The sequence below is a fragment of the Chiloscyllium plagiosum genome, chromosome 30 (genome assembly GCF_004010195.1).
Source record: "Chiloscyllium plagiosum isolate BGI_BamShark_2017 chromosome 30, ASM401019v2, whole genome shotgun sequence".
NCBI lineage: Eukaryota > Metazoa > Chordata > Chondrichthyes > Orectolobiformes > Hemiscylliidae > Chiloscyllium > Chiloscyllium plagiosum.
This window is the reverse complement of record NC_057739.1, coordinates 8,699,652-8,764,162: the sequence shown is the minus strand read 5'-3', so window position 1 is coordinate 8,764,162 and position 64,511 is coordinate 8,699,652. Positions and strand designations below refer to the sequence as shown.

The 64,511-nt window shown below is 42.7% G+C and overlaps 2 protein-coding genes across 8 annotated transcripts in view; both read right to left on the bottom strand.

Moving 5' to 3' along the window:
* Nucleotides 1–4,120: 4,120 nt before the first annotated feature.
* LOC122564753 (chloride intracellular channel protein 4-like) lies at nt 4,121–35,846 on the bottom strand. Of its 3 annotated transcripts, none has more exons than XR_006315988.1 (7): nt 35,455–35,846; nt 26,916–27,025; nt 21,672–21,797; nt 15,764–15,870; nt 15,356–15,519; nt 9,062–9,723; nt 4,121–4,403 (listed from the first exon to the last, which is right to left on the bottom strand). XR_006315988.1 is itself a non-coding variant. In XM_043719917.1 (7 exons), the coding sequence occupies exons 1-7, from the start codon at nt 35,488–35,490 to the stop codon at nt 4,384–4,386; spliced, it is 645 nt and encodes a 214-aa protein (XP_043575852.1). In that variant the 5' UTR covers nt 35,491–35,844; the 3' UTR covers nt 4,121–4,383. The 3 variants fall into 3 exon arrangements, 2 of the variants coding, with proteins under 2 accessions (XP_043575852.1, XP_043575853.1); XM_043719917.1 differs by having other exon boundaries at nt 9,642–9,723; nt 35,455–35,844; XM_043719918.1 differs by lacking the exon at nt 9,062–9,723 and having other exon boundaries at nt 35,455–35,840.
* Nucleotides 35,847–55,085: 19,239 nt separating this feature from the next.
* Nucleotides 55,086–64,511, bottom strand: part of abca2 (ATP-binding cassette, sub-family A (ABC1), member 2) — a 460,895-nt gene continuing 451,469 nt past the window's right edge. For all 5 annotated transcript variants that reach the window (XM_043719911.1, XM_043719914.1, XM_043719915.1 and 2 more), the window contains one exon: nt 55,086–59,004. In XM_043719911.1, the coding sequence (XP_043575846.1) occupies nt 58,969–59,004 (36 nt within the window). In that variant the 3' untranslated portion in view covers nt 55,086–58,968. The remainder of the gene's footprint in view (nt 59,005–64,511) is intronic.

Below are 64,511 nucleotides of genomic sequence, written 5' to 3'. Positions count from 1 at the left end.
TATATACAGAAGAAGACTACGTTATTAGATAGTCTTTATAAATCAGATAGAGAATGTAGAGGACTACGACCAATGGAGGTATCCTCCATCAGTACTATTTATCATTTATTACATGATGAAGTATCGGGAGATATGGACAATCTGCTTAAAACATGGGATCAGGAGTTGGGACTAGAAGTCTCTATAGAAACGTGGAATGACATTTGGGAAAACGCCAGAAGAATCACCATCTGCAACAGAACTCAGGCTATCCAACTGAAGATACTTCATAGGGCCCATATAGCATCGGATCGTTTGGCAAAATTTAAGGCAGGAGCATCTCCAATGTGTCCCAAATGTAAAATAGAGGTGGGCACTCTTGTACATTGTCTATGGACCTGTCATAAGATCCGTAGATACTGGACTAAAGTAGCAAGTGCCCTGACAGAAATTTTAGGAACGGAAATTAAAGTATACCCCGTATCTCTCCTTTTGGGCTTTTCGAACTTATCCTCCCTGGACATGCACGGGAAGAGACTATTTTCTATTCTCTCTTGCTGTGCAAGGAAAAATATTTTGGTAAACTGGGTGGCTGAGGGGCCTCCTGGACTTTCAAATTGGCACAGATTAATTATGGAATGTATTCCCCTTGACTTCCTTACAAATATGGTGCACCGAAAGACCGAATTATTTTATAAAATATGGCAGCCCTTCTTGAATTATATGAATACAGATATTTCAGCTATCCTAACAAGGGCTTTTATTTAATTGAGATTACGAACCCAGCTGGTCCGGGGCCCCTTGGGAGAGGAATCCCGCACGAATACGGGTTTTGTTACATTTGAGGTTAACACATTCCGAGCACGTATCTCACGACCCAATTTCTGTGTTATCCGCTGTTTTTTTTTCTCTTTCTCTTATTTGAATAATGTAAGAGACTTAATTATACACCCTGGTTAGTTGTAGGTTAGATTAGTAGTTGAGTTTTGTTTTTTATTCTCGGTATTTTTCTTTTGTTAAATTTTGGTTATTATATATTTAAGATTTAATTGTATATCAATGTTTGTACTTGAGAGTTTTGTTTATTTTTGTAAACTTGTAAAAATGTTAAATTTCTAATAAAAATATCTATATAAAAAAAATTTAGCACTTCCCCCATCTCCTCTGATTTCATGCACAACTTCCCACTACTATCCTTGATTGGCCCTAGTATAACTCTCGTCATTCTTTTATTCCTGACATACCTATAGGAAGCTTTAGGGTTTTCCTTGATCCTATCCACCAACGATTTCTCATGTCCCCTCCTGGCTCCTCCTCGCGCTCTTTTTCAGTCTTTCCTGGCTAACTTGTAACTCTCAAGCACCCTAATTGAGCTATCACATCTCATCCTTACATAAGCCTTCTTCTTCCTCTTGACAAGAGATTCAACTTCCTTAATAAACCATGGCTCCCGCGCTCTGTTGGATTGGTCATTGTATTTGGGTGAAGCACTGCAGTGGTCTGCCATCGCCCTCTACAGGATGGCTAACTAGGAAAAGCTCCCACTCACTGCCTGCCATAAGGTGAATGAGAAGAATTTTCAGTCTGATAATTAATCTGGTTGACTATAAACGCACCTTCTGGGGCCAAATCCAGCAGATTACCTAGGACTTGAATCCAGAGGTAGCGACGCTACTCACTACAACACAAGACTACCCCTCAACGAAATATTCTGGTTTATGCACAGCAAGATCCAACAAAGAGAAATCTCATAATGATAGTAATGTCGATGATAGGATAATATTACTAGAATGTGTGGAGAATTCTCCTACTAAATAGCGTCGCAGATTCCTTCGTGTCTAGCTGAGAGGGGAGGCAAAGTCTACATTTCAGGCTTACTGAAATGCAGTGCCTCCTCAATACTGTACTGAAGTGTCAGCCTGACTTCTGCAAGCAAGAAGCAGTGGTAAGGAACAGGCCTCAGAACTGAACAAAGTGCAGCATATGAACAAGCCCTTTGGCCCACAAAGACTGTGCTGACATGGCATTGTCTAAACTAAAAAATTTTTACCTCAATGCAGTCTGTATCCCTCTATTACCTCAGGATTAGAGTGGTGCTGGAAAAGCATGGCAGGTCAGGCAGCATCCTGATGAAAGACTTTTGCCCGAAACATCGATTTTCCTGCTCCTCGGATGCTGCTTGACCTGCTGTGTTTTTCCAGCACCACTCTAATCTTGACTCCAATCTCCAGCATCTCCAGCATCTGCAGTACCCACTTCCGCCTCCTCTGTTCCCTACCTGTTCATGCATCTGTCAAGATGATTCTTAAACCTTGCTATTGTATCCATCTCCACCACCTCTACTGGCAGCAGATACCAGGCACTATCATCTTATTAAAAAACTTTAACCTTCTCCCTTTTACCTTCAACCTTATCTTGTCCCCTCATAATTGACATTTCTAGCCTGGGAGAAAGACTCTGGTTATCCATTCTATTCATGTGTCTTGCAATTTTTAAAACTTCTATCAGGTCTCCCTTCATCTTTCAATATTCAAGTGAAAACAAACTAAGCTTGTCTAACCTCTCCTCACAGCTAATATCATCCAAACCAGGCCAGATCCTGGTAAACTGTTTCTGTACCCTCTCCAAAACCTCCACATCCTTCTGGTAGTGTGGTGACCAGAACTGCACACAATATTCCAAATGTGGCTGAGCTAAATTTCTACACAGCTGCAACATGACTTGCCAATGTTTATGCTCTATGCCCTGACCAGTGAAGGCAAGCACCTTCTTGATCACCTTATCCACTTGTGTTATCACTTTTAGGGAACTGTACACCTAGATCCCTCTGTATGTTGATGCTGGTAAGGGTTCTGCCATCTACTGTATACTTCCATCCTGTATTAGATCTTCCAAAACACATTCACCTCACATTTGTCTAGATTAAACTCTATCTGCCCTTTCTCCGCCCAAGTCTCTAGTCTGTCCATAATCTGTGGTATGTTCTGACAATCCATCTCATTATCAACAGCTCCCCCGATCTTTGAATTATCCATAAAATTACTAATCAGACCACCTACATTCCCCTCCAAATCATTTTTATATATTACAAACAACAAGGGTCCCAGCACAGGTTCCTGCAGAACACCAGTGGTCACAGATCTCCGTTCAGAAAAATACCCATCCACTTCTATTCTGTCTTCTATGACTAAGCCATTTCTGTATGCATTTTACGAGCTCACTACAGATCGCATGTGACTTTACCAGTTGGATCAACCTGCCACAAGGAACTTTGCCAAAGTTCATGTAGCAACATGTACTGCTCTGCCCTCATCAGACAGATTTGTCACTTCCTCAAAGAAAACTCAATCAAGTTTGAGAGATACGACATCCACTGCACAAAGCCTATTGTTAAAAAGCCCATTTTCTTTTTCATCCTTTTTACTTTCTTTTTTTTCTTCATCTTCTAACATTGTGGGGAAGCGAGAGTGGTGTCAGCAGGGTGTTGGCTACAGCAGCAATGGTGTCTGGAGCGTGGACTCTTGGCAGGCTTGTTGTTAGTGTGCATGGAGTGGGGCCTCCAATGAGGCCCGCACACCTTGCAGAAGCCCTTGGACTGTAGTTGAACATCCCTTCGACGGCAGAGGAACTCTATTTATCTAATTTTTTAAAATTCATTTTGGAACTCAAAATAGTGCTGGATTGTGACATTCTTCACTATATCTTTCTACAACTATGTGACAATAAATAACTCATTTTTCCAAACGTGAGTAAAACTGGGCACATCCAACAACATGGAACTGTTCAAACAACAAAAACAATTCCCAGCAAATGAATGTGATGATGCGTCTCACCCATTGAATGATAGCTGCCAGCCGGAAACTCAAAGAATGAATGTCCAATTTTTTTCTTGTTTTACAGAATATCAATTGGTTGCCAGCATTTTTGAGATTTTCCTTACCTGGTCTGGCCTACACATGACTCCAGATGGACAGCAACGTGGTTGAATCCTAACTGCTTTCTGGACAATTAGGAATAGGCAATGAACGAAGCCTGGATTTTTGGTGTCCCAGAGAGGAAGTGAGTGAGAGAAAGGCATTAACCAAATCCAAACCATCATACTGACAAATAAATAGAAACAATCTCAGGGGGAAAAAAAAGATGGAGTTCATACAGGGTTTTATTTAAGATATACAAGCAATGCAGCTACACCACTAATCATTTCATGAGCATTGAATTTATTTAACTGTAGTTCTTATGGCACAGTGGGTGGTATTTCTGCTTCTGAGCCAGATTCTCTGGGTTCAAGCCCCATTCCAGGACCTATTGACCACGTGTTTGTAAGAATAGAAGAATCAGCTGATCGACTGTCGTGGCTGCAATGCGACATTTTCTCACGTTAAAGGACTTGCCACAGAATACAACTCATGCAGCGTCCTTCTTGTCTGAGAGACGAACACAGAGAAATAACATCTTTAAATAAATGATTTTCAAAGATAATAGTGTGATATGTATATCCATGGTCATGCAGTATTATGACCATGATACAAATCTAAGAAGTGCATTGTTTTAAAAGTGCACTTGGGACCCTGTTTAGTTTTTAAACAATTTGCCATTCACCCAAAGTTTTTTACCCTGCCTTATCTGATGCCAGTATTTCTCCTAAATGATGATACTTTATCTTAGGGTATGAACATCTCTGGTTATTTGCTATTCAGCCCTAGGTGGCCTTGGAAAACCACTAGCAACTCAGCTCCTTGAATGCTGTAATCTGAGTTATGAAGGTAACCCCATAGCAATGTTCTCTCTGAGGTGCAACCTGAAAGTTTGCACGCGCAAGTCACACAATTATACTAAAAGATTGAAAAGTGTTTCATGCGCCAAAGCGGGAACATTGTCCCACACTCCTGTAAGGTGAGGATTTTGACCCAGCAATAACGAAAGTCCAAAGATGGGTGCTTGGGAAAGTATGTGGAAATTATGGATTCCCTCTGTATCTGGTGCTTTTACATAGCTTCAGTTAAGGTTGCAAGTTTGGGAGCCGTTGTAGAAGAGCCTAAAGACACCAAATCCTGTCCATGTCCAATACCCACTCATAGGCACCTTGAAGCAGATGTGAACATGGATAGACAAGGACCTAGTAGTATTATCATTGGACTGTTAATCCAGAGACTCAGGAAATGTCCTGGGAACCTGGTTTCGAATCTTGCCATGGCAGATGGTGGAATTTGAATTCAATAAAAATCTGGAATTGAAGATCTAATGATGACCATGAATCCATTGTCAATTGTCAGATAAAACCTATCAGGTTCACTAATGTCTTTTAAGGAAGGAAAGGGCATTGTTATCCGGTCTGGCCTACATGTGACTCCAGACTGACAACAATGTGGTTGACTCTTAACTGCCCTCTGTGCAATTAGGAATAAGCAACGAATGAATGAATAAAATAAAGTGTACTACCTTGATTGTTATTTGATCACCCCCAACCTGGAAAACTGAGACTAACTGGAGCATTCCCAACACTTTCCATACTACTAATTAAGAGAAAGTGAAGACTGCAGATGCTGGAGATCAGAGTCGAGAGTGTAGATTACTTTAGATTAGATTACATTACAGTGTGGAAACAGGCCCTTCGGCCCAACAAGTCCTCACTGACCCGCCGAAGCGCAACCCACCCATTCCCCTACATTTACCCCTTTACCTAACACTATGGGTAATTTAGCATGGCCAATTCACCTGACCTGCACATCTTTGGACTGTGGGAGGAAACCGGAGCACCCGGAGGAAACCCACGCAGACACGGGGAGAACGTGCAAACTCCACACAGTCAGTCGCCTGAGGCGGGAATTGAACCCGGGTCTTCGGCGCTGTGAGGCAGCAGTGCTAACCACTGTGCCACCGTGCCGCCCAATGTAGTGCTGGAAAAGCACAGCAGGTCAGGCAGCATCTGAGGAGCAGGAGAATCAACGTTTCGGGCAAAAGCCCTTCATCAGAAGGCTGCTTGACCTGCTGTGCTTTTCCAGCACCACACTCACATACTACCAATTAATACACGATTTATCAGTGATTGTACTTGGTACAAAGGTCTTTGTCGGCTGACCTCTGTGATGGATTTAGAAGTGAATTTACAATTGCAAAAGTGAAGCAATTCTCAATAAAAATGTAAAGGTGTTCTCCAAACAGTGGGAATTGTGATGAAAAGCACTCGCCTAAAATACTCAACTTTATTAATTGAAAATACATAATGTTGCCTTATTTTCAATTGCACAACAGAAATCATATATCAGAAATGATAAAGATAGCTTATTCTTGGTAAAACCACCAGCAACATACAAGATTTAAAGAGTAGGCATATGAAACACTAAATATGCTAAACTTTTAGTTTGATGTCTTTAGTGAAACACCACCAACGACTTGGGAATCAGACATCGAAAGGCAGACTGTCTTCCGAATGTATATGTCAAACTCAGATCAATACTGTAGTTTGTTAATTTACACTCTGCACTAATTATTAAGATAAACAATGTAAAGATACAGCAGCAAGACCAGAGTGTGAATTTCAGTATCTAGATCTGTAAGTATTTCATATAGTCGGTTTTTAAACACAATTGTCAATCCTTGAGTATTTGTAGGTTAATCTCCAAGGCACAAAATTTGGACAAATCCATGAAACAGATCCTTGGGGCGTGAACAAAAAAAAAACTTCCCTTTTTTAAAACACATTTGTTCATTAATTATTCAACTATTGGGAATGTTACAGGGTGATTTTGTGTAGAGCAGTTGGAGGCAGGTCATTCCACTGAGATCATATGAAGAGGAGGCGACACACAACTGAACTCATATTCATAAAACCCAAACCATCTGTAGCACCAAAGTGCTCACATTAAATATTAGAAGGGATGGCAAGCCACCACAATATCGAGAGAAGCACCAGCAGAATGGTTTCACAGATTCCTACATATTGTTGGTCTTGTATCGTCAGGACACATGCAAGAATGCCAAATGTCAAAAAGTCGCAGCAACTTGTACTCCAGGTGAAAATGGGACGGATTGGTTATCTGTCAAGCTTGTTGGTTCACTTGCTGGAAGCAATCAATATACAGTCATACTCAGGGACCCCTTTCTGGCCTGTCCTTTATTGATTATATGGAAGCCTCAAGCTCCCTGTTGCTTCTTCTGTAGCAACACTTCCACTAATCAGAGTTAACTTGCCAATCAATCAGTGCCCTCTCTTTCCCCGACCCTTATCTCCTGTAGTATAAGGTGTTGCGATTGTTTGAAACATAGCATTCTTGTGTTTGTTCCGATGAGTCGAAGACGAAGACCCTCAACAACATAGTACTGTTCAGCAATATTCAAGTTTTGTACTACTAAGCAACTAATTAAATATATTGTGACTACTATTATCCTTGACAGTTAATAGGAAACTCAAAGTTTTCAGAACCACTGCCTGCCCAAATCAACTCCCAACCACAACTTTGGACGGACAGCTCAGGTGTTACAATAGAGAATAGAATAGGGACCCTTGCCGTACAGTGATAGTGCCCATACGTCTGAACCAGGAGCCCTAACTTCAAGTCCTCACCTACTCCAGAGGCAGGTACACAGGTCAATTAGGAAAATATTTAGTTCACAACTTGTGTTCTTCACTGCATTACAAGACAGTCCTTGGAAAATGATAGCAAAAGCCTCAAAATATTCCTTTTGAAGTTGTCTGGCACATCCTGACAAAGGTGCTATATCAATGTAATCGTGCATCTATCGCGAGATGAACTCCCCATTGCAACCTTGGCATCAATAGAATAATTTGGGGACTTGTATCATCAAGGTTGAAGTTTTTCTGTTGTCAGAATGGGAAATTGATAGCATGCTTCATCAGCTTGAATCAATGATAATTAACACAGCTCTCCCTGAATTAATGGAACGCAATAGGAACAAGAATTAAGTAGCATCTAAGTCATTGTCTGTAACAAAATAACTCATCAGAAAGTTAATTTCATTATACAAGTGATTAATTGCAACCATACTATATAACGTTCTGACTGATAATTAAGATTGTACCTTCACAGACACCCTCACAAAAATGCCTGAAGTCTGATGTGAGCTGGGCAATTCAATACATACATTCAATTACTGATTTACTTCTTAATAAATCAAATTCTATCTCCGAGATCAGTAGTTTTATACAGCTGGACATCGTAATGATGGAGTTACATTGCTGGACCTTTGTTAAATAGAACAAAGTTCTTAATCACTTTTTCATAGAATCCCTACAGTGTGGAAACAGGCCCTTCAGCCCAACAAGTCCACACCAACCCTCCGAAGAGCAACCCACCTAGACCCACTCCCCTACCCCTCTATCTCACATTTACCCCTGACTAATGCACCTTACCTACACATCCCTGAACACTAGGGGCAATTTAGCATGGCCAATCCACCTAACCTGCACATCTTTGGACAGTGGGAGGAAACCGGAGCACCCGGAGGAAACCCATGCAGACACGGGGAGAACGTGCAAACTCCACATAGACAGTCACCCGAGGTTGGAATCGAACCTGGGTCCCTGGCACTGTGAGGCAGCAGTGCTAACCACTGAGTCACCATGCTACCTTTTTCCTGTATTATTTCAACCAACAATGTGATTTCTTTTTAAAAATGTATTCATCTATGAATGTGAGGGTCATTGGCTGCACCAGCATTTATTGCCCATCATTATTTGCCCTTGATACTGTGGTGATGAGCTGCCTTCTCAAACCACTGTGTGGAGGGAATTGAGAATTCATCAAAAAGAGCTAAAAATTCCCTTAACGTGAGGTTACGCCAATCATCTCTAATCACTTTACTTTCTCTTGTGACTCAGTTTGTCCAATAAGCTTCAATTTTGTCTTGACTCCCACTAAACTGCAAAGTCTACACGTAGACCTCTAGAACAAAAAACATGGTTTTCCTTGAGAAAATATACATTGTTAATTCCACAAAAACTTAGTGGTCATATTACAAAACAACTCTTTTGGAGAATAGACTTGCACAAAACACAAGCTCTCCATCAACGCCACCGCTAATTTTCTCACTAACTGTAGATATTTTTTCAAAATTTACCAACCATTCATTTTTTGTAGCTTCAATTTAAACATTTTTTTTCAGATGCATTGGCAATAGTTCAAGGATGGAGAATTCAGTAGCGTTTTGTGAGGAGGTCTTTATGCAGAGTTAATGTCAGATGAATGGAATCCTCACCTTAAAAGTGCACTATTGATCGAAAGAATGACTTGCTATAAACTGTGTAAAATCATTATTAGGCAAAGTTGAGACTTTGAGGGAATTGTATTATAACATACAAACATTAACCCTGTTGCACAAACCCCTCATTTCTGAGATGTCAATTAGAAGAGACCTAGAGGAACTGGGCCACTGTAGCAGGTTTCATGAATGTAGTTTTGCAGTGAATCTCAATTCCCTATCAGGAATGGAAAGTTCAAATAAACACAAAATCCAGCAGTAGAAGTTGGAGATGTACATAAGAATGTTGCATTCGGTCAAAGGTTGATAGTTTAAATCTCCAACTGGGAGACATCATCTCCCTGTTACCGATTTTGCTCCACATCTATCTGAATATTTAGCAACATTTCGATATGCTAACTTGATCTCCTCTTCATTCGGGCAGGTATTCATGAATTCCTCACATTTCTCCGCATGGTTCAGGTATCTGCACAGGCCTGAAAGCTCCTTCGGGATTGTAAAATTCCGATAATGCTTGCACACAACCTGTTAAGAAATCAGATGATTAAAAGTGACATACAAGCCATAATACGAGCATTAAAGTCAGCCATGGCATCTAGCTATAGTCAGGATGTCCAACCTCCCATTCTATATTGGATAGTTATTTCCTCACACTTCTTCAATTGTTGTGTGTTCAGAGAGATGAAGAAATTATAAAATTAGTAAGTCTGCAGCCCAGAAATATTGGGCTTCACAGGTGCATGCTGGTGTTCACTTTTCACGTGTCTCTCCAACCTTCATCGACTATGTCCCAGCAAAGAAACAGTCCTATTTCAATGTGTATTTTTGTTCCCTGAAAATCAAGCTGTGTGGATACTATTGGGACTACATATATTTATGAATTGTGTGATTTGAAATACATGTGTGGACATGATTGGGTTGCTAAGGATTTATCATGTAATTGTTTGGAACCAGGAAGTCAAAATGTTAAAGAACACTATGGTGTTTTTGCTGTTTTCCATAGGAAATAGGAACAGGAGTAGGCCATTCAGTAGGATCATAGCTGATCCGACATTCCTCATATCCACTTTCCTAACCTTTCCCTGCAATCCTCAATTCTCCGACTGATCAAGAATCTATCTCAGTCTTAAATATACACAAGGATCTGATCCCACAGCTCTCTGTGGCAAGGAGTTCCAGACATTCTTAGCCCTTTGAGAAAAAAAAAATCCTCCTCATCTCAGTCTTAAATTGGCAGCCCTTTATTCTGAGACTATGCCCTCTGGTCTCAGACTCTTCCATGAGGAGAAACATCCTCTCAGCATTTAGCCTGTCAAGCCCCTTAAAAATCCTTTATGCTTCAGTCGGATCACCTCACATTCTTCTAAGCTCCAGTGAGTAGAGCCCCAACCTATTTATCCTTTGCTCATTAGGCAATCCCTCCATACCAGGGATCATCCTAGAAAATCTTCTCTGAACTGTCTCCAAAGGGAAACTTAAATAAAGGAACCAAAATTGCTCACTGTACTCCAGATGTGGTCTCACTAGCATCTTGTACAGCTGCAATAAGACTTCCTTACTCTTATACTCTGATCTGTTTGAAATAAGGACCAACATTCCATTAGCCTTCCTGATTACCTGCTGTACCTGCACACTAGCTTTCTGTACTTCATGTATGAATATCCCGAAGTCCATTTCTGTTGCATTTTTCTATGGCTTTTCTCCATTTAGATTTCTACTTGTTTTCAAAACAGTGTCCAGAGAAAGCAGCATTCAGAAAAGTTTCCAGAGACAGATAAGACAGGAGTTTTATTGCTTTAATTATTGAGCAAACAGATCTGCAAAACCCTAATGGATCTAGCAATCAGGTGACCGCAGCTTTGGGACCAAGGTGTTTTTTTCAGTACATACATAAAAGTTATGGAGAGTTGCGATAAAGGTTTGCAGGCATGCAGAACTCTCTCAGTCGGGAAGAGTCAAAACATTGAGCTGTAAGCAGCTCTCTCTCATAGTGTCATAACCAGATAAAGTTTCATATAATCAGAACTCCTATTTCTCAGGTGAACCTGAAATCTAATCTGAAGATTTTCAGTATTCTATGATTATCAGCAGTCAGATCTCACCTGGGGGGCACGGTGGCACAGTGGTTAGCACTGCTGCCTCACAGTACCAGAGACCCAAGTTCAATTACCACCTCAGGCAAACTGTCTGTGTGGAGTTTCCTCCAGGTGCTCTGGTTTCCTCCCACAGTCCAAAAATGTGTAGGTGAGGTTAATTGGCCATGTTAAATTGCCCATTGCGTTAGGTGAAGGTGTAAAGGTAGGGAATTGGGACTGGGTGGGTTGCTCTTCAGAGGGTCAGTGTGGACTTGTTGGGCCAAAGGGCCTGTTTCCACACTGTAAGTAATCTAATATACCTATAGAAATTCAAACAAACCATGAAAAGTCAACCTATTTTTAAATACTGCAGAGGTGGGTATGTCTTTATCCTGCCTGCGAATTTGTTTATCTTTGGATTAAGGGGAATTCAGGTTAATTTGCAAAGTAGCTTAGTTGATCACTGGTTTTAAAGAATACATTGCTTGAAATAAATGTGCAATTTTTGAATTTATTTAAAAGACACGTGAGCAGTCAAGAGAAACAAATCAACCAATATTTGGTGATTGAATATGCTTATTGCTCTTTTGGCATAGCTCTTCGAGGAATGGTCTTCAATTCCAGTGTACTCTTCCATCCAGAGTAGTAATAACCCAGGAACAAATGCTAAGCACATTAGACATTCCTTAAAGAACATGAAGCAAGGTCCAAGATCCATTCTGCAGTCTGACAACATGTATACAACTGATCACAAGAACATCAAAACTCTATGAAGTCTCATGGTATCAGGTCCAACATGGACAAGGAAACTTGCTACTAATTATTTCCTTCTCCCCACCTATTTTAACTGATGAATTAGTGCTCCCCCATGTCGAACACCACTTGGAAGAAGCATTGATGGTGGCAGGAGCACAGATTGAACTCTTGGGGATGGATATTGCATTCCCCCACCCAGTGTAGCTCAGCAACACCACCATTGACTGTGCTAGTTGAGTCTTAAGGGATATAGCTACTAGACTGGCAGGTATTAATGGAACCAAGAAGGAAAGGCTTACTTGACCTTATCCTCACCAATGTTTCTGTTGCAGATCAGTCTATCATAACAGTATCTATAGGAGTGTTCGCTCTACATGGTGGAGATGAAATCCCATTTTCACATTAAGGATACACTCCACCTTGTTAAATGAGATGGACTTCAAATGGAGCTAGCAACTCAAAACAGGGTATCCACAAGACTCTGTGTGGGCCATCAGTATCAGAATTATAATCTGTAACCTCATTGTCCAGCATATACACGACTCTACTATCACCAGCAAGCCAGGAAATCAATCCTGGTTCAAACAAGAGTTCGGGAGTGCTTGCCAGGAGACACCATCTGGCGTACTTAAAATGAGGGGTCAACCTGGTGAAGTTGCTAGAGGTTCCCCAGACTCACAGATGCCAATCTCCAACCAAATCAATTTAAGCCACAAGACATCAAGAAAAAGCTGAGGTACTGCGTACTAGAAAGGCTATGAGCCTGATAACATTCCAGCCAAAGTCTGAAAATTTATGCTTCAGGATTTGCTGCACTCCTGTCTAAGATGGTCCAGTACAGCTACAACATTACTCTACAATGTGGATTATTGCCCAGATACGTTTACTCAACAAAGAGCAGGACAACTCTGACCCAATAAATTCTGATCTTTTCTACCTACTTCCGATCATTAGTAAAGTGATGGAAGGAATCATCAGTGGTGCTATGCAGAACTTGATCAGCAACAACTCGCTCACTGATGTCCAGTTGGGGTTCTGCAAGCCTGTTCGTGAGCTCTTGACCTCATTACAGCCATGGTTCAAACATGCATAAAAGAGTTAAACTCCAGAGGTGAGGCGAGGTGAGAATGAATGCCCTTGACAACAAGGCAGCTTTGACCAAGTGTAGCAGCCAGGAGCTCTAGCAAAACTGATCATGATGTGGGGATGCCACTGGGGTGGACATAGTTAAAAATCACACAACACCAGGTTATAGTCCAATAGGTTTATTTGGAATCACTAGCTTTAAAACTAGTGATTCCAAATAAACCTGTTGGATTATAACCTGGCATTGCGCAATGTTTAACATTAGCAAAACTGGAGTACAGTTAATTTGGTCAACATATAAATTAAGATTCCACACAGTGCAGAAGTGGCGAGAGTCCAGACTCAGAGGCCCCATTGATACCTCAGAACCAGAAGAGTTTAAGAGTTAGAACCACACCCTATGTCCAACAAGGCTGGGATGGAGTGCTGTGGAACTTTGACCAGAAGCACAAGGCATTAATCCTCTTTCCCTTGACTCAGTATAAAGGTGTATTTAGTTTACAGTGGTAGAGGATCAACCACTATTGATGATTGCCTTAACAAGCAGATGCTCTTGTCTTAATAAATTTACTAATCAGTTTACTAAATGATAACAATTAAGTTCATGTTTGTTCATCATTGTTCTGAAGACTATGATGAGTCCTGTGGATATAGATCTTCATGCCACATGACCCTAAGATGTTATGCCTTAGATCCATTCAAGACAGCATGACATTATCTGATCAGATGGAGCTTCAAGACAGCATGACATTATCTGATCAGATGGAGCTTTAATGGAGTCACCAACATTAACTCTTTCAACTATTAGTCAAGACAACAGATGCTAACTCTGAATATAGTGATAGCATAGACTGGGTGACCTTCATATGCGATAGATTTGCCCACCTCCCTTTCAATTATAAAAAGGACACTGGGCTCTTTAGCCTTTGTGTCCAACCTAGAAGCAGGAACACTAATCAAAAAGACCTTAAAGGAAACCACTGAGTACTCTTTCATAGTAAGTGATCAAGATTCACGTGCAGGAGACATTATTTAGGAATGTTGGTCATCCTTAATTGCCTTTGAATGGAGTGGCCATTTCAGAGGGCATTTCCTCAGCACCTGCCTACATACCACAGCCACATCTCCTTCCTCAGCACCTGCCTACGGAACCGACTGACCCCGCACGGACTCCAGACAATGTTCAGACCAACAAAATTTGGACCCAACCAAGACAATCAGTACCTTCAACAAATCCGAAGTCCCTCTCCCATTAATAGTCAAGCCCAAAGCTAAGAGCCTGACGTCACATGTGGGCTAGGTAAGGATATCAGGTTTCCTTCTATAAAGGCTACAAAGTGAACCAAATAGGTTTTTACAACAGGTGATAACAGTAATATGTTTACATTACTGAGACTAACTTCCAATTCCAGATTCTAATGGCTGCTATGGTGAAGCCTAGACTAGTGACATTGTTACTACATGACCCTCCCCTCCAAAGGTTACCATGGAGAGGAATCTAATAAGGCAGTCAATGTTTGACTTGGAACCGGTTTGATGCAATCACTGTTTCTTTCCCCTCCCCTTCCCTCCTGCTAAAACTCAGAAGAAATGTCACAGTGGCAGGTAAGTGTCACAGGAGCTTGAACGACTGCTCCTTCTGAATAAATCCTGCTTCAACCAGTCCGTGTGAAAACAAAGCAGACTAGCAAACTAAAATCCACTCTGAAAATAAGCCAAGGTGAAGCAAGCTCCAACACATTGCATCTGGAGCTTTGCTTGCCTTTTACTCACTGGCTGCTGAAGTAAAATTCATTCAGAATGAGTTACAGATTGAGCCTTGCCTTCCGATCAACACATGCCTACATACATGCAAAAGTAGGCCTCTGGTCCCCTTTTTTTTAGATTACATTAGATTACATTAAAGCGTGGAAACAGGCCCTTCAGCCCAACAAGTCCACACCGACCCGCCGAAGCGTAACCCACCCATGCCCCGACATTTAGGAAACCCACGCAGACACGGGGAGAATGTGCAAACTCCACACAGTCAGTTGCCTGAGGCGGGAATTGAACCCGGATCTCAGGTGCTGTGAGGCAGCAGTGCTAACCACTGTGCCACCTTGATCCTGCTATTCCATTTGTTAAGGTCATGGCTGATGTGATTGTGGTGCCTGTCTACCCCCTACATCCTTTAGATCCCTTGTCAATTATGGAAGAGATTGGACCCAGTGATAAGGATATGATGTTAAAACCTGACTCACCTGAACCACGTGGAGTTTGGGTAGGAGATTGCAGTCAGCCAATGTCAGCTCATTTCCATCCAGGAATAACCTCTTTGACGGGTAACTCCCATCTTCATGTGGCAGTGGGGTGTTCAGATATTGATCCAGCTCCACTAACGCTTTCAGAAACGCTGTCTCGCAAGCTGAACAGAGAGAGCTATGAGCACAAGGCAAGAACGTGTCCCCAGTCCCACTGGCTAGCTGCTGAACATCTGAAATGGCTTAAGCCTTTATCCAGACAAAGGCAATAGTGTGGATTTCTTCCATCAATGATGCCTTTTACCTTCTCCAGATACAAGCCATACAATGCAAGTTCAAAGAAGTGGGCTATAATTGGTTTAGCGCCATTATAAATTAGTGTGTGAAGTAGGTAGCTGGTGAACTTACCTTGATTCTTTTCAGGAAGTGGATTCTTAACGTAAGCTGAGAATTTCTGGAAGACACTGTAGCCTGCAGTCATGGATTCTTTGTATCTGGCACTCAGTCTAGGATATCTAGGGGAAAGAAACGAACCCAGCTCTTTATGGACAATGAAGACAAACGTTTAAAATAAATTGCTGCAGTGTTGCTGAATGATACAAATTGACTTGAGGGAGCTAGTGTACCTTTATTAAATGTTATTCATATGCATTGGTTCATCCTTTCAGTAAGACACTCTGTTACCGAACTGCATTGGAGTGTGTGTGTGTGCCCTGAACATAATAAAAGCTTAGAATGAGCAGTAGATGGTGTTATAACCTGGGGCAGTTTAATCCTGCTGTCATTACCCAGTCTGGTTTATATGTGACTCTTAACTATCTGCTGGAGTGAACAAGTAAGACTCAATGTTTTGTCATGTGCTTTAAGCCAAGGCTGCTTGCTCCCCATAAATGAGATACCAGTTTGGAGTATCCCTGGGTGTTTCCACATACATGCCCCCATGGCTGCTTGCTCCTTGTGTCTAAATAAGGCTTTTCAACTCCGTATACTGTAACATTCTTTTATTTACAACTGTACATAGTAGATTTTTAAATCGAGCTCTCTAATGCAGTGTTTCTTCCTCATATGCCCATTCTACATAGTTGCCTTCTCTCTTACTGAACCCAGAGGCACATGGTCAGTTACATCATTATGATTACCTGATTCTCATCACATCACATTTCCACTCATGTTTTTCTCTACCTGGTCTACATGATTCCAGTAGTTTGCTTTTTTATTTACTTAGATATTCTTTGCAATCATTAACATAAGTTTTGTTTTTAAACGCTACTATCACCATCTTCCCCCAACCATCTCAATGCTCGATCTCACTGGCTGGGGCAATGTGGAACTCTGACTGGAGACCCAGTTCTGACTCATGTGAGTTCGTCACTAGGGTGATGTTGTTGTACCATGCCTGGAATAGCTGTGCCACTCCGTACACTGTCTGATGTAATATTGGTGTGGATGTCCCACGTCCTGTGATGATCATACTCAGAACCTACTCTATTCTCTCCTGTTCCTATTGAGTGCCCCTTCAGGTGTTCTGACAATGTAAGATCTCAGTACATCTGGTTCTCTGGTGATCATGGTTTCTGACTTCCTTAACCAGACATTATATCCTAGCTCTAAGGTTTACAGCTTTTACCCTGCACTGTCGATGCTATGTTTTCCTATGGCTTTTACCTATTTAACTTATCTTCTCCTGGTCATAGTCATACAGCCCAGAAACAGATCTTCGGTCCAACTCATCCACACCGACCAGACATCCCAATCTGATCTAGTCCCATTTGCCAGCACTTGGCCTATATCCCTCTAAACCCTCCCTATTCATGTACCTTTCCAGATGCCTTTTAAATGTTGTAATTGCACCAGCCTTCACCACTTCCTCCAGCAACTCATTCCATACATGCACCACCCTCTGCATAAAAAAGTAACCCCTTAGGTCCTTTTTAAGTCTTTCCCCTCTCACTTTAACCCTATGCCCTCTAGTTTTGGATTCGCCCACCCCAGGGAAAAAACATTGGCTATTAACCCAACCATGTCCCTCATGATGTTATAAACCTCTATAAGGTCACCCCCTCAGCCTCCGATGCTCCAGGACAAACAGCCCCAGCCTATTCAGCCTCTCTTAAGAGCTCAAATCTTCCAGTCCCAAAAACACCTTTGTAAACCTTTTCTGCGTCATCTCAATTTAACAACATCCTTCCTCTCGAAGGGTGACCAGAATTGTGCACACTAAATGTGGCCTTACCAATGTCCTGTACAGCTGCAACATGATGTCCCAACTCCTATAGTCTATATTCTGACCAATGAAGGTAAGGTTGTGGGAGGTTATGTATGGCCTGAGGTCATAGTTGAAACATAGTTCATCCATTTTAAACCTCTTCCCCATTAACCATTCGATGGGTGAATCCACATTATTCAATACTGTTGCTCTTTAACTAAATGGAGCTAATTTCCAATCTGGACTCTGAGGCGTCACTTGATTGGTCTTTCTGCCTCTCCATTCGACTGAGAATAGAATGAAGAACATGTCACCTGCTTGACTCCTAAACTGACTCAGTAAATTTCCTGAAATCCTCATGTATAAGTTGAAGTCTGATACTATTCTTCCAATAAATCATGTGCCACAAAAGTCCTCTACAGCTCTCTGAATAGGAGTCTACTCTGAGTGACTAACTAAGGATGAAGTCTTGCCACTTTAATCCACCTTGAATAACAGTTGATTCAGAGGAAATATATCTTCCAAATTAAATTTTAAAAAAATCAATTGTTGAACTTGCCCACCTCCTTTTCTAATTTTGTTCTTACTTGAAGTCCTCTGAGGTCTTAGCTTGCTTTCAGAGCAGGTCAGAGCCAAGGAATCTTGCAGTGAGTAACTCACCCTGCTAAAAACTATCCATCATCTCCAAGTCAGGAGTGTGATGGAATACTCCCCACTTGCCTGAATGGGTGCATCTCCAACGACACTCAACTTCAACTCCATCATGAAAAAGCAGCTGCATGATGCTCCATTCACCACCTTAAACATTCACTCCCTCCCCCACTGACAGATAGCGGCAGGAGGGTGAACTATTTACAAGATGCACTCCAATAACTCGATAAACCTCCTCCAACACCACCTTGCAAACCGATGATACTTACCACTTATAAGGAAAAGGGCAGCAAATGTATAGGAATACCATTATCTCTGATCTCCGTTCCAACCCACCCACTATCCCATGTGGACACTATCGCACTGTTCCTGGGTTGAAATTCTAAAACTCCCTTCCTAACAGCACATCACAGTGGCAATTAGAGATGAACAACAAACAGTGACTCTCCCAGGATGCGCATTTGCATTTTATAACAGTATAAGTTTATATTTTCCGCATGTAAAAAGTTGATAAGCCAATTTTTTTTTCACAGAGTAAGAGACCTTTGACTCTTTGTCTGCATGGCCTCAGAATGCATTCAACTAGAGTTTGTGGAATATTTTGTGCAATATTGAAGTTGTTAATTTTAAATCCTCAAGAAGAATATTGCATTCAGGTCTTCAAAATCACTTCTTATTCCTGGACTCTTTGTCAGCAAGCTCATTTACATAGAGCCTTTCACATTGTAAAACACCCTAAAATGTTTCACAGGAGCAATCATTGGAGAGACAACAATGGAATGATGAAAATCAGTTCTGAGGAAGGGTCACTCGATCTGGAACATTAACTCTAATTTCACTCCACAGAAGCTGCCAGACCTGCTGAGCTTTTCCAGTAATTTGTGGTTTTGTTGTGATGGAAGTCAGAGACTGGTATTGGCAAAGAGATGTCAGGAGATAGAACATAGAACAATACAGCACAGAACAGGCCCTTCAGCCCACGATGTTGCGCCGACCTGTGAACTATTCTCAGCTCATCCCTTTACACCAGCCCATCATCATCCATGTGCTTATCCAAGGATTGTTTAAATCTCCCTAATGTGGCTGAGTTAACTACATCTGTGGGTAGGGCATTCCACGCCCTTATCACTCTCTGAGTAAAGAACCTGCCTCTGACATCTGTCTTAAATCTATCACCCCTCAATTTGTAGTTATTCCCCCTCGTACAAGCTGACATCATCATCCTAGGAAAAAGACTTTCACTGTCTACCCTATCTAATCCTCTGATCATCTTGTATGTCTCTATCAAATCCCCTCTTAACCGCCTTCTTTTCAATGACAAATATAGACCTCGATCAGGTCCGCCCTCAACCTCTGTCTTTCTAATGAAAATAATCCTAATCTACTCAACCTCTCCTCATAGCTAGCATCCTCCATACCAGGCAACCTGCTGGTGAACCTCCTCTGCACCCTCTCCAAAGCACCCTCATCCTTTTAGTAATGTTGCAACCATCTCAAGAAAATCTGAGGACCGCAGATGCTGGAGATCAGAGCTGGAAAAGCACAGCAGTTCAGGCAGCATCAAGGAGCAGGAGAGTCGACATTTTGGGCATGGGGTGGAGGGAGGGTTGGGTGGGTGGAAAGATAGCTGAGGGATAAAGAGGAGGATGGGGGTGGGGGTGGGGAAGGGGGTTGGTAGCTGGCAAGGCAATAGATAGATGCAGGTGGGGGGTGGTGATGGTGATAGGTCGGTGGGGAGGGTGGAGTGGATAGGTGGGAAGGAAGACGGACAGGTGGGACAGCTCAAGAAGACGGTGCCAAGTTGGAGGGTAGGATCTGGGATGAGATCTCAGCAAATTGCAGGCTGGAAGAGGCTGTGGACACTTGGAGAGGAGACGGCATGGAGCGATTTGGAAGTAAAGGTAAGCATTTCTAAGTGGGACTCTTGAGTATCTGAATAGTTCAGCCAATGTAAATGTTGTTTAACTGTATCTGATCTCTTAGAGCACAGGTAAGGTTAACAGCCGCATAACTCGGGAATGACATTTTTACAAAAGGCAGCTGTGGTATGTTTTTGTTGGCAGGAAGTTACAGGTCACCTGCAACACTTTGAACAATGTTTCATTGATATCAGCACCTGACTTTAAACAAGTGCTCCCGTTGTCTCAAAGAAAGAAGAGCTCCCGAGACTATGAGGCACCATTCAGCAATGAAAGCACTTACAGTTCTTGTCTACAACTGTAGCAGTTATGCCTCAGGGTCTGCAACTTGCTCAACCACAAGAGAAGACACAATGGAGCCTTTTGAAAATAATAATAGATTCTTCAGGAGAAATAATGGTCTCAGGGAAGCTGACATTGCTCTTCACAAACAAAAGAGTTAAGGGGAAATGGACTTCAGAAATGATATTGATTTATTGTCATGTGTACTCAAGGACAGATATATAGGAGTACAGTGCAAAGTGTACAGTGTTGCCACACATGACTCCAATTTAAAAACTTGGTTGCAAAATAGTAAGAGGAATTTAAAAGTTAAGCATTACAGACCTTCATGGAATTAGTTGAGAAGTAAAGAAATAAGGTATTAGCTAACACTAAAGTTCTTCTTAATTTAAACTGGAAAAATTAAGGAATTAAGTTAAAAGTTCAGCAGAGGTTTGATGCTATAGATAGTGAGAATGAGATGGTCTCAATTGTTCAAAGTTAAAAATCACACAACACCAGGTGATAGTCCAACATGTCAATAGGACAGTGCTCTAAAAGCTAGTGCTTCCAAATAAACCTGTTGGACTATCACCAGGTGTTGTGTGATGTTTAACTTTGTACACCTCAGTCCAACACCGGCACCTCCACATCAATTGTTCAAATAAGAAACACAGGTTTAAAGCCATTGGTAAAAAAGTCAGGTCAGATATATTTCTTTGTGCAAAAAAAAACCTAAGAACTGTGGACGCTGGAAATTTGCCTGTGATACATTAATTGCTGGAAAACCTCAACAGGTCCGGCAGCATCTGTGGAGAGACAAGTATTTGTAGCTCTGTGTAGTTGCATGGAACATTGCTGTTCAGTAAACAGGATTCAATATGGAATTGGATACACAATTAAGCAGGAATCGCCTGCAGCGCTAGGAGTGGGAGGAAGTGGATAGCTGTTTCAAAAAGCTTAAACAGCAAAGATCGGCCAAATGAATCCTGCTCTGCTGTAGGATTCTAATGTTTCTGGTTGTTGAGTTGATCTACCCTTCTATATCGGAGAGCCTCCTCCTATAATTCTCATGCTCTTGTACCTGACTTCTCAGCCACTTTCAGTTATTTGTGTCTTCATTGTTTACGATAGCAAGATTTGCTCATGCACCCAAGAAGCACAGCACATCTCCAATACCTTCTTCCTGTCTCCATTGTGCAGGAGAACATTGCATCACGGCACATTTAACGAAAAGGCAAAAGTGCTGAAGATCACATTGCAGTGTGTCATAACTTACTTGGGAGGGGCGAGAACCTCCTCCAGAAATTCTTCTATTTTGTTGTTATCTGTCTTAAGATCACCGTTGTAAATGAGGACAGGCAGCTGACTCCCTGGTGCAATATCCTTGAGCATGTCTGGATTCCTGCAAGGGAGAATACAGGAGCAATGATTGTGCTTCAAAACACCTCGGAGGCCTAAATGAAGCTTGGAGCTTGCCAGCAGAGAACAAGCAGTAAGTATAGAGCAGGAAGGAGAAAATGAGGACTGCAGATGCTGGAGATCAGAGGCGAGAGAGTGGTGCTGGAAAAACACAGCAGGTCAGGCAGCATCTGAGGAGCAGGAGAATTGATGTTTCGGGCAAAAGCTCTGTGAGGGGAGGGGAAATGAGGAAACTGGTGATGCCACAGGATTGGAGGGTCCCGAGGCAGAAGATGACGTTCTTCCTCCAGGCATCGGATGGTGAGGGAGCGGCGATGGAGGAGGTCCAGGACCTGCATGTCCTCGGCAGAGTGGGAGGGGGAGTTGAAGTGTTCAGCCATGGGGCGATGGGGTTGGTTGGTGTGGGTGACCTGGAGATGTTATCTGAAGCACTCTCCGAGTAGGCTTTCTGTCTCCCCAATGTAGGGGAGACCGCATCAGGAGCAACGGATACAATAAATGACGTGTTGAAGTGCAGGTAAAACTGTGATGGATGTGGAAGGCTCCTTTAGGGCTTTGACGGAGGTGTGGGGGAAGGTGTGGAACAGTCTTTATGGAAAGTGGATAGGGGTGCGGAGGGAAATGCATCTCTGGTGGTGGGGTCTGTTTGTAAGTGGCGGAAATGGAGGACGATGATGCAATGTAAATGAAGTTTGGTGGGGTGGAAAGTGAGGACCGGGGGGTTCTGTCCTTGTTGTGGTTCAAGGGCAGAGGTGCGGGAAGTGGATGAGATGGACTGAGGGCATCATCGACCATGTGGGAGGGGAAATTTCAGTCTTTGAAGAAGGAGGCCATCTGGTGTGTTCTATGATGGAACTGGTCCTCCTGGGAGCAGATGCAGCAGAAGCAGAGGAATTGGGAATAAGGGATAGCATTTTTACAGGAGGAAAGGTGGGAGGAGGTATAGTCCAGGTAGCTGTGGGAGTTGGTGGATTTGTAGAAGATGGCCATGTTGAATCGGTCACCGTTGATGGAGATGAAGAGGTCCAGGATGGGGAAGGAGGTGTCTGAGATGGTTCAGGTGAACTTAAGGACAGGGTGGAAGGTGTGGGTGAAATTGTGGGAGCACAAGGTGGTGTTGATATAATCATCAATGTAGCAGAGGAAAAAGTGGGGAATGGTACCAGTGTAGCTGTGGAAGATGGAATGTTCCACATACCCGACAAAGAGGCAGGCATAGCTGGGGCCCATGCGGGTGCCCATGGCTACCCCTTTGGTCTGTAGGAAGTGGGAGGATACGAAGGAGAAATTATTGAGGGTAAGGACCAGTTCAGCCAACCGAATGAGTGTGTCAGTGGAAGGATACTGGTGGGGACATTGGGTGATGTAGAAACAGAGGGTTTGGAGGCCTTTGTCATGGCGTTGGAGGTGTATAGGGACTGGATGTCCATGGTGAAGCTGAGGTGTTGGGGCCAGGGAAACAAACATCTTGGAGGAAGTGGAGAACATGGGTGGTGTCCCAGAAGTATATGGGGAGTTCCTGGCCCGGGGAGGGGGGGGAAGATAAGGACAGTATTGAGGTAGGTGGAGATGATGGGGCAGGAGCAGGCTGAGACAATGGGTCAGCCAGAGTGGTCAGGCTTCTGGATTTTGGGAAGGAGGTAGAATCGGGCGGTGCTGGATTCCTGAACAATGAGGTTGGAAGCTGTGGGTGGGAGATCCCCTGAGGTGATAAGGTTGGGAGATGATGGTTTGGTAATGTAGGGGGGGGTGAGGTCACGGCCAAGGGAGCAGTAGAAGGTGGTGTCTTCGGGTTGGCACCAGGTTTTAGCGGTGTTGAGATCAGTGGCCAAACTACCTCTGCACAACCCCTTGTCCGCTGGTTTGATGGTGAGGTTGGGGTTGGAGCGAAGGGAATGGAGGGCTGCACGTTGTGAGGGTGATGGGTTGGAGTGTGGGAGGGGGGTGGACAGGTTGAGGCAGTCAATGGCCTGGCGGCAGTTGGAAATAAAGAGATCGAGAGCGGGTAACAGACTGGCACAGGGTGTCCAGGTAGATGGGGTGTGTTGGAGGCAGGAGAAGGGGTCCTCGGAAGGTGGGCAGGAGTCTTGGTGGAAAAAGTAAGCCCAGAGGAGGAGGCAGCGGAAGAAGTGTTCGATGTCAGAACGCATGTTGAATTTGTTGATGCGGGAGCGGAGGGGGGTGAAGGTGAAGCCTTTACTGAGGACAGTTTGTTCATCCTCAGTGAGGGGGATGTTGGGGGGGATGGTGAAAACACGGAAGGGCTGGGAGCTAGGACCTGGTGCAGGGCTGATGCTGGGAGTGGGGGAGGAGACTGTCACTGGAATGGGTGTTGTAGTAGAGAGACCGTGGGTGATGTCATTTACGGAATTGACACTCACCCACGCATTGGGGGGGGCGGGGAGTGTGACATAGGCGATGCTGTCAGAGGTGTTTAGGTGAGTGGCATTAGTGGGGGTGGAAATGGCTATGGCAAAAATGAGGAGCGGATGTGACAGTAAGGATAGTGGTTGGGGGCTGAGGGAATTAGCTCCACAACAGTTCTCATAACGTGGCATATCGCGTCAATATAATCGCTCAGAGATTCACAGCTTGCATTTGATATGTACCAACTGTGATGGGCCTTATGCCAGGAAGAACTGGCTATCCCAATTTCTTTCCCAGGGAATCCCAATGGTCAGCAGAGAGACAAAAATCATTCTTAGTCAATTAATCTTTCAAACATAGGACTGCCTCACCGATCCTGTTCATCCATAAAGTGCTGTTTTAGTGCAATTGATGTGTTTTCACATCAAATGAAACAATATTTACTCATAAGAGGCTACAGTAAACTTTCAGCTTTGCAACAAGGCACTGAGTTAAAATTAATCTTGGATAGCAATGCGGTTGACTCTTAACTGCCCTTTGGGCAATAAATGCTGGTCTAACCAGCGACGCCCTCATCCTGTGAATGAATAAAGAAAACCACAAGAGTTTGACATCTAACTCAGTGCAGAGTATCACAAGACACAGAAAAAAGACATAGACTTAAGTGGCATTTGGATGGGTATCTGAATAGGAAGGGTTTGGAGGGATGTGGGCCGAGTGCTGGCAGATGGGACTAGATTGGGTTGGGATATCTGGTCGGCATGGACGGGTTTGACCGAAGGGTCTGTTTCCATGCTGTACATCTCTATGACTCTAAATGGAGAGAAGGTGATAGAGAAAGAGGGACGGAGATACAGAGAGATGCACTTTGAGTACAAATTAGTTAAATATTGCTCAGTCTTTGGTGGATTTGAGGAAAATACTGCAGCAGGGAGTGAGAATGCACTGTCTAGGAGTGTGGTGAGGGCAGACCCAATCATGACTTTCAAAAGGAAGTTGGGTAAATATTGGCTGAGGTGACCATGAATGATTTTCCTTCTCAATCTCTCCCCCCCACCTGAGGTGTGCTGACCCTCAGGTTAAACCCCTACCAAACATCTCTCTTTAATGAGAGAGCAGTGCTATGGCTTGGTAAGACTATGGCAATTTTATCTTTTCCTAGATAAACATTTTAAGAGAAAAATGTTTGCAGGGCTTTGGGGGAAAAGCATGAGGAGTGGGACAAATTGACTTCTTGCAAAGATATGGGTTAAACAGGATAGGCTAAATGGCCTGTTACCATTCTATGCATCCAACCAACATATCCCTCAATTATCTTAAATTTCCACTTAATTATTAATAAAGTGACTCTGGGGTAATGCAAAGACGCAGTTACCTGTGCCACCTTTCACAAAGAAACAGTTAAGAACACCTTGGAGTTTACACTTGATAACCAATAACTAGAGGGGGGGGGCAGGGAAGCAGGGGATGGAGTGATGATAAGCAGAAGGAAATGAATGAGGAGACAATGGCTGAGTGGTGTTATCACTGGACTGTTAATGCAGAAAATGTTCAGGGGTGTAGAGGTAATGGGCAGGAACGTGGGTTCAAATCCCACCGGGGTATTCAATAAAAATAAATCTGGAAATAAGAGTCTAATGATAACCAAGAAACAATTGCCGACTGTCAGGGGAAAACCCATCTGATTTAGTAACATCCTTTAGGGAAGGAAACTGCCATCCTTACCTGGTCTGGCTACATGTGACTCCAGACCCACAGCAATGTGGTTGACTCTGAATTGCTCTCTGGACAAATAGGGAAGAGCCATAAATCCTGGCCTAGCCAGCTATGCCCTCATCCCATGAATGAATAATAAAATGAATCCGGATTTCAGAGGGCATTGTACAACCCAGCAGAAGTTCCATAACATCCCCAGGTGGCACAATGGTTAGCACTGCTGCCTCACAGCGCCAGAGACCCAGGTTCAATTCCCGCCTCAAGCAACTGACTGTGTGGAGTTTGCACATTCTCCCTGTGTCTGCGTGGGTTTCCTCCGGGTGCTCCGGTTTCCTCCCACAGTCCAAAGATGTGCAGGTCAGGTGAATTGGCCACGCTAAATTGCCCATAGTGTTGGTGAAGGGGTAAAGGTAGGGGAATGGAACTGGGAGGGTTGCACTTCGGTGGGTCGGTGTGGACTTGTTGGGCCGAAGGGCCTGTTTCCACACTGTAAGTAATCTAATCTAATCTAATCTAATCCCCAGCTTGAAAAGACTGTGAATTAAATGGAAATTTTAGTCTAAGACATCACAGGATTAAGAGACATAACGTTCACACAAGTGATCAGTTACACACAAGCTAAAACATTAAATGTTGAAACTTCACCAGCGACCATTCCTTCCTAGTAAGTTAAAGGCAGTCAGCTCTGAATTAAACATTACGTTCTCAAACAATTTCTTGTTCTTTGCAGTAATTGGCAAAGAACAACCTTCCTCAAATAATTAAACACCAAAATGTGAAATAAAAAGGTTGACACAGAGATATCATCAGGGCTCTCTTGGAGATGACCAGGCAAACAGCTGAGAATCAAATCTGAAAGGGGCATATTGGAGGGGAGGTCGAAAAATAATAATGTTGCAGGTAGAACATGAGGTCTGTACTAAACGTTCAGGCTTTAGCTCCAAGAGTGCCCATTGTCATATCTCTTTGTACCTTTGTCTCTAGGATCAACACTCAGTTCACCTGAAACAGCACCCACCTCTTCATATCCACTGTGTTAATGGTGAAAGCAACTTTCTTTAACCACAGGATCATGAACAAGCGTTGGGAGAATGGACAATTCCCAATGGACTCACCATCGTCACTGGCCTGCACACAAAGTAAAGATTCAATTGTTATGGTGGTCTTTGTTCAATTAGCTGGAGCAAAGGAATGGCACTTCTTATAACTCTTCAAAACATGAAACAATTGCATAACTACTGATAGTTTGATGACAGCATTAACTGCACTAAAAGGCACAGATGTAGCGTTAACAAAGGTATGGTGGCTCAGTGGTTAGCACTGCTGCCTCATAGCGCCACGGACCCGGGTTCGATTCCAGCCTCAGACAACTGTCTGTGTGGAGTTTGCACATTCCCCCCATGTCTGTGTGGGTTTCCTCCAGGTACTCCAGTTTCCTCCCACAGTCCAAGCATGGGCAGGTCAGATGAATTAACCATGCTAAATTGCCCATAGTGTTCAGGGATGTATGGTTTAAGTGCAGAAGTCGGGCTAAAGTTAGGGTACGGCAATGGGTCTGGGTGAATTACTGTTCGGAGGGTCGGTGTGAACTGGTTGGGCTGAAGGGCCTCTTCACCCCTTAGAATAGGGATTCTATTCTAAGGAGATATGCATAGTACAGAGTGGGATTGAGGAAAAGTTCTATTGGATTAGGGTGCCCAAGCCTCAGCAACTTCTGGGGCAGGAGGGACAAGGTGTGGTGAACGGGGCTGAAAATAAAAACAAACAAGAGAATAAATAAGAGAATTCTTCACTAAGATGACTCCTTGAGACTTAAAACTGAGCATTCATACAATGCACTATTTTACTAAAATCAACTGGTTGTTTTGGCTCACAGTAATGAAATCACTGGGACCTTTCAGATTGTTGACTCTAAAAGTATGTTAGATCAGATAGGAACACCACGAGAATTTCTCAGAGGAATGAAGCAACACTGTGCTATGCAAGAGGCAGTTTCATAACAAAAAAAAATGTTGTTGCTTTGGAAACCGAGGCATGTTGGGTAGTGTGTGGCCACTAGATAATAACTGCTTTTTACAGAAAGCTAGAGTTTCCTGAGGAATGTACATTTCATCAGAACCTTTCACACCCTCAGGATTTACCAAAGCAATTTGCAGGCAATATGCACATGATAATAGGTGATGTGCCAAGTGTGATTCAGTGTTTGGTGAATTTGATGCACGACTTCTTTGGTTGTTAACACTTCAGCCATGCAGAATGGCTGAACTTGCCATTATCACGACTTCTGTCCTAAGTAAACAGAAAATGCGGGGCAGCACAGTGGCTAGCACTGCTGCCTCACAGCACCAGGGATGTGGGTTCGATTCCCGCCTCAGGCGACTGTCTGTGTGGAGTTTGCACATTCGCCCTGTATCTGCGTGGGTTTCCTCCGGGTGCTCTGGTTTCCTCCCACAATCCAAAAATGTGCAGGTTCGAATTTAGCTTATCCTCAGTGTCCTATATGCAACTGAGCATGGACGATGAAGGGGAATCCCTGATGTCATGGCTCAGCTCTCTGGAAATTCAGCCTCAAACATTAGCTTCTCCTGTTCCTCTCCCCAAAGACATTTTTTCAAAGACATGTCTAAAACATCTCTTTTCAACGAAAGTTCCACCACCATTAAAATTCCACAACTGAAAGAAGAGGGCTGATAACTGGCACCACTGGACATTGGTCCAAATTCTGCCATAGAAAATGGAAACAGACCCTTTGATCCAACCAGTCCATGCCAACCATAATCCCAAACTAAACGAGTCCCACCTGGCTGCTGTTAGCCCAGGTCCCTTCAAACATTTCTTATTCATTTACTCATCCAAATGTCTTTTAAACACCATAACTGTACTCATTCCACAGATAAATAGTAGTTAGCACTGCTGCCTCACAGCGCCAGAGACCTGGGTTCAATACCCCCCTCGGGCAACTGTCTGTGTGGAGTTTGCACATTCTCCCTGTGTCTGTGTGAGTTTCCTCTGGGTGCTCCAGTTTCTTCCCACAGTCCATAGATGTGCAGGTTAGGTGAATTTGCCGTGCTAAATTGCCCGTAGTGTCAGGTGAAGGGGTAAATGTAGGGATATGAGTGGGTTGCTCTTCGGAGGGTCGGTGTGGACTTGTTGGGCCGAAGGGCCTGTTTCCACACTGTAAGTAATCTAATCTAATAAATCACTCTCGATGTGAAAAGGTTGCCCCATATGTCTTTTTAAAGTCTTTCTCCTCCCACCTTAAAAATATGTTCCCTTGGCTTGAAATCCCCCATTCTAGGGAAAAGACAACTGCCATTCACCTTATCTATACCCCTCATGATTTTATAAACCTCTATATGGTCACCTTCTATGCTCCAGTGAAAAAAAACTCACCCTATCCAGCCTCTCCTTATAATTCAAACCCTCAATTTCTGGCAACATCCTGGTAACATTCTGAACTCTCTCCAGCTTAATAATATCATTCCTATAACAGGGCGACCGGACTGAACACAGCACAGCAGAAGAGGCCTCACCAATGTGGTGTCCAACCTCCACATGATGTCGCAACTCCAGTTAACTGGGAATGCCAACCGTGATTAAAAGCAATTCCTGGAGGCTTATGACATGCCTTGCCCTACTCTCCAATCATTAGTCAGCCAGTTCTTGGCTACTCAGTCCTGCACTAATTGAAATGCAAAAATTGGATAATGCTTGACTGTCAATCAAATCGCCCTTCTTTCCCACTTGTAATACCAAGCTCATGTCACAGAATAAAAACTCTCCTAATTCCATCCTAAGCAATTTCTAAGCACTCCTCTCTACAATGATTCCATTATGCCATCTTGCAATGCTTTAGATTAGATTAGATTAGATTAGATTCCCTACAATGTGGAAACAGGCCCTTCGGTCCAATAAGTCCATACCAACCCTCCGAAGAGTAACCCACTCAGACCCACTTCTCTCTGACCAATGCACCTAACACTACGGGCAATTTAGCATGGCCAATTCACCTGACCTGCACATCTTTGGATTGTGAGAGGAAACCGGAGCACCCGGAGGAAACCCGCGCTTGTTACAATAATCTTATGATATGCTCAGGTTTTTCCATGCTATGCTTAGTTCTGAAAAGTTGGAAAAGCTTATTTATTAAGAGTGTTAAATTTGATGTTGCATATGGTGTGCAGGAAAGGTTCCTTTCAATAAATTACATGAACTGCCTCACAATATTAGCCATTGTAGGTTACCACTACCTTTACATTTACATTTCATGCCAAATACTTCCTGGTGCATTCACCCTCAGAACTTTTATATTGCTTCCAGTCCTTCAGAGCACCATGCTGGGAGGGCCGAGGAAGGTGGCTTTTCCCCAGTGAGCCTTTGTGACAGCTACCTCAAGCTTCAGTCTATCCCTCCACACATAGTCTTAGACCTTGCAATGTTCCATGATACAATTTAGGCGGTAGTGGATACTGCAGATGCAGGAGATCAGAGTCAAAATTAGAGTGGCGCTGGAAAAGCACAGCAGGTCAGGCAGTATCCGAGGAGCAAGAAAAATCGGTGTTTCAGGCAAGAGCCCTTCATCAGGAAACTTTTGCCCGATATGTTGACTTTTCCTGCTGCTCGGATGCTGCCTGACCTGCTGTGCTTTTCCAGCATGACTCTAATCTTGACCCATGATACAATCTAGCTAATTCTTGCGTCCAATGAACTGTGACTGCAGATATAGCAGATTCTCCTGCACTACCTCACCCAATGTTGAAGCATTCCACATGACTGTCACACTGACCTTACTCAGTCATTTTCTGATTGGCAGTTGTCAAAAGATTAAATGGCGCTGAACAAGATTAGTTTGCTGCTTGACAAGCAATAAAGCACTTTAAACGTAAAACCAAATAGATGTATGTTATTCAGCTTTTTGTGAGCCACAGATACCAGCTTGGTAAGATGTGCTTTTAAATGTTTGTGAAATAACATCAGTAAGAAAGCTGGCTCCAAGGCAATGCAATGGCCACAGACACATTCAGTGATGAAATTTGGAGTTGAATTCTACCTTTCCTCAACATTCAGCCTATGCTGAAAATGGTAAGTGAACTTTCAGTTTTAAAAAAAAATTCATTCTGAGGATGTGGGTTGTACAATCCTAACTGCCCTTAAGGTAGCAGTGAGCTGCCTTCTTTAACCCCTGCCGTCCATGTGGTAAAGGTACACCATTTAGAAGGGGTTGCAAGATTTTGGCACAGTGACACTGGAGGAACAATGATACATTTCCAAATCAGAATGGTATACTTGGCGCGGAACTGTAGGTGGTGGTGTTCCCATACATCTGCTGCCCTTATCCTTCCAGATGGCAGGGATTATGAATTTGGAAGGTGCTGTGGAAGGACTCTTGCTGAGTTGAACAAACACAAACGAGGACAAGTCATTGGGATCGTGTGTTTACGTAACTATAATGGTTAGAAGTCTCACCAAGCCAATGGACAAGAAATGCTGCTGTGCAACGTGGGAAAGATCATAATCCTTAAGGAGGAGGAGCATCAATGCTGGATAGTGAAACATTTGAATACCAGTGTCAAACTCCAAACCAAGAGTTTAGAAGGACTAAGGTGCACAGCTGAGGCCAACAAAATCGACTCTGCCATTAGGGTACTGGAAGAACTCAATGACACTTGGGTCTTTAACAGTTTCAACATTGACTACTTTCACCTTAAGGATCTGTGTGTTTGAAGCCAGGCATGTCTTATAGTCCCCGACTGGAACATATATTTATTACCATGTTTTAATATTAACTCTGTTCTATTGTACATAGAGACAATTTTACAGAGATATACTCCTGAAACAAGGACTGCTAATCAGTTCTAACTTTGCAATGGCAGTGCTGAATGCTGGGTGTGGTGTCTGTAGTGAAGGGAAGTAAGATAGAACTTGCTATACCATTTGGTACAAGGAAACACTGTTCCCTGCCTCACCTGAAAATCTGGTTTCAATGTTGACCCATGCTCCCAACTGGAAGATATGCATTTGAGAGTTTCGGGATGGCAAGGCCATTTTTGAAAGGTTGGCCAGGCAATTGTTAAAGATAGCAGCTCTATCTGGATACCAATATGGAGGAAAGACTTCAGAGCTCAGAAAAAATATTACTTGGAAGATCTCACCTGGTTTCTTAGAGTGGGATAAAAGATCGACAAAACATTGAGGGTCCAATGGCCTGTACTGTTATATGTCTGTGTGTGTGAAATGACCTACCACAAGGAATAGTTCTGAGATAATAGCCATAGATGGTGAAGCTAGTTATGTAGATGAGGGAGAGGAATAGGAGGACATGTTGGTCAGTTTTAAGGAATTGGGTGGGCCGAAGATTATAAACACTGGTACAGACCATTTGAATTGGATCCTGTATTGTGAATTAGATGTAAAATAATCTCATTGTTGAAGATGCTCATAGGGCTGTGGCTTTCAGGACTGCACTAGATAATGGGATCCTTTCACATTTTGACATGGCATTTTCCAAAAGAATGTGTACATGTGTCTGCCTGATAGGCTTGACAACACCCAAAATATCAATTCCAGAGAGATAGCTGCTTCTATAACAATACCTTCCTCATAATTCTCATTCCCTGCAGCCTCATAAAGCACAAAGCATTGCCACACTGGGCAGTAATTTGTACTCTGAGGAAGTGAGGACTGCAGATGCTGGAGATCAGAGTCGAGGTTGTAGTGCTGGAAAAGCACAGGTCAGGCAGCATCCAAGGAGCAGGAGAATCGAGGTTTCGGGCGTAAGCCCTTCATCAGGAATCCTCTCCAGCAGCTTCCTTACCACTGACATCAGGCTCACTGGACTATAATTACCTGGATTATCCCTGCTACCCTTCTTAAACAGTCCTCCGGGACCTTAGCTGTGTTCGAGGATGCTGCAAAGATATCTGTTAAAGCCCCAACTATTTCCTCTCTTGCTTCCTTTTGTAACCTGGGATAGTTTCCATCTGGATCTGGGGACTTGTCCACCTTAATGCCTTTTAGAATATCCAATACTTCCTCCCTCCTTATGACAACTTGAACCAGAGTAATCAAACATCTGTCCCTAACCTCACCATCTAGCATGTCCCTCTCCTTGATTACTACCAACACAAAGTACTCATTAAAGAATCTCACCCATTTTCTCTGACTCCACGCATAACTTTCCTCCTTTGTCCTTGAGTGGGCCAACCCTTTCTCTAGTTACCCTCTTGTTCCTTATATACGAACAAAAGGCTTTGGGATTTTCTTTAACCCTGTTTGCTAAAGAGATTCCATGACCCCTTTTAACCCTCTTAATTCCTCATTTCAGATTGGTGCGACATTCCTAATGTTCTTCCAAAGCTTCGTCTGCCTTCAGATGTCTAGACCTTATGTATGCTTCCTTTTTTCTCTTAGAGACAAAACAAAACTGCAGATGCTGGAATCCAAAGTAGACAGGCAGGAGGCTGGAAGAACACAGCAAGCCAGGCAGCATCAGGAGGTGGAGAAGTCAACATTTCAGGTATAACCCTTCTTCAGGATGGGTCGGTGTGGACTGGTTGGACCGAAGGGCCTGTTTCCGCACTGTAGGGAATCTAATCTAATCTATTCAGGACCTCAGGAAGGGGTAGACCCAAAACATCAACTTCTTCACCATGTGATGCTGCCTGGCTTGCTATGTTCTTCCAGTCGCCTCCTTTTTCCTCTTAGCTAGTCTCACAACCTCACCTGTCATCCATGGCTCCCTAAACCTGCCATTCAGAGAACAAGAACAACAACTGAGAACATTTAAAGCATAATGAGTAAAGCAAAAACTTGGAAAGAACCATAAATTAAATGTTAAGAGCACACAATAACAGTGAAAACTGGTTTGTACTAATGATCCATGTTGGTTAGATGGTATTACAACTGGTTATAATCAATGTTAAATGTATACCTCCTGTGTTGTAACTTGCAGTCATCATTTCCACCTCACTAACCTGTACTATTTATCATTTGCAACTTTGAAATCAGAGGCCATGTTCTGTATATGCTCTTGCCAGGTTTAAGGTAATTTATTCTCATCACCTTTGTCAAAGGTAAACTGCTTTGTATTTTCAGCTTCTTGTCTTGCTGTTGCAACATTGTAGTTTGTGTAAGAAGGCAGCTTCTATTGCCTTCTCCAGCGCAACTAGGGATGAAAGACAAATGCTGGCGTCCTCGCAATATCCATATTCCCATGAACAAATACAGAAAAATAAAACCAGAAGTTGGTCATGCTTTGCTGCATTTCATTGGTGCGTTTAACTCCTTGGAAAGAGTACTGTTCATTTTGAGAATTGTAGATTGCATAGTTACGAGTTAGTGATAACACTGCCAACATTAATTTTTCAGAATCTATAACATCACGTGTAAGCGACAGGAGGCGCTGGAATGAACAGATGGTTCTGCCATCAAATATCACTATGAGCTCTGCCTGTAATGAAGAAACCTTGATAGCAATCTAATCCTAAAATCACTCAAATGTCTCTTTTTAATTTATCAAATCAATTCTGATAGATTTCAGTCTGTAACTTATACCTGTATATCCACTTCCCTATACCTAGCCAACCCAAATTCTGATTAAAATATAGTGTGCAACTAGTCCCAAAAATCAATTACTTATCCTTTGTATGCAAGTCCTCAAAGAGATTCCAAACATTTATCACCAAAATGTTAGCATGACTGTCAAAGGCAAACAAAACAATAAGCTCAATAGATTGGTGAAAACCACCCATGCAAGAGAACCACAGAGATGGCAGATTAAAAAATAATAAAAATATATTAATCTGACTACTGGGGCAGAAACAGGGCAAATTGAACATGAAATATAAATGTGCTAACTAATGGATTGAAATCACTCGAAGACGACTGTTGTAAAAGGTCTTGCGAGCAATGCTAAAAGCATCTTAACCAATAATTGGAATACGTGGGAAGCAAATGTAAACAGAATGACAGGGATATGTGCATGAGCAAAGAGAACGGATGAAAAACTTAAAGATGGAAAAGAAAACCAAAACAAACACATTCCTGTGCAGAGTTTGAAAGAATGCATCTCAGGGCGGAACCTCTTAAAAGCTGAATTATAAGTGGTTAAGATCAAACCAACTGGAAATATTACTTCAAATTAAAACAGGTGGATCTAAGCACGCACAAAGCAAATAGTGAAAATATGCATTAGGAAAGAGCATTCTTAGGATCATGTGTAAAGCTAAAGTCTTCACAACAGAAACTGCTTGGCCTTTGAAGAAATAATTCAACTTTCATGAGCAGGAAATGCCTATGAATTCCAATTGTTCTTTCTTACTTGAAATGCAAAGTTCAGAGTGCGAAACAATTTTCCACAGAGAGAACTAAATGAATTTGTTACATGAAGGACAGTCCAAAACAAAGTTGCTATCATTTCAAAGCGAGTTGATTAAATCCTATCACTTTTACAACAGAAGTGTTTTAAATTTAATCAAGGGAGGAAGTTTAAATAAATTATTTCAACAAAAAAAATTAAAGTTTGACATAAGACTTTGATGTTTCAAATCAGCTCTTACCTTAATGAACAGCTCGATCTTGGGGTCCTCTGCCATTCTGTCCCTGTTGTATTCAGCAACTTGCTCAGCAGCTGATTTTGACAGTAAATCCCCAGCTTTTCTGGTTGGCTTCTTAAACACTGATCTACAAGGCCACACCCAGCAAGTTCAGTGAAAGATTGAAGCCTTTCCGCAGAAGCTGACCACAGCTCGGGAATCGTGCTCCCTCTCCAAACTGTTGGATCAGGAGAATTTGCGTTCTTTTTCCCAGCATAAAACTGAAGTGATTTACCGATCTCTCTTGATCGGAGGCACCAATTTTTGTTTGCTGGTTGTTCAGTGCACTGTTTATGCAACCTGCCACCCAGAAACTGAAAGGGTGTGGGAGGGATTAGCAGATAGTTTCTCTCCTCCCAAATGGTATTGATTTCAGGTTGTACACAGCGAATGACTGGTTCGTGGAGCTGAGTACTAGGAATGTGGAAGTGATGTTACTGGATCATTGACAATGGGTGTAATCTGATCAACTAATTGGTACATACTTTAAATATGTCCAAAGCAAACCAGATGCTTTGGATAGTATTGAGGAAATTAATGTGGTGTCATATTCAATAGATTTGACTCAGGTCTTCCAGTATCTGCATCATCAGCAACTAGATGTGGTTTTTTTAATCAATCTGTTTGGATATGTCATGACACACTTCCAGGCTAGTTGAGTCTTGAACCTGAACCTCCTAACCCAGAGGAAGCGATACTACCACTGTGCCACAAGAGCTCTAGCAAGTGAACGTAAACTGGAGAAATCACACTGGGGCCCTGTGGTAGTGCTGGTGCCCCGACATCCCCTGAAATCACCTGCAAAGTTTAAGCATCCAATCGGCTGATTTCGAATGGCACGATACTTCATGACCGTCTTCAATTCTGAGCTCAGTTTGAGGGACCTGCGGTAAATATGTGGGATTTCACTACATAGGCAGACGGGAAATGTTACACCACATCATGTCTGATGTAAATGAGAACGTTGGGAGGGGGATGGAAAGGAAGTTTTTAGATGATATAAAGATTGGCTGTATGGATAATAGTGAGCAGGAAGGTGTTCGGTTACAGGAGGATATTTGTCAGATTGGTGACAGATGGAATTTAACTTTAATAAATGTGAGGTGATTTGCTTTCAAAGATGGAGCAAAACAAGGGAGTACTCAACGCAAGACACTCAAGTTCAAACAGAGGAATCTTGGGGGTGCTTGTCCACAGATCGCTGAAGGTGGCATATAGGACACTGTAATGATTGGAACAAGGTCAATCAGGTGGACCTCATAGAATTGGGGCTGTAAATCTGGTCCAATCAGAGAGCCCTAGCTGACAGAGGTGAACAGGAGGGTCAGGGGTTCTGTTCACCCTAGGAGCTGGCTCTGTGCCAGCTAGGTCAGTGTCATGTACTAGCACCTATAAATAAAGGATGACTTGGTGATGGGATGGATAATAACTTCATCGTGGAGTTATTTCAGACACTTGCCTTTATTAGTTGTGGCATAGATTATAAGAGCAGAGAGGCCATGTTGGAGCTGTACAGGACTTTGGTTAGGTCACAGCTAGAATTGTGCGCGCCATTCTGGTCACTACAGTAAAGGAAGGATGGGATTGCACTGGAGGGGCTGCAATGGAGATTCACCAGGATGCCGCCTGGGATAGAGCATTTGGAAGGGAGGCTGGATAAGGGCAGGTTGCGATTTTTGGAGCAGAGAAGGCTGAGAGGGGGTCTGATAGAAGTATGTAAGATTATGAGAGGCATGGACAGGATGGATAGAAAGTAGATGTCTGCTTAGTCAACATTTAAATAGCAAAGGAGCACAACTTTAACATGAAAGGCAGGTAGTTTAGAGGGGATTTGAGAAAAAGCGTTGGCAAAAAAGGTAGTTGACGCAAGAAACCTCACAACCTTTAAAAAGTACTTCAATCTGAGGCTCTGGGTCTAATGCAGGGACTAGTGTAAACATTTGTATATTCTTGGTGGGACAGACTCGATGGGCCAAAGGCCTCCTTTTGTACCTTTTGAGTCGATGATTAATACAGACCTAACTCAATGGTGAGCCCGTGTAGCTGAACTGAGCACTACAATCAAGAGTCCTAATCTTTCTTCCACTTTCTTCACCCAGAAAGTAGTGGGCCTGTGGAACTCTCTGCCACAGAAAGTGGTTGAGGCCACAACATTGAAGCATTTTAAGAAGGAGATACATACAGCTCTTAGGGCCAAAGGGATCAAAGGGTATGGAGAGAAAGTGGGAAGATGGGGACTGAGTTGGATGACCAGTCACAATCACATTGAATGGCACAGCAGAATCAAAGGGGCGAATGGCCTACTCTTATTGCTACTATGGACATTTCTATATTCAAGCCCTGACCTGACACCCCCTTCCCCAGACAGTTGCCTCAATTACTTGATCAAACTGCACACTTCACTGGACTACTCTCTCATCTGCCAGCCCGTGACTCAACCCAACCATTACACACTCGGCTAGTCACCCGTCCATTCCATCATTGAAGGACTTGAGACCTTTAGAATTTGCCTGAATGTGGGCAAATAGAGGGTGTGTCTTCTCTCGATATCTGTTTTCTCTTCAGGCTGCTGACGGATATCTGTGATGACCCATCATTGCTTCAGCTAAAATGGAAAGTCCTGGCTGAAACAATGGCCAAAAAGTTGGGTTTCAGAAATCTTTGTGGGTAGCATCAATGTGTGCAGCATTGATAGTGACTGGAAGATCTGGGCTATTATAAAATTTTAGTGTTTTAACATGCACGTATTTATATGTTCGAGTAAAATCAAGTCAGTCAAAAATATTCTCATTATTCATTAATGGGCTGTGGGTCCTGCATTTATTACCCATCCCTATCACTGTCCTCAAGGTAGTAATAGCTAGCCTGAGAGTCTACATGAAGATGACTGGCTTTGACCTGAATAATTGGGAAGAGTGTGCAGGGAATTCCCTATTCGCTGCTTCATCAACATGTAATTGGCTTTGACGCAGGTTGGGTGATAAGGGTCAAAGATATGAAAGCAAAAATAAGCTCAAGAAAGCAGACCGACAACTCCTCATCAACTATCCATGAACAGGGAAGATTTAGAGGAATATGGGCCAAATGCTGGCAAATTGGACCAGATCAGTTTAGGATATCTACTTGGTGCAGACAAGTTGGACCGAAGGGTCTGTTTCTGTGCTGTATGACTCTATGACTACAACAGACTAACCAAATGTCTAACTAATGACTGTCAATATGAATTCTCTTTTTCTCTCTAAATGGTGTGCCCTCCCCCCTTAGCCTGCCACCTGCCATTTTCTATTTCTTTAATCTTGTGCTGACTTAATCCTCACTTCTTATGGCTCCTTCTTTCCTCTTGATCTATCTTTTGATCTCTCTCTCTCTATGGGACTCTGTGGCAATTATCATCCTCGCTTTGAGGCATTGTCTTAGGATGAGATGAACAATCACATTCGCCAACACCGAGTGGCATCATAGTGCATTTCAGAGGATCATTAAGAATCAACCACATCACTGAGAGTTTGGACTCACTTGTAGAACAGATCAAGTCAGGACGGCAGACATCCTTCTCTGAAGGATGGGAGATATCTTTCCTTAAAGGATATATGTGTACCAAATGGGATTATGCCAATGTTCCCTCAAAGCGTGCTGCAGACTGTAAAGAGGGATTGCATCCCAAAAGCCATACCGAAACATTAGCTTCTGATTCTGGAGACTGGTACCTTGTATGAACCTCTGAGGTCCACTCATTGGCAGAAAAGATTAGAGAGAGTGTTAGTTTTCGCAACAGCCCAATAATTACATGGTTGCCAATACTGATAGTAGCCTTCGATTGCAGATTCATTCAATTTAAATCTCCTAGTTATTCTGCTGGAATTAACCCTGAGCGCTGTACAAGTTGGTGTACAGTAGGAAGAAAGTAGGTGAAGGAACTGTTGCTAATATTCTAACTTGCTCTGCCTTGAGCAGAGGGTGATTTGGCACAACATGAGAACAAGTGAAGAACATATTTGAAAACTAAGTCGCATGGGGAAAATACATTCTTCAACACCAAAGTAAATTGAAGTTTAAAATGAACAAGAAACAGGGGAAGACAGAAAAGGAAGACAACTAACAAAATTTGCTTTTGGAGATAGATTAGATTCCCTACAGTGTGGAAACAGGCCCTTCGGCCCAACCAGTCCACACTGACCCTCCGAAGAGTAACCCACCCAGACCTATTTCCTTCTGACTAATGCACCTAACACTATGGGCAATTTAGCATGGCCAAATCATCTAACCTGCACACCTATGGATTGTGGGAGGAAACCAGAGCACCCGGAGGAAACCCACACAGACACGGGGAGAATGCGCAAACCCCACACAGACAGTCGCCCGAGGCTGGAACCGAACTCGGGTCCCTGGTGCTGTGAAGCAGCAGTGCTAACCACTGAGCCACCGTGCCATCCCAAGATATAAACAGAGTTAACGCTTTGAGTCTGATATGACACTTTTTCAGTGTTGAAGAAGTCATAACAGCCTCAAAACATTAACTCTGCTTGTCTCCACAGATGCTGCCAGGCTTGCTGAGTTTCTCCAGCGTTCTCCGTATTTGTTTCAGATTTTCAGCATCCAGTGTATTTTGCCTTTAAAAAAAGTTTTTGTTCCAATACAACAATAAATCTTTTTGCAGTATTGTTGGTTGTAATGTTATCTAATTCATCGCTACAATCTCTGAAAGAGGGCTCAATTCTGATCAATGCTACTTTGCACAGTTTCCAAATGTTGAAAAATATTTCAAATTCCTACCCTTTCACAATAACCTATATTTCAGTGAGTATAATGATGCTGGAACTGTCACTGTTCATCATCATTACAGTGGTGAAATTGACAGCAGTTTCTGTTGTCTGCAGATAGGTAATTTCACACACAAATATAAAAGACATCACATGTATATCCTGGCTCGTTCACGGATACACTGTTAAAGTGGCCACAGATGGCAAGCTTTACAAATGAATTGAACTCATGTAAACTCTCCCCCAGTCATACATTGTACTTAAAAGTATGAAAGTTTATAACTTATTGAATGAGCTGTAACTGGGTTTACAATTTAGTAAGTAATGATATCTTTGTTCTATTTATTTTATTGTTTATTTCAATGATTTATGCCTTTACATTTGCATAGATTTCTGATGAAGGGCTTCTGCCCGAAACGTCGATTTTCCAGCTCCTCGGATGCTGCCTGACCTGCTGTGCTTTTCCAGCACCACTCTAATCTAGACTCTGGTTTCCAGCATCTGCAGTCCTCACTTTTTGCCTTTACATTTGCAAGTCCGCTGAGCATATCCTAAAGGAGAAAGCATGTGAGTATCTTCACAATTGCTGTATGGCTTAGAGGGAACATTGATAGTAAGTTTAAAGCCTGTGATGGACAAACGTTCCGACCCTTAAAAAAAAAAATTTCCAAATATCAACTTTCCATATTATGATTTAACAAGTCATTAATTTTAAATACAGGAACAAATATATTTTAAAAAATATTTAAAATTGCTGATAATATTTCAGCTTCAAATAAACAATAGGAACAGGAATAGGCCATTCGGCCCCTCAAGCCTGTTCCATTATTCAACAAGACCACTGGCAATCTGCTTGATTCCACTTTCCCATCTACCCTCAGTAACCTTTGCCTTCCTTATTAATTAAGAGATTCTATTGCAACATCTATTGTATACGTTGCAATCTGTATTTAATTATAAATAAAGGATAAAGGATCATTGTTTTACTTCCCGGTTTGCTATGAGAATTCTTCACTCTAATTGGCTGCTTGATGACATCACTGTTGTTGGACTCATCACCAGAGTGATACAAACAATGATCAGGAAAGGTAACATCTGCTCTATGGTTATCGCTGGATCCTTGTGAATATCACAGAATCAAAGCAGAGTTACATGTAGAAGGAGGCTATTCAGTCCATCATGCCTGCACTGGGCTTTAAGCAGGCATTATTACTGAGGGCAAATCCGCTCTTCCCCCCAAACCTTTGCTCACCATTTCTCTCCAATCATCCACTTTCCTCTTGAATGCCTCAAATGACACCTGCCTCCACCACATTTCCAGACAGCCCATTCCAGAATGTAACTACACATTGTGCAAAAAGGATTTTTCTCACATGCCCCTTTATTCTTTTGTACACCACTTTAAATCAGCTACCCTCCCCTTCTTCCTCTGACAAGGTGAAACAGCTTCTTCCTATCTACTCTATCCAGCCCCATCATGAAGCCTTATATCAGACCACCTCACAGCCACTGTCTCTCCAGGAAGACTAATTGTCTTCAGCAAGTGACCACAGGTCGTTGCACTCTGCAAATTCTTATGCAGCAAATCTGAAGCTTTAAGATTGCATAAATTGAGAAAATTCTTGCTCAACACTTGGAGTACATGGATGGCATCGTGCAGCGATGGATCAATGGACTGTCTCATAGCAGGAAAGGCACAGATAATACCTAGTTTGTGTACATGCTTATTGGAAACTAGGAAAGCTGTGAGAAAGGCCAAGACCAGCCAAATAGGGCACAGTGAGGACAGAAAAATAAATCAGAGGAATCGAGAACCAGTGGAAAGGTAATATTAAGCGTAGGCTTTTTTAATAGGTTGCTTCCACTAGCAGACCAAAGGTCATAACTTTATGGGGGCATTTGACCAAAGAAACAGAGGTAAAATGAGAAGGTATCATTCTTACCCAGTGAGTCAAGATTCTTTGGAAAGTATCTTCAGAAAAATTCAATAGTAAGCCCCAACACAGATTTAGGTATGCTGTTGGAGGTTACAAATTGCAGAGCGATGGGAAAAGGAGTTGGAGTAATTGGATAGTTCTACCATAGACTCGATAGGATGAATGGTTCCACTCTGTGCTGTAAAACACCGTGTTGTAGATTGGACAGGAAATCTTACAGAAAAATAAGTAGGATCTTGAAAGGGATCAAGATGAGATGCAGTCAAAGTCTTTACCTATTAAACAATCACATTAAGTCAGAGAGTTATTGCGATGTACAACATGGAAACACCTTTTGGTCCAACCCATCCATGATGACCAGATATCCTAAATTAATCTAGTCCCATTTGCCAGCACTTGGTCCATATCTCTCTAAGTCCTTCTTTTCATATTCTCATCCAGATGCTTTTTAAATGTTGTAATTGTACCAGCCTCCATTACTTCCTCTGGCAGCTCATTCCATACACGCACCACCCTCTGTGTGAAAAAGTCACCCCTTTGATTCTTTTTAAATCTTTCCTCACTCACCTTAAACCTATGCCCTCTAGTTCTGGACTCCCCATCCCAGGGAAAAGGCCCTGTCTCTTTACCCGATCCATGCCCCTCATGATTTTATAAACCTCTATAAAGTCACTCCTCATCCTCTGACGCTCCAGAGAAAACAGCCCCAGCCTGTTCAGCCTCTCCCTATAGCTCAAACCCTCCAATCCTGGCAACATCCTTGTAAATCTTTTCTGAACCCTTTCAAGTTTCACAATATCCTTCCTATTTCAGGGAGACAAGAACTGCACGCAATATTCTAAAAGTGGCCAAACCAATGTCTTGTACAACCGCAACATGACTTCACAACTCTTTTGCTAAGTGCACTGACCAATAAAGGAAAGCATATCAAATGCCTTCTTCACTATCCTATCTACCTGCGACTCCACTTTCAAGGAACTATGAACCTCCACGGTCTCCTTGTTCAGCAACATTCCCCACGACCCTACCATTAAGTTTGTATAAGTCCTGCCCTGATTTGCCTTTCCAAAATGTAGCACCTCACATTTATCTAAATTAAACTTCACCGGTCACTCCTCGGCCCATTGGCCCATCTGATCAAGATCCCGTTGTACTCTGAGGCAACCTTCTTCACTGTCCCCTACACCTCCAATTTTGGTGTCTTCTGCAAACTTACTAATTGCTCCCTGTTCACAATATTCATACAAACCTAAGAACTAGGAGCAGGAATAGGCCATCTGGCCCGTCAAGCCTGCTCCATCATTCGATAAGGTCATGGCTGATCTTTGCGTGGACTCAGCTCCACCTACCCACTTACCCACCATAACCCTTAATTCCTTTACTGTTCAAAATCTATCTTTACCTTAAAAACAATGCTTCGCTGGGCAGGGAATTCCACAAATTCATATCCCTTTGGGGTGAAGAAGTTCCTCCTCAACTCAGTCCTAAATCTGTTCCCCTTTATTTTGAGGTGATGCCCCCTAGTTCTAGTTTCTCTGCCAGTGGAAACAACCTCCCTGCTTCTCTCTTATCTATTCCTTTCAGAATGTTATGTTTCCATAAGATCACCCTTTCATTTTTCTGAATTCCAATAAGTGTAGTCTCAGTCTAGTCAATCACTCCTCATATGCCAACCCTCCCCGTTCTGGAATCAACTTAGTGAACATCCTCTGCACCCCCTCCAGTGCCTATACATCCTATATCATTAAGGAGACCATTCAAGGTTCGTGCTGTAACACTCAAACAAACATCATCTTCACAATGGCTGTGAAACAGCACCAAAGCCGAAAGCAAGGTGTAAATTACACAAGTCGAGTTTGAGTGCATGCAATGCAGAGAAACCAGTTTGTCTCATTCAGGAATTCAACAGCAAAACAAGCTGTCTGTGACTGAACACAATCTTAGTCTATGACATGATATACAGCAGAGATTTGTGAACAAGTCTGGTTTGGCTTCAAAAAGCGATTTTCTTTCTGAGGCGTCGCTAGATCAAAATATTCAATGTCAATCTGAATTGATATTCTTAGCAGCCTACGTGAATCTCTGCACAGGTTAAAGGGAAACTAATAAAATGTGAGGCATTGAAGGATAGGGTGAGGTGAGGTGGAATGGGAGGAGGTTCATGTAGAGCATAAACACCACCTTACACATGATGTCCTCAACAGGCTGCCTGCTGGCCTTTCTCATTTTTAAAACAGTTTCTACATTGGACCACACTTTATATGCTGGGCAACAAATATGAAATGTTTAAATACTAATTCAATACATGAGCTTGTTTGCTTGTTTCATATCTTCAAGACATGCTTTTTCCCTTTGGAGAAGAGTCCGGAAGGATTTGAAGGACAAGCAACCTTGTCACAAAAATTCTAGTCATGGTTAATAAGTTCTGGAATGGTAATTGAAACCAAAGTTGCTGGCTCAGCAGTTGGAGCCTACCTCATTAAGACCTTCCATTATAAATTAGTCTATTCAGCCTTCACTTTTTTTAAATACTTGTCGTATTTAGAGTAAATCCATAAGGACATAGGAGCAGAAGTAGGCCATTCAGTTCATTGAGGCCACTTCGCTATTGAATGAATCATAGCTGCTCGAATAAACCTCAACTCCACCTTCCTACCTTTTCTCCACTACCCTTGATTCGCTTATAATTAAAAATCTATCACAGCCTTGAATATACCTAATGACCCAGCCTTGATAGCCCTCTGTAGTAAAGAATCAATAGATTTGCTAGCCTCTGAATAAAAACATTCCACCTTATCTCAGTATGAAATGGGCAACACCTTACTCTGAGATTACCCTCTGATCCTAGACTCACCAACAAGGGGAAACATCCTCTCCACATCACCCCTGTCAAGTCCCCTAAGAATTCAAAGTTTGTGAGAAGATTTGTAGCTCGGGTGCTCGTTGTTGTGGTTCTGTTCACTGAGCTGGGAATTTGTGTTGCAGAGGTTTCACCCCCTGTCTAGGTGACATCCTCAGTGCTTGGGAGCCTCCTGTGAAGCGCTTCTGTGATCTTTCCTCCGGCATTTGTAGTGGTTTGAATCTGTCGCTTCCGGTTGTCAGTTCCAGCTGTCCGTTGCAGTGGCCGGTATATTGGGTCCAGGTCGATGTGCTTATTGATTGAATCTGTGGATGAGTGCCATGCCTCTAGGAATTCCCTGGCTGTTCTCTGTTTGGCTTGTCCTATAATATACTGGCCACTGCAACGGACAGCTGGAACTGACAACCGGAAGCGACAGATTCAAACTACAAATGCCGGAGGAAAGATCACAGAAGCGCTTCACAGGAGGCTCCAAGCACTGAGCATGTCACCTAGACAGGGGAAGAAACGTCTGCAACACAAATTCCCAGCTCGGCGAACAGAACCACAACAAGTCCCCTAAGAATCTTACATGTTTCAATAAGGTCACCTCTCATTCTTCTTAACGCCAATGATTACAGGCCCAACTTACTCAACCTCTCTTCATCAGACAGTCCCTGTATACTCTGTAAAACCGAGTAAATCTTTTGTGGACTAGCTCCAATGCTAGTGTATCTTTCTTTAGATAAGGGGACCAAAACTCTGGACTTTATTCCAGTTGTGGTCTGATTAGTATATTTGCCATTGGGAAAATGTTAGAAGCTATTATTAAAGCACTTATAACAGGGCGCTTGAATGAGTTCAAGATAATCAAGTAGAGCCAACATGGTTTTGTCAAAGGGAAATCACCTTTTATGGAGTTCTTTGAAAAAGGATGGGGTGAGGTGAAGTAAGATTGGAGGAGGGTTATGGGATCATGACCTTCATTAAAACCTTCCATAGAAATGCATCTGTTCATACCTTGGGTTTTTTTTTTCCTCACAATTATCGGGTTGAAGACTAACTCCATGGGGCCATAAGGCACAGTAGTGCTGTATATAATGAGGAACCAGTGAGATAATACATAGAGTTTACAGAAAGCATTTAACAAGGTGGTGTATCAAAGATTGTGGAAAATTAAAGCTGTTGGTATAGGGGCTAACAGATTGGCATGGATTGAAGGGTGGCTAGCTATCAGGAAATAGGGAGTGGGATTAAATGAGTCTTTATTAAATGCTGAAGATCACAGCGGGTCAGGCAGCATCTATGGAGAGATCCCATAAAGCTCACATTTCATCAGAGCTAAAGTGAAGTGCAGAGGGGGCAGCATTTATATTATAGTTTGGGGTGGATGGGGAGGTCTGAGGATAGTGGGTGCAGAGTGCTGGTGGAGAAAAGATATTGATAGTTCAGATTAAGGATTGGAATGTCTGGAGGGGCACTTCACTTCAGCTCTGATGAAGAGTCGTCTAGACTCGAAATGTTAGCTTGCTCTCTCTCCGTGGATGCTGTCTGACCCACTCAGATCTCCAGCATTTGTTGTTTCCGTACAGATGCCAGCATCTGCAGTAATTTGCTCCAACATTAAATGGGTCTTTGTCAGGCTGGCAAGATGTCACCAATGGTGTGCCACAGGAGTCATTGCTGGGGCCTCAGCTCTTTACAATTTATATAAATGATTCGGATGAAGATATTAAAGGTATGTTAGCTAACTTCGCTGATGACACTAAAGTAGGTAGGAAAGTGAGTTGTGAAAAGGATAGAAGGAACCTACAAAGGGATATAGTTAGGTTAAATGAGTGGGCAAAGATCTGGCGAATGAAGTACAGTGTGGGAAAGCATGAAATTGTCCATTTTGGCAGAAAGAATAAAGAAGTATAGATGGTCAGAGGATTGAGATCTCAAGATGCAGAGAGATGTAGATATCCAAGCCAATGAACTGAAGGAAGTTAGTAGGCAGGTACAGCAATTAATGAGGAAAGCTAATAGAATGTTGTGTTTTATTGCAAAAGGAATTACTCGCAAGAGTAGGGAGATAATGCTCCATTAATACAGAACAGTTGTGTATAGAGTACTGTGTACTATACAGGACACTATGTAGGAGGGTGCTAATGCATTGGACACAGTTCAGAAAACCCTTACTTGCTGAATACCTGGAGTGAGTGAATTGCCTTATGAGGAAAGGCTAGACCTGTATCCTCTAACGTTTAGAAGAGTCAAAGGTGATTTAATTGATATATCTAAGACCTGAGGGGACTTGACTGGATGGATGTTGAAATGAGTTTTCCTCTTGTGGGAGAATTTAGAACCGGGGAGTCATAGTTTAATTACCAGGGGTCACCCATTGAAATCATGGATGAGGAAACTTTTTTTTTCCTCTCAGAGGGTTGAGTGTCTTTGGAATTCCTTTTGTCAGAAAGATTCAGATTCTTTATATATTTTTTAAGGCAGTGGCAGGTAGATATTTGATTACAAAGGGAACGAAAAATTGTTGGGAATATGCAAGATTGTCGAATTGAGGTTAAAAATCAGATCAGTCCTGATCTTACTGAATAGCAGAGCAGGGTCAAAGTGGCCTACTCTTATTCATGTGTTCTATAGCTTTTAGCAAGATTTATATATTTTTATACTCCATTCCCTTTGAAATAAAGACCACCATTCCATTTGCCTTCATTATTACCAACTTAACTTGGATGCTAGCTTTTTGTGCGTCATGGATGAGGATTCCTAAATCTCTCTGTGCCACAGCTTTCTGCGGAAAGTATTCTGCTCCTCTATTTGTCCTGTAAAAGTACATAATCTCACATTTTCTCATGATATTCCAGCTGCTGGATGTGATCAGAAGCACGGACAGGCCAGGCTATCTGACAATTGCTAAAGTCTTTCTTCCATCTACAAAGCCCCAATCACCATTGATGGGAGACCCACCTTTTTGCCTGATGAGCATGGCCAAGCTGGATCAGACACAGGACTGCTCACTTGTTGAGTGTCTTTGCCGTTGAACATTTAGTCCACCAAGCCACTGGTCAATGCAATCTTCAGGACTGGAGCATAGAGGTTCCATTTGACCTGATCTCACACCGCAATCCAAGCTCCACCACCCCACCGTCAGAAAGCCTACATCAATAAAACTAAACAGAAATTGCTGGAGAAACTCAGCAGCTCTTGCAGCAGCTGTAGAGAGAAAGCAGAGTTAACATTTTGGGTCCAGTGACTCTTCTTCAGAACTGGTTTTTGTTTCTGATTTCCAGCATTCACAGTTTTTTTTTTACAAAGGGCAATGCTGCCATATGAACCCCAGACTCCCCACGCCCAAGTGCCACTTAGGGACATACACCAACTTGACCTGAAACCGAAGAAAGACTTGCATTTACATAGCACTTTTCATTACCACTGGATATGTTAAAGCACTTTACAGACAACTAAGTCCATTTGAGGTGGTGGTCACTGTTGATATGAAGGAAGCAGGACAAACAATTTGCACACAGCAAGATGCCACCAACAATGGGATAACGATCAGATAACTGTTTCTTCTGCTGGTGTTTGAGGGACAAACACTGACTAGGTTCCCAAAGTAAGACATCATTTTTTTTCCACCTGAACAGACTGATGGAGCCATGGTTTAACATCTGAAAGATGACACTGTTGACTGTGCAGTGCCTCTTCAGTACTGCACTGGAGTCTCAGCCTTGATGCTGTATTGAAGCATCAAGACTAGAACATAGAGGTTCCATTTGATCTGATCTCACACCGCAATCCAGAAAATAAACAGCACCTTCCAAGCTCCACCACCCCACCGTCAGAAAGTCAAGAGCAATAAAACTAAACAGAAATTGCTGGAGAAACTCAGCAGCTCTGACAGCAGCTGTAGAGAGAAAGCAGACTCAAACCTACAACCTCGGTAGTGACAGTGCTACCAACTGAGCCACATGGCAACAAGACACATACAGGAAAGTCTTCACATACTGAAATCATACTATGTCAGTGTTCCACTGATACTTGGAAGTTCAAATCTCTTTTGCAAACTGTTCTGATTTCTAAGTCTGTACCTTCAGAAACATACCACTGCCTACACTGGTGTCACTTGCCCACACTAGGCCCCAGGCTTTGAAATGTTATGACGTTTCAAGTGCTCATCCAAGTACTTTTTGTGAGGTTTCCTGCCTCAGTATACCCTCCCAGGCAGTGCATTCTATACTCCCACCACCCTCTGGTTGAAAACATGTTTCCATTATTCACTTCAAAATTATGCCTCTTGTTATTTGCTTTTCAAATAAAAGGCACAGCTACTTACTAATCACCCTGTTCATTCCCCATACACTCTCATACACCCCTATCAGGTCCCGCCTCATCCTTCTCTGCACCAAGGAAAGTAACCTGAGCTTCTCCAGGCTCTTTTCATCACTGGAATGTTCCATCCCAGGCAATACGCTGGTGAATCTCCTCTGATCCCCTTCCAGTACAGTCACATCCTTCCCACAGTGTGGTGACCAGAACTACACACAGTACTCCAGCTGAGACCTAACCAAAGCTCTGTACAGCTCTAACACGATCTCCTTGCTCTCATTATCTGTGCCACAACCAATAAAGGCAAATGTCCGAAATGCTTTCACGATCAAATAAACATGCTTAGCCACCTTCAGGGATCTGTGGACAAGTCCCTCAGGATCTCTCTGTACCTCCGAGAGTCCTACTGCCCTGACACTTACTGAGTACTCCGTTGTCTTGTTCCATCTTCCAAAGTGCATGACCTCCCATTTATCAGGGCTAAATTCCACCTGCCACTGATCTGCCTATCTGAACAATCCATGTATATCCCTCTGTAATCTAACAGCTTTCTCCTCACTGTCAATCAATTGGCCAACCTTTGCATCATTTGCAAAATTACTTATCATCCTTTACACATTCTCATCTATATCATTTATAAATAAACAAGAAGGGACCCAGTACTGATCCCTGTGGTATGCTACTACACACCAGGCCCCAGTCACACAAGTGATGTCAATGAGGTTCGAACCGGATTGGAGTGCCCTCACAGCTGAGCTCTGTCATGACAGCTGGGAATACTGTGGTGAGGAACTCACCTCCTAACGCCTCAAAGCCTGTCCACCACCTAGAAGGTACAAGTCAGGAGTATGATGGAGTACGCCCCACTCGCCTGGATGGGGGGAGCTCCAACAGTACTCAAGAAGCTTGACGCCATCCAGGACAAAACAACCCGCTCGATTGGCACTACATCCACAAACATTCCCTCCCTTACCCCCGACGCTCAGTAGCAGCAGTGTGTATTATCTACAAGATGCACTGCAGAAATTCACCAAAAATCCTCAGACAGCATCTTCCATACCCACAACCACTTCCATCTAAAAGGACAAGGACAGTAAATATATGGGAACACCACCACCTTCAAAATCCCCTCCAAGTTACTCACCATCCTGACTTGGAAATAAATTACTGTCCCTTCACCATCGCTAGGTCAAAATCATGGAATTTCCTCTCTAATTTTGGTCATTGTGGGTCAACCCACAGCAGGTGTACTGCAGCGGTTCAAGAAGGCAACACACCACCTTCTCAAGGGGCAACTAGGGACGGGCAATAAATACTGGCCCAGCCAGTGATGCCCACATCCCACAAAATGAATAAAATAAAAAAAACCTTTGACCACACACTCTGTCTCCTGTCATGAAGATCATATAAGATCCAACACGCCAAGTTACCCAGGATTCATTCACATTCATCAGTTTCCCATGTGGAATCTTGTTAAAGGAATGTAGCTAAATGCATATGAATGTAGCTAAATGCAAATAAACTACACCAACTGCCCTACCCTTAGCCAAACACTTGGTCACCTTCTTGAAAAATTCCATTAGATTTGTGAGGAATGACCTCCCTCTGACAAAGCTATGTTAACTATCTCTTGCCTCTCCAAATGGAGACTAATTTTCACCTTCATGATATCCTTCAATAGTTTCCCTGCCACTGATGTGAGACTCAGTGGTCTGTAGCTCCCTGATCTATCACCAGATGATGAGGAATGTGGGAAAGGGAGCAAGGTTCTGAGGACACCGGGAAGGAGGAAGCTGTCCTTGTCCATGACAGAGCTCAGCTGGGAGTGCTCCAAACTGGTTAGAACTCCCAATAGCATAGAGCTGGATGCAACAAATAATCGTCAAGTGTAAATTAATCTGATGCTGACATCTGATTTGCATTGTTGGGGTGAACTTCAGCCTCTACTAGTTTTGTTTGTGGTCTCTTATAAATAAAAGCACGGGTTTTTAAACGTGCTCAATAGCTTACCTGTATGTGATGGTCCCCTATTAGACAATGCCAAGGTGTGGGTCTATGCAGGCATTGGGAAGAGGGTAGGACTGACTTAGAGAGTGTTCAGATGGAATGTAGCTATGAACAGGTAATGTGTGCTGTTTGTAGGTTAAACAGCAACTAGAGTGAGAGAATGGGGCGATTGCATGATGGAGTGTCAGCCATGACAGCTAGGTGCCATAGTGAGTGTGGGTTCAGTGCTGGAGCAGGGCAACACTCAATTACCACAGCAGGCCCAGGAGAACAGAGCCTTTCAAAGATATCATGGGTGCAAGGGGCACCAGTCTTTTGGCAGCTATGTGCTGAGTGGCAAGTGTTTTTGGGAAGAGATGTGGTAAGATGGGGTAGGATAAGGTGTGAGCGCTTCAGAGGGACATGGTTGGTAATTAATGCAGCAAGTTTGCGAACATAAGGTGAGAAATTCACTCTCCCGTGTTGCCAGAACCCTCCAACAAATGCAAAATGATTTGGATTTGGCCAAAAAAGTGCAAGATTGGGTCGTAAGTGCTAACGGAGATGGTTATGATGAGATTAGATTAGATTCCCTACAGTGTGGAAACAGACCCTTCAGCCCAACCAGTCCACACTGACCCTCCGAAGAGTAACCCACCCAGACCCACTTCCCTCTGACTAATGCACCTATCACTATGGGCAACTTAGCATGGCCAATTCACCTGACCTGCACATCTTTGGACTGTGGGAGGAAACTGGAGGACCAAGAGGAAACCCACGCAGGCACAGAGAATGTGCAAACTCCACATAGACAGTTGCCTGAGGCTGGAATTGAACCTGGGACCCTGGTGCTGTGGCAGCAGTGCTAACCACTGAGCCACCATGCCCCCCCCACCCCCATATGTAGAGGCAATCAATGCATTGGCAATCACCTTCCAAAATTCCATAGATTCTGAAATGATTCGTGCAGATTGGAACCCATTGTTTAAGAAGGGAACCAGGCAGCAAAAGGTCAAGGGCAGGGAACCCTGGATATCAAGGGTTATCGAGAGTTCAATAAAGAAAAAGAAGGAAGTATATGTCAGGTACAGTGCATTATAACAGGGGAGGCCCTTCAAAAGTGTATAGAGTGTAGGAAGGTTACTTAAAAAGAAAATTAAAGGGGCAAAGAGGGGAACAAAATATTCTTAATAGATGGGATCAAGGAAAATGCCAAGGTTTTTGTAAGCACATGAAGAGTAGAGGATGACTAGGGAAAGAGGGGGACCTATTGGAAACTAAAGAGGCAATCTGTGCATGAGGCAGTGGACGTAAGTTAGGCCCTAAATGATTACTTCTATCCGTATTCACAGAGGAAAGACATTGTAACAAGGGATTGCAGTTGGGATGGTGAAGTCTTAGAACACGTTTAGGATACTGCACGGCTCAACACATGAGTACGAGCCATTCACTATATATCAACCAATCATTTAGATATGGGGACTAAATGTGACATTTCAAAATGGGTTGATGGTACAAACCTAAATGGGAATGTGTGGTGTGAGGAAGATGGAAAGCAGCTTCAGAAGGATTTGTCCTAGTTAGTTAATAGGCAAGAACATGGCACATGGAATATAATGTGGAAAGAATATGAGGCTATTCACTTTGATAGGAGCAACCAATATGCAGAGTACTTCTTAAATGGCAAGTGATTAGGAAGTACAGACCTTGGTGTCCTTGGTAAATCACTAAAGGCTAAAATGCAGGCCCAATAAAACTAGTGGAAAGGTTAATGGAATGGTAACCTTTCGAGTATAGGAGCAGTGAAAGGTTGTTTCAATTGTATAGGAACTTGGCTAGACCACACCTACAGCACTTTATGCAGTGTTGGACTCCTTATCTCATGGAAGATATTGTTGCCATAGAGACAGTGCAATGAAGGTCACTAGTTTTATTTCCGGGATGATGGGACTATCCTATGAAGAGAGATTGTACAAACTAGATCTGCATTCTCTAGAGTTTCAAAGGCTGAAAGGTAGTCTCACAGAAACGTACACGTTACTTATAGGGATAGACAGGATAGATAGACACAAGATGTTCCTGTTGGTTGGGAGTCAAGAATAGGGAAAAATTAAAAAATAATGGGTGTGCCTCTCAGCATAGAGATGAGAAGTTTCTTTATTCAGAGGGTGGAGTGTCTTTGGAACTGTCTTCAATGAAAGCTCAATCTGAGTATTCTTACAGTAGAGATTGGTAGATTTCCGATTACCCATGATGTAAAGTAATACGGGGATTGTGTGGGCAAAGGCACTGATGTGTTGGTCAGTCGTGATCATATTAAACTGTGAAGCAGGCTGAATGGCCTCCACATGCTCTTTTTGTCCTATCAGTTGGCAGAGGGAGTGTAAAGATATTACCAAGTCTGCAGCCTGTTGCACACTCTCGCCATTACGAGGGGTCAGTCCCTGCCCTCAGTATACTGAGAGCAGCTGAGGAGTGGAAGAGGCATATCAGATCTGTGATGTATTCGGAACGACAATAACCTAGGTTGTAATTCTGGCTTTAGACCCTTTCCAGAATGGAAGCTTTTTTAAAACACTCACCTGTTGTGTTGTATCATAGTTGAAGATGGGTATGTTCAAGAACCTTCTTCCATTTTGGGCACATTCTTCATTCTCGACTGGCTGCAGTACTGATCCATCTAGCGTGGGACAATCTAGGTCAGTTTGTAGTCTAGATGCTGCCTTTGCTGATTAACATTGCAGCTGGCTCTTTGTAGTCACTTCAGATGCATATCTCATTCCAAGATGTGCCTGATGATGCTGCTGGGCACACTCTCCTACTCTCTGTAATGAAACAGAGCTGGTTTCATAGTTATTGAGTAGCGAGGTATGTTGGGGCCAGGAGATTATAGATTGTGATCGTGCATCACTCTGCTGCTATCCTGATGGTTCAAAACATTTTTAGGGATCAAGCTTTGGGCTGCTCAGTATTAACTCAGGATTAGCTGTCTCAGTATTAGCCACCGGAAGATATAGTATTGCTTGATAGTGTATGAGGCAAGAAGAAAAGAGATGTATGGTTCTTTGAGTCATGGAGATGTAGAGCACAGAAACAGACCCTTTGGTCCAACTCTTCCATGCCGACTAGATACCCTAAATTAATCTAGTCCTATTTGCCAGCATTTGGCCCAGATCCTTGCAAACCCTTCATATTCATATACTCATCCAATGTTGTAATTGCACCAGCCTCCTCCACTTTCTCAGGCAGCTCATTCCATACACACACCACCCTCTGTGAAAATGTTGCCCCTTGGGTCCCTTTTATATCTTTCCACTCTCACCTTAAAATGATGCCTTCTGGTTTTGGAGTCCCCTTCTCTGGGAAAAGGCTATTTACCCTTTCCATGCCCCTCATGATTTTATAAATCTCAATATGGTCTCCCCTCAGCCTCCGATGCCCCAGGGAAAACAGCCCCAGCCTGTTCAACCACTCTCTGTAGAATCAACTCTGGCAACATCCACGGAAATCTTTTCTGAACCCTTTCAAGTTTCACATCTCTCCTTCAGCAGGGAGACCAGAATTGTACAAAGCCTAACCAATGTCCTGTACAGCTGCAACATGAACTGGGAGATTAACAAATGCTGATTGCAGCGTATGTCTGTACTTCAGTATTGATGGGGTGGGCTTGATGGGGTGAAAAACTTTTCTTCATTCCCTACTTTATGTTCACAATCCAAATGAAAAGGCAAACCCTCTCTGGAAAAGTTTTATACAACAAAACAAATATTTATTTTGTTTTTGCTAGTGATATACAGGCCGCTCTGTCATTGCCCTAAACTGAAAATATTACAGCAATGCAGCCACTTCTAGCCCAACAGTTAGAAATATCCCATTAAAGACAAGAGACACACACAGGGAAATGTGCAAATATGACATTACTCAACACATCCACTGCTCTCACCAACAAACACAACAACTCCACCGACACACAAATAAAATCCATGATCAAAAAGCTCAGCTCAACAGGCGAGACACAAAAACCTTGCAAAAAACATACAAGAATGTTAACGCATGAGGTTCTGGGGGAAGAGGAAAATTTGAGGAAAATAACTTTTTTTTGGAAAATCAAGAACTGTATTTCAAGAAAGGAGGGGGGTCTCTGTCACTGTAGAAAATTGCAAGATTAAGAGGGGTGAGAAACCAAAGTGAATGGTCGTTCGATGCATAACTTTACAGAGGGCATTTGTTAACAGGAACCATAAGGGGCTCCTATTAACAGCACTGCATTCCTAATATGCTGTTACGACATTATCTTGTGATGGTCATGGGTACCAGACCTGTGTCGTCACCATCATCTGCATTAGAACTGACCGGCACCAAACTGGCCAGTTGATGTCAATTCATTATAAAAACATATTGACACCGATTTTGGAACAGTGCATTTGTTATGTCGCATTACTATTTTGGGGCTAATGGAGGAAGACCCAAGTCAACGGGATTCAAGAGTAATTTTAATTAGCTTTTGTATAAAACAGAATCACTACTAGCCAGTGAAGGAAATGTCCCTGTTGTGTGAAGAGTTTATATTGAACATTCCACTGTCCCTGAAAATTACACTTATTAATGCTACAGTGCCCACAACCAAGTTGACAATGTAGCCCTTTATTGTCATACATTTTTCCATCAGTAAGAGCAGGACTGTAGTATCATTGGAAATAGCAGCCAAGTCAGACTGGGTGGCTTCAAGAAACTACAAGTGAGCTGCGTCACGCTGATGAATTCAGTAACCTGCATAAATCCAGTGCTTTCCCATTGCTCTCAATAACACTCATCACCGGCTACTATTGATTAATATTTCACAAAGAAAGCAAAAAGGGAACAGTACAAGACAAAACTATTAGTATGCCGAATGGCTTTGTGAGTCTTAGATCATTTTTCGCCCCAAAGGGGTTTGATGGGAATGCTCACCCCTCTTTACCACATTTTATATTGAATTTTCTTCTCTCGCCCCCACTCAGAAAATGCACATTCCTCATAATTTGTCTTTTTTTTTGGCTTGGTTTCTTTTAAACTTTTTCTCAGACAAGCTGCACTCTCCCAAACGCTCAGGTTCATTCTGTTTGAGTGCGTGGTGTGTGATTTGACAATGATGAGGCTGCCAGGAACAATGTACTTTTAAATAAACACAACATGATTTGTTTACACTTAATGAAGAAAGCAATCAAGTGGAAATTAAAATGCAGAAAGCTGGAGGGGAAACCCACCCCCCCAGCAAAATTGCTAAATTTCAAGTTACTTTCAACGAACCTTTTTAAATTCTGCCTTTTTCATTCAAGGTCAGAATTATAAATGCAGATTAAATTCTAACGATGCAAAATAAAAAGTCCCTTACTGATTATTCTTACATTCATTGCAGTCTTTACCAAGAATGTATTGAACAATAAAATCAAGTTAAAATGTCATCTCTTCTCCCAGCCCACTAATTTCATAGTTTAATTTCAAAACTTTGATCGGAAACAAAAGGCACTCCCCAGATTCACGGAATAACTCGATGCGGTAATCTGAGGCTGTTTATATTTCTTGGCTGTTCCATTTGTCTGCCAGCTGCCTGGGTACTAACAGTGTCCAAGGCCACCTTCAGGTTGGAGACTCAGGCACACAGTCTCACACACACGTTACCTGATGCACAGCCAAGCTTTGAGGGTGATTGCAGGTCACTCTCTCTCAGCACTGCAACAGAATTGACTAGAGATCTTCGTAAGAAATAGATTAAAGGAGGGAAAAAGAAATTGATGCGACATCCACTTCAAGCATGAGTGAGATCTTGCTCGCTTTCTGTTCAGAGTATGCGTAATAATCAGGGGCATTAGTGCTGACTGTCCATCTCTAATAACAGCAGTCCAAGGTTCCAATTGCATCTTTTGTTGTGCTGCTTACGCTTATTTGAAATAAAGCACCTTCAAGTGAAGTTGCAGTCCTGTACCGCAGGTCATTGTAAACACTCAGAGTTTTCAACATGCACAGCTCTATTTTGATGAGAGGTTTTGCTTTAATTGGAGAAATCTGGTTATACAATCACTTTAATATCAGCCTTAGCGTGGCATGCTCTTTGACCTGGTGGCTGAAGTTCTTGTGAAAACTAATTTCTATCCATTTTAGTTACTCAGGGATACGCTGATGTTTGAGTGCAATAGTACTTAAAATATCTGAAAAGGGTAAGATGAACATTGTGTTTTATTTTATTGCTAAAAGGACCATATTCATTTAATATTACACATCTGTGCTTTACCTTCGCTTAATAGGTTCCTGTTTGGGCTGTGGCAAAGACATATCTGATGGTTAGTAAGGTCAATATAATACCAAAAGAGAGCCATTTCGCAAAAGCTACTTCAGGACAAAAATAATTCAGCCAATTGAAGGCGGTCTTAGGAAATAGTAAGTCATGCTATGCAATATCCTGTACCCTCTAATTTATGTTGTCTGAACGAAAGCCTCTTATTCACCTGATGGAAGTAATCATTGTGAGGTGGGATAGGTGAAGTGGATTTGTTTGCCATTTAAGTGTAAGTATTTTGTGTTCAATAATGTGTTAAAGATAATGGCACCAAGTACATGAAATAAAACCCCAAGGACATTTCGTAGTTTCAAGAAAAATGGAAAGTTAAGGAAAAGTGTAGGGTTAACATTAGTCCCAGGGTCACAGTAAGACTTTAGTTTGCCTTTAATTGTTTTAAAAGTCTAATTAATGGCACATGACTGGGAAAAATACCAATGAAATGTCTTATTTATAAAGAATCACAGTGGGTTTACTCAAGAGGGTAAGGATGTGCTGCCACATGTACTTTTCTAGAAATAAGATTTTAAAAACACATTTTTGTTTCTAAAACACTCCCCAAAGGATTGTAATTGGTCATGCCTTTCCTAAATCTGAAATTGAGAGTTATTGGAAGCTTGGACTGCAATTGATAAACATACTATCAGTTCTTGGCCATAACGTCACAGGTTACTCTCCGTTAAGCACCCATAGTAATTTAAGCTTGCACTTAGCATTTAAATGGAATTGCATTTAATTTAACGTCATTTATTGACATTAGGCCGCACTTGTGATCTGCTTTTCACTGTATTGAGTAATGCCAGACCCTGAAAATGTTGGATAATTTCATGAACTTGCTGTAATGACAAAGATTAAATATCTGAATGCTTACAATGAATTTGTCATTGAAAATAAAGACCCTAATTATTTGCTCTTCACTTTTACACTTCCTTAAAATATTTTTAAATATTCCAATACACAGCAGACAGGTATTATACACAAAATCTTAGACAGTGCATCAAAATAAAACGCAACACTCATGTTCGTTGGAGGTCAACTGTGCCAAAACGACCCAGAAGCAATGAATGGGTTATCAAAACCACTCGCACCATCGAAACAGCATTCTCTGCTGGTTAATGAGTTTAATGTCTATCTCTCTCTCTCTCCCTCTCTCTGAAGGTACTTCAACTCGTAGGAACTGTTGACCATACAGATGGTCACTTCCATTCCCCTTTATGGCACTGCTCCTTTAGTCTCGTGCTGGGATGATTCAATGTTCTCAAATGTCGTATACACGGTCTTCAGAAATGGAAATCTTCATGGGATTTCATCCACTCAGCACAGTGTGTCCGTATTGAATGAAAGCTGTGCCTGAAGAAAAGGAAATGTACACTCAGATGATCTCCATCAGGAATCATACAATAAAGCCATGTTTGCGAACACATATATATGACAGGCAGTTTGGTTAATTAGAGTCTATCCCATACACTGCAGCAAAATGCATCACCACTCCTTCCCTCCTCATACTGGAGAAGCCTTTTGAGAAGTAGGCAATGCAACAATTCAGTATGCAGTTCTTAAATTTAGATGACCAGGATATATTTTTTGTTTTTCTCCCTCCAAATATATCACTTTCATGATGACACTCAGTATTTTTGAGAGGCTAGCACCTACAGAGAAAGTAGCAAACTCGTCCAATCCTAATTACGCTTCTCTCGAGATTTGCGCCTAATGCACGGGAACAGGACCCTGTCGCCTCTCATTCTCATTTCCACCAGTACGATGAACATTGTTCCCACAGTGAGTGTACAAGAACGTCCTTTAACAAATGGGGCCTCAATAAAGAGTAGGCATTTGGGCGGGAGGGAGGCTGAGGGTGGGAAAGTGGGGGAAGCTGAATGGATTGCAATCAAAGGGAGAGAACACATAGCTATAGACAGAAGGAACAAACAGAAGACCTAGACTTTAACAGCACCCAAGGTGGCCATTCAGTCTAGCCACTGTGCTTCAGCTCTTTGACAGTGCAATCTAATTTGTCTCACTCCCTGCTCTTTCCTTGTAGTCTTTTGCAATTTTTTCTCGCTCAAACGTTCAATGACTTGCTATTGATAACTACAATGAATGCGCCTCCACCACCCTTTAAGTCAATGCATTTCAGATCACAATAGCTGTGTCTAATTTATTTTCCTCTGGCTTTGATGCCATTTCCCTTCAGGTTGAGTTGTAGTGTTTTCCAAAGGCTTCTGCCACTGAGAACAGTAATCTCCTTAATCATTCTACGTAAACCCTTCATGATAACAAACACCTCCATCAAGGCTCCACTTATTTTAGAAAAACAAAATTGTTTCTGTAAGGAAAGAGGTAATTCGGTCTATCATGTCTGTGTCAGCACACTGGAGGAGCAATTTACCTAGTGTCACTCCTCTGCCTTCTCCACTTAGCCCTGCACAGTTAACAATCCAAATCTCTCTGAACTGCCTCAGAAAGCTACCTCCCTCACACTGACTGGCAATGCCTACCAGGTAAAAACAAGGACTGCAGATACTGGAAATCAGAGTCTAGATCAGAGTGGTGCTGGAAAAGCACAGCCGATCAGGTAGCATCCGAGGAGCAGGAAAATCGACGTTTCGGGCAAAAGCCCTTCATCAGGAATATCTGGCAATGCCTACGAGACTGTCACCATTTGATGCTCAATAAGCCTCTCCTCACACGATTGCTTTTCCTGCAAGTTACCTTGAATACGTGCTCTCTTGATCCTGATCCTTTCGCCAATGGGGAAAAGATTTTCATGTCTGTTCTGACCAGACCCTCATGATATGCAAATATATTTTATCAAATTTCCACTCATCCTTTCCTTCTACAATAAAAATAGTTCCAATTCCTCCAATCTGGTTGAAAAGGATGGAGTTGGGGTGGTAGCTATGGAAAATATCTGGGGACAGGAGGAGGTCATTCAGCCCCTCAAGCCACTTCCACCAGCAATGTTGTATTCTCTGTTATCTGTTATTTGATTGAGTCCAGTGCGGGAGAGCGATCAAGCCCAGTGCGAGGGAGAGACAGGGGAAAGCCCAACGTGGAGCGTCTGCAGGCCCATGGCTAAACAGCAAATGAAATGTTAAATTTTTAATTTTACTTTTTTTCCTTTATACTAACAAGAACCGTAACGTTAGACTTTTAACTTAAATCTTTGCTTTTCTACTTTGTACCCAAGATTTTGTACCGAGGTACCTTGGACCTAAGATAGCGCTGAGAATGGTGAGTGCACACTTTTTACTGTGGTCCCGTATCCCTGTACTTGAGTACAGATGACAATAAACGTAATTCTAATCCTATCTACTTAACTTGGCTGCATGTCCCTCATTATCCACGCCTAACAAAAATCAATCAATTCAGTTTGGGCTCAATTTTTTTTTGTTTATGGGGCAGGGGGTTGATGGGGGTATCAACAGGGAAGAGAGACAGAGCGAGAGTGAGATTCAGAGTTCCATAACCCTTAGTTTGAAAAAGTACTACTTCATGTCATTTATGAATGGTCATGCTCTCAGTCTACGATCATATCCTCATATTTGACCATCACCTGCTATATTGTGAGGAAGTTGGGTAGAGAGTAGGAAAATGTGACCATTGAGTGGCAAGAGGTGGAAATGTTTCAGCATTAACAGACAGAAAGGTATCACCTTGAATAGTTGAGGAGTGCACCGTGATTAACAGAGTTGGAAGGGGAGAAAGGTTCCTTGTAGAATTGAAGGAGGGGAAGCGACTTTGAGAGAAGGAGAAAAGTTGGAGAGAGTGGTACGGTTCTCCGTCAGAGGGTGGAAGGGGTAGGTGGGCAGCACTACCCCTACCATCTGAGACGATGGAGGGCTACTTATGTGAGAGCGAATAATGTTCCAGCTGGTTCAGTGAAACCCCAAACATTGCTTTGTTTTTCAACTTGCCTTTTAAAAACAAAAAAAAATTTAAAATTATTAATTAATTGATTTTAAAGCAAAAGGCCATTGTTTCTGGGAAGCTTTCCAACCCTGCCATCCTTTCCCAGATTTATATCATATACATCGCACCTTTCAAAGTGAAATTTCCCTCACCTTTTCAAGGACGGATGTTTCATCCAACACAAATTGTTACCACAGAAGTTACAAAGCCTTTATATACCGGGGCACTGGTCAATTGACAAATCTCTGGGAGGCCTATGAATCCTTTAAAGCTATTTGGCAGGTTAAATTCCCATTAATGCCTCTCTACCTTTTGTTAGGTGCCCTCACTTAAATTAATTTGATCATAGGTGCGTTGGTTATATGGCTGCTTTAGAACAGCACTTTCTACATTCAGGTAAAAACAATGACTGCAGATGCTGGAAACCAGCTTCTGGATTGGTGGTGCTGGAAGAGCACAGCAGTTCAGGCAGCATCCAAGGAGCAGTAAAATCGACGTTTCGGGCAAAAGCCCTTCATCAGGAATAAAGGCAGAGAACCTGAAGGGTAGAGAGATAAGCTAGAGGAGGGTGGGGATGGGGGTGGGGCGAAAGTAGCATAGAGTACAATAGGTGAGTAGGGGAGGGGGTGAAGGTGATAGGTCAGGGAGGAGGGTGGAGTGGATAGGTGGAAAAGAAGATAGGCAGGTAGGACAAGTCATGGGGACAGTGCTGAGCTGGAAGTTTGGAACTAGGGTGAGGTGGGGGAAGGGGAAATGAGGAAACTGTTGAAGTCCACATTGATGCCCTGGGGTTGAAGTGTTCCGAGGTCGGGAGCAACGGATACAATCAATGATATTAGTGGATGCGCAGGTAAAACTTTGGTGGATGTGGAAAGCTCCTTTGGGGCCTTGGATGGAGGTGAGGGAGGAGGTGTGGGCGCTGGTTTTACAGTTCCTGCGGTGGCAGGGGAAAGTGCCAGGATGGGAGGGTGGGTCGTAGGGGGGCGTGGACCTGACCAGGTAGTCACGGAGGGAACGGTCTTTGCGGAAGGCGGAAAGGGATGGGGAGGGAAATATATCCCTGGTGGTGGGGTCTTTTTGGAGGTGGCGGAAATGTCCGCAGATGATTTGGTTTATGCGAAGGTTGGTAGGGTGGAAGGTGAGCACCAGGGGCGTTCTGTCCTTGTTACAGTTGGAGGGGTGGGGTCTGAGGGCAAAGGGATGAGATGCATTGGAGGGCATCTTTAACCACGTAGGAAGGGAAATTGCGGTCTCTAATTTCTACATTTAGACCCAGCCCATTTCAATGCTCCAGGCTTTGCGTAGTCCTGGAGTGGAAAATTTGGAATATGAGAGTTGGTGAGTGGAAATTGGCCTTCAACTGAAACTCCTAACCCTATTGCGTTATTTTCCTTTCTGCGCTGCAAGAATATCCTTGATATCAACTCAATCAAAAATGTCAATTTTTGGAATCTACTTTGTCCATTTTTATTGCTCACAGCTCATCTCCTTGTAATCCTTAGCAAGTCTGATCCAGCTGGCTTGAGCTCTGCAACTGCTTACTTGAAATCTAACTTACCCTCACATGGGTCAGTGTTAGTCTTATCAATTGTACAATTTATAAACACAGTTTACAGTAGCCTTTTGGCAAGAAGTTTAGGCGGGGAAGGTGAGTGCTACTGACTCCCACTGTAACATTTGAATGACACAGTTCTGCAAAACAATTTATCTCTTAGGGGAAGCCAACAATTTGGCTAATTATATTTTGCACCTTATTGTAAAGCTGATTTTCAATGCTTTTGTTCCAGAACAGCTGTCACACTAAAAGTTATTGCTCCAAATAGCTCAAATTATGAGGCAGTGTGGTATTCTGACACAACGAGATATGATACAAATAGAAGTATAATCTCACTTTTATCCTTGGTGGAAGCAAGTGAGAGGCAAAATGGGGTTCTGCAGTTCTCATGTCATCACTAAATCTCACCACAAGGAATTTAGGGGCAGCACAGTGGCTCAGTGGTTAGCACGGCTGCCTTACAGCACCAGTAACTCAGGTTCGATTCCAGCCTTGGCGACTGTGTGTGTGGAGTTTGCACATTCTCTCTTTGTCTGCGTGGGTTTCCTCTGGGTGCTCCGGTTTCTTCCCACAGTCCAAAGATGTGCAGGTGAAATGAATTAGCCAAGCTAAATTGCCCATAATGTTCAGGGATGTGTAGGTTAGGTGCATTAGTCAGGGGGAAATGTAGAGTAATAGGATAAGGGAATGGGTCATTCTTCAGAGGGTCGGTGTGGATTTGTTGGGCCTGATGGCCTGTTTCCACACAGTGGGGATTTTACCAATATGGACAGGCAAGGTGGCTAATGTGCTCATGGCACACATCACTCTGCTTTTTAAGAAAGACAAATGAGAAAAACAAGGGATTTGCAAACCAATTAGCTGAACTTTTTTTTGGGGGGGAGGGAGAAATAGTTGAAAAGTCTATAATCAAGGACAGGGTGATCGAACACCTTGAAAATTTTCAGTTCATCGCTGAGTGCCAGCATACATTCATGACAGGGGGTGCCATGCCTGACCTCGCTGATTTGTTTTTGGAACAGGGGAATGTCTATGGATCAAAAACAAAACTTGCTGGAAAAGCTCAGCAGGTCTGGCAACATGTGTGGAAAGAAATCAGTGTTAACGTTTTAGGTCGAGTGACCCTTCCTCAGAATGTCTATGGATGTTGTTGATATGGACTTCCAGAAGGCATTTGATAAAGTCCAACGTAAGAGGTCATTAGCTAAAATGGAAGCCTTCAGAGCGGAGGGCAAATTACTGACCTGGCTGAGAGATGGATGAAGTGGCTGATGACAGAAAGTAGGGATCATGGATAGGACAGGATGTGACCAGTGGTGTCCCATTGGATCTGTGTTAGGGCCTCAGTTATTCACATTATTTATTAAAGACTTGTATAATGGCATACAAA

What these genes read in the sequence shown, in the direction of transcription:
- LOC122564753 (XM_043719917.1), bottom strand. Translation starts at nt 35,490, where the DNA reads ATGGCAGAGGACCCCAAGATCGAGCTGTTCATTAAG. An exon ending in AACACAGTGGATATGAAGAG is followed by an intron (nt 21,798 to 26,915) that starts GTGGGTGCTGTT and finishes TCTCCCTTGCAG; the next exon opens with GAATCCAGACATGCTCAAGG. An exon ending in GAGGTTCTCGCCCCTCCCAA is followed by an intron (nt 15,871 to 21,671) that starts GTAAGTTATGAC and finishes TCTTTCCCCTAG; the next exon opens with ATATCCTAGACTGAGTGCCA.